The sequence below is a fragment of the Nuphar pumila genome, chromosome 6 (assembly GCF_984573655.1).
Source record: "Nuphar pumila chromosome 6, dmNupPumi1.hap1.1, whole genome shotgun sequence".
In the NCBI taxonomy this organism is placed as follows: domain Eukaryota; kingdom Viridiplantae; phylum Streptophyta; class Magnoliopsida; order Nymphaeales; family Nymphaeaceae; genus Nuphar; species Nuphar pumila.
The window spans coordinates 16,673,372-16,734,319 of record NC_143254.1 but is presented as its reverse complement, the minus strand read 5'-3'; the positions used below and the strand labels follow the sequence as shown (position 1 = coordinate 16,734,319).

Below are 60,948 nucleotides of genomic sequence, written 5' to 3'. Positions count from 1 at the left end.
GTTTGGGGATATTTGACGGTTGCACCTGTGTTGGAATCCCTAATTGTAAATCCCACTTGCCATTGATTTCTGAACACGCTGAATATGTTCAATTGGATCCAATTGATCGGTGGAGGGTTCCAACGACCTGCATTCTGCCATCGCTGAATTTGAGGGTTTGAGTTTTCAAAAATGATGAAATTGTTCAGAGTCCATAATTTTCATAATGTAACCTGAAACGCCTAGCCATGCTTGAAGGATGGGTTTCGATCTGACCCCACCGTTCAAGTGTTGCATCGAGAGAGTTTTGAGGGATGCACCAACGACCAAATGTTCTGCTGGTTTGTAACCAACAGGTGAGAAATCGATTCCTCTGCTCTACCACATAAGCAACAGTGACGGGCAAGAGATTTTTTTTCCAATCTTTCATGAGTCAGCAATCTGTTGTGCTGGGCTAACAAAAGAGTTATGGCTGCTCGTGGGTAGTGTGGCCTTTGCACCAAATCAAAGGTCCGAAAGGATGCTTTGGGTGCCAGACACGAGAGGCCTGCCAAGCAGATTTAGTGGAGAAACTCCCTGGGCTCGTCCACTCCACACTATGCTATCTTGCTGGTCCGGGTGAAAATGACCGCCTGAGCTATTTGTTGTATGATAAGATCTGGAATCTCTTCGTTTAGACACATCTGTGAATCCATCATATCGCCACCCGAATGGTCGCAAATGCCTGGCTTTTGTGGGACCTTTTTACCCTTTCTATGATGTGCTTATGAATCTGCATAACTTTGTAAATACCGTTTGAGATTCGCATATATAGTATGACATTTGCAAGATACCATGCAAATCTTCTTTAAATAATTGATCTTTAAGGAGGTCTACAAATATGTGCGACATTCGCATATTAGTGTTGCTAATGTCCTCGATCTCTGCATATAAGGTACTACCATCACATATATAGAATGGCATTTGTTAGATGCCATGATAATCTCCTTCAAGTAAATGATGAAGGATGTTTGCAAATATATGGCGACATTCGTATATTAGTATTTACAAATATCCTCAACCTTTACGCTCTAATCGATCTCTGCATATAAGGTACTACCATCACATATATAGAATGACATTTGTTAGATGCCATGATAATCTCCTTTAAGTAAATGATCAAGGATGTTTGCAAATATATGGCGACATTCACGTATTAGTATTTACAAATATCCTCAACCTTTTTACTCTGGTCGATCTTCGTAAATAAGGTACTACTTTCACATATATAGTACAACATTCACAAGCTACAATATGAATCTCCTTTTAAGTAAATGATCATCAAAGAGGTCCACAAATGTGTGAAGACATTTACATATTATTATTGTGATTGTCCTCGACCTTCACACTTTGTTTTCTCTAAAAACAAGGTACTACTTTCACAAATATGAGGAATGATTTGCCTATGAATATTCTGTTATTTGCAAAGGTTCGTACTAATATTAAATGTGATCATCATTAATATAGAAGCGATGATTCACATGCCAATGCTATTTTCAAATAAACTATGGCAGTGTTGTGGTCCCCAACATTCTTTCCCCAGCAAAATTTTCCAATGACTATTTCAGGCAATTTTTCAGTGATTATTTTTTGTTATTTATTGGTGGCACTTCAATGACAGTGGCATTTCGTTGGCGGCACTTCAACGATAACTTTTTTAGAATAATTGACAAGCGTTTTTTGGTAAGCACATTTTTAATGGTTGAGCCGGTTATTTTTTGAAACAATAGCATGAATCAATTATTTTGTGAAAGAATTACATGGTTATCAAGTTATCTTGGCATGTTCAATAGCTTATTCCATTTTTTTTGTTTCCTTAATGATTAATATGCTTCTATCCTTGAACTTGGTTATTTATTTGTTGTGTGTCTTGTATTATAAACATGATTAAAGAATGCTCATCATTTCAAGTTTTTTTGTATTTTCAGTAGCCTATTATGCTTGTTTTTTAAAAATTTTAAAATATTTTTTTAATAGCTTATTCTTTATCTTTGTTGCTTGTATGTTTACATTTATTTTTTATTTTGTTAGTATATAAAAATTTAAATTTCTTTATTATAAAATAGTGATTACATAGACTATCTCGAAGGGGGGTCACTCCCACACCATGTGCTACTCTTGGAACATAACAGAAAAAACCCAAAAGTAGAAAAACTATACATTGGGTGATATTTCCTACTATAAAGTTTAGAGTAGGCTTGACAAGTGGGTAAAGAGAGAGGCCACTTCATAGTCAAAAGCATGAGTGTTCGACATTTACCACAAAAAATATAGCCTCTCTCAGCGAAAACACAAAAAATTGCACCCAAACAAGCAACACTACCTTCAATGTTTTTCAAATCTACAGCTAAAGCTAAAAAAAAGGTTGAAAAGTATGTGGCCACGTTCATGTCTCTTATCCCGAAAGCATCTAAAGAGAGAAAGGGAGACTCATATGTATAATCAGTAGTGAAGAAGTTGGAGATATTGGCTTAGTCTTAAATTGTTGCTAATATCAATGCCTAACTAAAGGATACTGAAAACACAACCACCTGTAATAGTAGTGGCGAGCATAAAAAATAAAGAAAAAAATCTATATAAGGGCATAGGGGGGTACCTCATCAAAAGGATGATGCGAAGTTTGAGGTTGAGGTGATGGTAGAGAATAGAGAAGTTGGATTTGATGCTCAATTAAAAGTTGAGGTTAGAGTAGAGAGTGCACATGAAGATCCTAAGGGGGATCATTTGGAGGGATCAAAGAAAGATCTTCAAGAGTTTGAGGTAGAAGTCCCAGATAATAAGGTGGTAGATCAACTCTTAGAGGAGCAAGTGCATGCTCTGAGGAAGAGGTCACAACGACAAACAAGGTTTGGTGCTAGTGGACATATATTTTTTTACAACAAATTATGATATATGTTTGAAGAATATTTTTAAGATAACTAGTTTGAATATATACATTTATTGAATTGTTAATTATATATATATATATGTGTGTGTGTGTGTGTGTGTGTGTGTGTGTGTGAAACATGTTTTTAGGATAGCTGAAATGATTCTTGCAATTCAATCTTTAAAATGTTATATCTGTGTGTAAGCATGTTTGTAAGATGAGTTCTTTGAATATTATAATTCCATAATTAATTTGTCATATATGTGTGTGATTTAAATTTGAGTGTTAGTTGTGAACTTGAGCACATGCATGATGTTTTTGTGAATGTTCCTCATTATTTGCGGATGTCTTTTTTCAACGTAAGTTATTGTATAAAGTAAGATTCACAAGCATCTTACAAGCAAAAATCGTCAAGTTTGCAATCACCACTTGAGAATGTGCATTTTAGCATCCTATGTGAATGTCGATACTTTCACATGATGTTTATGCGGATGTACTTCATTATTTGTGAGCATGAGGACATTCACATTATGTATATACAGATGTACTCGATTATTTGAGAATGTTGTTTTTGTACTTAAGTTCCTATATGATACACATGCGAATTGTCATATGTATTTGTTAATTTCCTCTAAAGTATGTGAATTTCTTTCGTTTGCATAATACAAACTTGTTATTATTGACAATTTACAAAACTTAAAATTTTTATAGATAATCCAACCAGAATTTAAATTAAACGACTACATTCATCAATAATTCAAAATTTACAGTACATCGAAGATTAAAAGAACATCCAACCTGAACTGAAATTAAACATTCAAAATTTATAAAACATTAAACATTTAGAACATCCAACTCAAATTAAAGTTAAGCATCCAAATTTTACAGACAATTCTGACACCTCATTGTCTGATGTCTCTTCCCCCTCTATTTTTTTATTGGCTTTTAGACCATTTATTTTCTATTGCAATTCTTTTTTGTTATTTGCCTCATTCTCAGTCTTTTTTTGCAATTTTTTTTTCTTTCACTTCCTCATGCATTTATAGAATTTGACTATATGCTTCTTTTAGTTTGTTGCATCATCGTGAAAAAAAGTTATTAGCAAAAAACTATACCAAGTCTTACATCCCAAACACAACAAAGATGGATGCATAAACACGTAGTTATGTGAATTTAATTTTTATGTTTCGACTCAAGTATTGTACAATCAAACATGTAACAATCATATACTGAGTCAAGAACATGTATATGTATGAATTAAGTTAACAAATATATGCAAAGTAATTACCCATTATTTTTATTGAGAAATAGCATCCATGTGACATGTCATCTAATCAATGTAAGTGTCAAAGCCAAAGTAATTACCTATAGTCTGTTACATCATTGTCAAGTCTTGCATTCCCAAAACACAGCAAAGACGGACACATAAACAAGTACCTATGTGAATTTAATTTCATATTTTTGCCCAAGTATTGTATATACAATATGACAAATATACTACAATCAACCTTTTAATAATCATATTTCAAGTCAAGAACATGTACATGTATAAATTGAGTTAACCAACATATGCAAAGTAATTACTCATTTTCTTATTGAAGAATGTCATCTATGAGACATGTCATCCAATCGGTGTAAGTGTCAAAGTCAAACAAATCTACAAAAAGTTGCACCTGCAATCCAACTTTAAATTTATTAAGTACGAAAGAAAGAAAGATATTATTGAATAAGTAATATTATCGTGCTAAATGTTTGATGTTCTTAGCTGTATTAATGTGGAACATGTGGAGTTGTACTTGAACTTTTTCACATTCATATCCGGCCTAAACATGTACATGCACGCATTAGTAGCCATCGATTTGTTAACAATTCGAGTGTGCATCATTTATTCTTCACATGCACAATATCAATTCAACTGCATATGTTTCATGAAAGATGGATGCCTACTGATGATCTAGTTTAGGCTTTAAGATGGTCTTCCCGTTCCTTTACCCAGTCTTGGCTTCAAATTTGTTGGTCTTTATGCTTTCATACAATTGTATGGAGGCATGGACTATTTGCGTTGATAATTTCATGAAGCTCTCTTGGACGAAAGACCAACAACGCTTAATCCAAGTCTGGTTGCACACTTGCAGCAGTTATTCAAGGAAGGCAACCTCTTCATCCATTGTTTTTTCTTTGTTTGATGATTTGAAACCCTCGCGAAGCAAGGAACCCTCGCCGAAGCAAGAAAAAACCCGGGAGGCCCCACGACCACCCTGCCTTACGTGACACAATCTGTCAACAGCTCCAATTGACAATCTGTTCTGAATGACAGATCAGGAGCCTTTACACCCAGCTTTTTAAAAAAGAAAAAGAAAAAGGACGCCCAGCTCTCTTGGAAGCGACCTTTTTTTGTGTACTCTGGCCCCATACCATGTAAACCATTCATATAGTGTTTACATGACACTCGGTACTGCAATTTGGTGCAGCTTCTTATTCAGCCAACCCTGAGCTTGGGTGGGAGCTGGCTGGATCTGACTTCGCAGTGTTATACTGATCCAGTCCAGTTCTATCGGACCTGGTTTATGTAGAGGACCGGATCCATGTCCACCTCTAGATGGTAAGAACTAAAGGACTCAGATTGGACTTGTGCCTGCTCTATAAAGCTAGAACTGGGTTGCTGTATAGCTCGGATCTTATGGGCTTGACCTGATTTATCTGATTGAACCTACTTTAGTGTGTCTGGACCTTAATACTGCTGGGCCAACATCCTGATTCGTTGCCTGTGGTGACTCATTGGCAGAGCTAGTGGTGATACAATCTATCAAACTTTTCTTTTTGGCTAAGCCACGTTTCTTCCAAATCCAACCCAGAGAGGTTGGAACCAGGTTGGAGCTCCAAACCATAGGCATACGCCCTTGTGTATCCAAGCCAAGCCCAAGGTTGGCCATTCAGGTACAAGTAGGGCTAAGTTTGTGTTGGATCCAAATTGAGTGTGTTATTGACATAGATCTGACCATCTGAAATTCTGCTCTAAGAAGGTTGATACAATATGCTAGGCAGTTGGATTTGAACTCATTTGGGTTGCACTTAAATTGGATACGGTTCACAATAATTGGATACACAATTTGGATGACTAATTCCACCATATCCTTTCCTAGATGGGTATACGAACATATGTTTTATATGTACCAAACAGTGATTCGTATCTTATTAGGATCAGGTTCAGACTGAATTGATCCATGTGTTCGCAGCCAACTTTTAGTTGGTATGTCATAACAAGGAGAAACCACCGCCAAGGTTTTGATTTAACATGCCGTTGCAGGCCGAGGGGTGCAACATGACAAACCTAACCTATTTCAATGTCCACTGTAAAACTCCACACAAGTACTTCTCCCCTAATTAGGGATGGCAGTGGACGGGGGGGGGGGGATGGCGCCCCGCCCCACCACGCCCAGTTTGGACCGGAGATGGAGGACATGAAACAGGAATGAAGGCGAGGATAGAGGTTAAAATCAAAACGGCAAAATTTTGAGACGGGCAGGGGTTGGAGACATTGTTCCCCACCCTCGCCCCAGTCCACTGCCATCTCTACCCCTAACCATCCCGATTAGTTTTCCATTCACTTCGACCTTGCGGCAACGGATGCATACCCAGGGGTATCGAACTTTCTACATCATCCAACTTGAATGCCTTAAGCTGACCCACTTAGACAGGCGTCCGGAACCCTTGTGGGCATCTATAGACCATGGTTAATAATGATGCAACAGCCAAGTCCACGATCAAATTGGCCATGCATGGCAACAGTGAAAAAGTATAAACATGTTAAAAATAAATGGTCAAAAAATCAATCAGTATAGGGGATGCTGGACTAGTTGTTGATCCAATTGATAAGGTCACATACAGTCAGAAACGACCTTGGACCAGTCTGGAAACCCTCAAACGGCTAGTTGGCCTAATAGTATTACTAAGATGGTCAAAACTATCTAAATTTATAAAAGTAAAGATGGTCAATGGCCGTCGCATACATGCATGTGCATGCATAAGTCCCCAGCAAACGTCAGGTTTAGGTCAAAATATGAATTTTAGTTCAGAACTGGAGCCGAAACCAAACTAAAACTAGAATTAAAGCCAAAGGAAAACCCTCTGAAAATAAGAAACTAAATTACTTTTTCTTCCTTACCCCATCTCTCCCTCCCTTTCTGACTAAAAATCCTACACACTTCATTGTAATATAGAGACATGGTTTTGAACCTCACTCACACACACGCCCACAATCAGTGAGGATGATTGCATTGTTCAAAGATAAAATTAAGCTGCTAAAACTACACAAGTTAACGAGGAAAACAATTCCATTTGACAATGGGGAAGGGAACATTGCTGATGCATCTGGAAATCGCAGAAAAGGTAAAATATAATAGTGCAATCAGCTGCTGCAAACAATTACGGATACACAGCATTAGGGCCACCAGTGCATGTCTCTACTATGAAAATTTAACTACATTGGTGAGCACTTCTTGAAAAGAAAACAAAAAAAACCCGCTTCGCCAAGGCTTTTCTTTGATCATGATCAAGGAAACATGTCAACTCCCTCCCCTACTTGAATCAGCCAGGGAATGGATTATAATAAAAAATATTTGCCAAACACTTTTTGATAAGAACCAAATTTTGGCATAAATATGAACATTGATTATTTTCTGATATCTTGGAACCAATGTCTATGTATAAGAACATGAAATTTGTCTTATTGAATGAAAAATAAAAATCCCCAGGGACAAGAAATTAGAAACCAGAAACTTTCACATGTGCTATGTATAAATTTTTGTATTCACTATAAGAGGAATGCTCGAATGTCAGTTAGACATTTCATGTTAGCAAGCAATCCACCATAGATAAGCTATACTTTGGGAGATGACACCTAGCTCCTCATCTTTTTAGATGTTACATGAAAGCATGTGCTATGAGAGGCACCAATGACAAAAATGTCTCGTTCCAAAAGAGGATCGAGTGTAGCTCATGATAAAGATACAATTATGTATAGGGAAGGTCATGAGGCTAAAAGTGCACCTGGATCAAAGTCACCCACCACGCCCTCGTTTAAAAGGCGCATAGCAGCACCTCTTGAAAACTTCCTTGCAAATAGGAAGCATGGAACAAATGTGACATTGCTATGGCACCACTCTGTTCGATACTCAGTTTCATAGTACACGTGATCGATACCCTGCACATTATGTACACAGAAAAAGCACATCAGCAATCCTCAAGCTTGTTTATGCTGGTCCCTTTACTTCTTCGTTATAGTTTTGCCACAGTTTTAACTTCACTAAAGTATTATACAGATCTTGGGATATTTCTGAATGGATCCAAACAGTCATGGTTTTCTTATTGTGTCAGTAACCTAGATACCAAAGTGAAAACTTTCCAGAGCATAAGTTTGAGTAGACAAGAATTCTGATCGACAGAATTGGATTACATTGGGAATCTTTTTAGACCCAGATATCAGATAAAGATTTAGTTTTCATGAAGTGCTATTGGCTGACTTACAGCATGTTCAAACCGTAGTGCAGATAGCAGTAAATAACTAAATTTTTTTTTCAGATAGAATCTCCATTCACAATGATGATTCATCTTTGTAATCAAAGTAAGCATAATCCACCAAAACTTGAAAAAGTAATCATGATTTTGGCTATGTTTTTGCATTCGAAAAAGTATTCTATATAAAGCATCAAGAAGTGAAATTGACCCAAATCATGTCTTTACAGATAACACAGAAAATACACATGGTAGATATATGACAAACATGATAATTTCATGAAAGTAGGCCCCATGGACATGTTTATAGCCTAATCGCTTAGGCAATTAAATGCACACACAATAAAAGAGTTTAAATTAAAAAGCCACCTGATTTTCCATCTATTGCATATAGCGTCTAACTTGTATATTTTTACCTTTCAGTGATGAAATAGGCACAGAATGTCCTTAAGATAGTAAATAAACGTCAAACATAGTTTAGCCAGCTTATTTGATTAAAGCATGTTGACTGAATGATTATAGGACCAAGTGTGCATTTGATACATAGGCAAAAAATCCATGCTATACAATGTAATAACCAAAACGCTATGTGTAGATCATCCCTCAGGTGATTTGTTGCAATTTATCAAAAAAGTGAAGCACAAACTACAAAGAAAACCCAACTTACAAGTAATATGACACAATGACGAATAATAGAAGAAAAACGACTGACAAAAGAAAGACAACATAATTTAAAAGGAAAGTACGGTAAAAAAACATATATACAGTCAATATAATGACACTGATCATGCTTCAGAAATGTTGGATTAACTATGTTAACAATGAATGTCAAAGACAACTAAGTTTGCTACATGAACAATGAAAAGCTCACAATATAATGGAAAACAATGAAAAGGAGAAAATATGAAACATTTTAAAAATAGCATCAATTTAAAAATATTTTCACATTATCTTCACATTTTCAGAATATTTTCAAATTTCTCAGTTTCTCTATGCTTTAAATAAAATGTATTTTCAAATCTTCTTATTTTCATCTTTTATGTTTTCTTTCACTAATCCCAATTTTTTCTTGAGATTTTATAGAAACATCCCACAATATCCCAAGAAATTGCCTCATAGAGGTATTGTAGAGACTTTGGTATCTATGATACACAAACATGCATGCCCTCGCATGCTATTTTATTGTCATGAAATGGTGATCCTATAATGGAGGTATGCTTCCCATAACAAGACCCAAACAGTGTATGCTTACTAACAGGATGATCTTGGAGCTTATGACACACCTTTATTTGTTGGACATGCTTGAGATCTACATCAGCATATTTGAATGTTATAGGATGCCAACCTTGCCTTTCCATCTCGGTTGCAGATTGATTCCACAATGTATATGTTAGAGTTCTTCTTTCAAGTTCATTCTCAAGATCCATCATCTAAATCGAAAGCAAGAAGTTAGCATAAGCACCAAAAACATCAAACAATGATCAATAACATGGAAAACAAGTAACACCCACCATATTACTATTTCAAATTCAGTAGCAACAGTGTACAAAGCGATACAATACACACTCGTATTGAGATATGAGTGTGTATTGCATTCGTATTGGATGCATCGTACGATACACCCTTGTACAGTACTGTATTGTATCTTACGATATACCTTCGGCACACTTTAAAAATATTCAAAACTTGTTCTTTATTTTTTGGGTTGTAAAGACCTCTTGAGGCTGACTTTCTTATTTGTAAAGAGGTCATTAGAGGGGTATCTGCACACCCTAGTGTTGAGGAACGACTCGACACACTATTGATAGATCGAAGAAACAAAAAACGGGAAGAAGAGAAAGAAATCAACCACACAAAGAACAAAGATTTTACATGGTTCGGCAAGAGTTTCCTATATCCACGACCGCACTAAGTTCCACTATTAAGATTGAGATACACACACCTTACAAAAGATAAATTTTCGTCTTTAAATACAAGGAGTATAGGGCAACCTATTTTGGATATGCACAAATTAAGGATTTATATCAAGATAGAAATCAGGCTCCACACTCCAACATCTAGGAGTCATGAGAGAAATTTGGGAGCCGATCCATACGCAGTAAGAGGGATTTTGCGGTTTGCTCAAGTAAGAGTGCACTTCCACCATTTTTTCACTAAAATAAGTAGGCTAAGGTAAAAAATCTATATTCTTTGCTTCTTATTGAGTTTTTTTAAGAAGACATCAGATGATCCAGCAAGGAAATGGGGTACTCAAATAATGAGTGAAAACTGATTGAAAGTCTAGTGCAATTTTTGCCATAATATTTTTTGGACTAGTATCTCACGGTTGAAGCACCATTTAGTCGGGACACATCTCAATGTTGTGGCCTGCATGTCAAGGAATTTGCCAAATGTCGTGAAATGACAATGCCAACAATTAATCACTGGTCTAAGAGAAAAAAGACAAGAAAAAGATATGAGAGGCAAAAATGAGGTAAGCACAACCCTAGAAGGATGTGAATGACAAATATAAGACATAAATGCTTCATATGTGATTTTATATTTGTATTTTTTGCAATTCATTATTGTTTCATGTGTTATAATCTTTTTTAGATTTTTTGCTAATTTTTCTGATTTTTTTTAATTTTAGAAAAATTTTATTATAAATTTATTATTTTTTATTGTAGGATACATATCTTATTTTGGGTCCGACTGATACGGATAACGATACGATACTTACAATCTTGATAAATTCCTCAACATTTAAACATAATTGAAGGCAAATAAAAAACTTACAGAAAGTAAGGTCTGCACATAATGCTCATCCGGAATACAATTGTGCTCCTTCTGAACAATTGATCTCTGCATTACACACAAAAAAAGTTTAGTTATTTATTGTGTGTGTACATATATACACGCACGTACACGTGTGTGCATGTGCCACACATGGGTGGAGAGAGAGAGAGAGAGAGAGAGAGAGAGAGAGAGAGAGAGAGAGAGAGAGAGAGAGATGTGCACAACTTTCCTGCAATGTGATAATAGTGCCTTAGGAATATATCATGATATCAGCTTTAATATTTCTTTAATTCAGTCAATCAAGGCCCTCCTTCTGTCGCAAGCCAATTCATCAGTCACATTTTTTCTTTATGTAGCTTTTGATGCAACCCCCTTCAACAACTTGTACCTAAATTGTACAGTCTTTGAGATAGTGGAATGGCAACTTTGAAAACTTATCACATCCTACCTTTTGTATTTGTCAAGTATTACTTATGAAGTCATGATGGACTCTTATAAGCTATGTTTTGATTATTGTGGTTATCAATCAAGGAGATTAATGGGTAGGGCAGCACCAGCAGCTCTTTGTGAGGATACATAATGTGCATGCAATCGAGCAAGGATCCGGGGAAACCCCTTGTTTGCATATGTCTTCTGTATTCCTTTGAATAGCCTGAACACTTGGCATACGTCAGATACATCCTACACTCCTAATTGAAAATATAATGCTAGAACCTCAAAAGGAAACATAGAGTTGCTCACATATTCAACTTTACATTAGCCTTAACTTTTGCTCAACTTAGAAACACAAGCATACAGTCCAATGGTAAACATGGCACAGATTGTCAATCACTTGACAGTCTTTAGAATCAATCTCGCGCGAGACTTCATGGAAATCCAAGTCCTTTACAAGCCAATAGGTAGGCCAAGCTCATGTCTTCAAAAACACTTGACAACAGAATGATTAAGTTCAACAGCCCAGAGAATGAATGACTCAAATAAAATGGACAAACATGATTAGCACTCTCAAGATAACAGATCTACAACACCTACCTTGTTCACGTTCATTACTTTTGATAACTTTGTATCAACTTGTAGAGGATTGAGTGGCCAAATCCTCACCAAGTTCTGTTACAACATGGCAAATCCTATGAGCAAAGTTCTAAATTCCTCAGTGAAATGATCTTGTGACCCAGTCAGTCTTGACCAAATAGAAGGGCTGTCCAACACTACCATAACCCCATGTGATAAACAGTTCCATTGACCTATTGAGACTTTGAACTACTAAGTTTGGCACAATCCAAGCTATTAAGTGTTTGACACAACTCAACTGATCGATAAGTTGCATGTAAATCCCAAGCCCTATTAACAAACCTTGAAGATCCCCAGAGAGAGAAACTGGATGAACAATATGGATACTTGCTCCAAATATCCAACTACCTCTCTATGCAAAGACACATGATCCTCCTAGAAGAGATGAAAAAAATGCCACTCAAAAGAGTCTGCAAGAAAGTCATGGAAAAATTAGTAGTTCCAATAGGCTTTAGAATTTCACCTCCAAAGGTTGGATCAGGGAAAGAGAAAGCTCCCTAGGGACTGATCGTAGTCACAATTGTCAAAGTTATCAAGATATTACTGCAAGTTTTCCATAAAACAATACCAAAGGTATTCCATCATTATATTATGAAAATGCCAGTAATTTTTTTTACATGTGGTAGCATTATCATAAAGAACTCCTAACTTATAAAATCTGTACTAATTCTCAATTTTCTAATATTTTGATGTTTTCCACTTTGCTTATATCATTACAAAAATATCAATGGTGCTTCTCTTTTTTTTTCGTTTCTTCCAAAGCCTTTCTTATAACGATGAGTAATTTAAATTAGCTTGAGTATCCTGTGGATATTTTGAACTTGATTAATTGTGAGAGGAGTATTTAAGATTGAGTAGATGTACCATACATATGGGGAAGACATAATACCTTAATTGGAATTCTGGCTATTTACTATTTCATGGTAAATATGGAAAGAAGACAAATAAGGCTATCAACTATCCTTGCCTTCAGTCAGATGGAGATGCATGTTCAGGCTCCATTCAATGATGAGGGTGGAGTATTCATAGATTGACTCATGTAAAGCCAGGTGAGTTTATACCTATGGAGGTAGTAAGCCTGTTCTTTGCTCTACTCCTTTCTACATACTCCATTTTATGAACATACTGATGTGGCAACTTTGTAACACCTTAGATTTTTTTGGCTTTTGATCAAACTTGGCATTTTAAATACAAAGATCAAAGGAAAAAAAGGAAAATCTGAAGATCCTACTCCCTTTAATTTGGAATTCACCTTTCAGAGGCTATGGAGAAAACAGCTCAGTCATGACTCCTCAGTACGCACCAATCACAATATGAACAAATGAATAACTGGGAAATTCACCTGATGCACTTGTCCACTATATTCAGCGTTTAGATTTTCAGTTGAATACAGCCCTATGATGTATGGAGGTGCAGAATTTCCAGCAATAGCTGGTGAGACCTACATATACAGAAGGTCACTAACAAATAGAAGTCTTTCAACCTACCGTTGATTAAGATAAACAAATCACATCACCTCTTTATAAGGTTGAATCAAATTAGTTTGATATTTTGATTTGCACAGACCATTGAATTAAAGAAATTACACAAGCAGATTAATCAAATTGAGAAAATAATCAAGGAAGACATATTACTCCATAGAAAGTAAATTACAAAACCTTAAGCATCATTCAAAGGAAAAAGCAGCAAGCAGAATGGATGTAACAATGCTACTGAAAAAAGTAAGTCACTTCAAGACAGCAGAAAAAAAGTGTGAAGTAACTCACCCTACTACGACTTGCTTCAAGATCCAATTCCGGACGTCTCTGTAGAAAGATTAAAAATGTGAAAAGTCCTTACAAATCTGTTAATTTTATAGTGCTGATACTAACTGATGCTAACCGATCTTAGTTTATTCATGTAGATGTGTGGATCCATGAAGGACCCTGAGAAAAAAAAGGCATCCAAAACTGGTTATCATATTTTTCAGATTTGTACATACTTTTAAAAACTGCATACCAAGGAAGGAGGACATTGAAGAGCTTTTCCCTTCCTTTTAAAAACCAACTAGTTAGGAAGGGAAAAAAACAAAAACTCGTTCATCATTTCCTCACTTCCTAACTGTAACCATTCTCATTGTTATTGGTAAAAGAAAGAATCATGTACCGAAGAACAGATCATAAACATCTAAGACATCCACAGGCATGAACTCAACATATGCATGGGCATGAACTGCAAATATCAAATTTCGAAGTAGTTTTTCTCAAGTTTCCTTGAAGTTTCTGAGGACAAATCCTAACTAAAGGGATGTCAACTAAATTGTTTTTTCCGGTTCTCATCTTCGTTTTCTTTGCTGTAATCTGTTGTTGAACAGTTTTTTGTAAGGAATTACATAAACATAAACAGGCAACTTGTCACAGCCTTGGGCAAAACTGGCACTTGACCAAGTATTTACCATGAATTTAAGTATAGTTGTTCCCATGTTGTGTATGAAGTCCATTTTCAACCTTGGATCCTTTTGAAGTCCAAACAAGTGCTTCTAGGAGGCAACTCAATCATGTGCCCAAATTTATGTTTTCAAAGAGTGAGGAATCCCATCAATCCACTATGACATAATTTGAATGAAAATCTATCCATATTGGCCCAGCCCATGTTTTTTTTTAATAACATTATTCTCCAACAACAGCTACACAATTTCTCCCTCCCTTTGGCCTCAGAAGTTCACATGCACTACAACTGGAACTAGGGTTGTGCACACCCAAATCATAGTGGTCAAACTAGTTTCTGTACAAGACAATGTTCAAGCTCAACTCAATCAAGTTCAAGCATGTCTCATCTAAACTCAAGCCAACATGTTCAAGTTATCAAAAAGGAAAAAAGTAATGAATTCTCGCAAAGTCTTAGAGAAAGCTCGTCGCCTTTAAGTGAGCCAAGCTTAGGCTTGAGTTCAGCTCATTTAACTAAAGAAAATTTGATTTGAACTCACACTTAGCTCATTTGTTGAACAAGTGAGCTCAAGCCAACCCCAAGCCTCTCCCAAGTGGTTCTGATCATTGCCAGACATGTGGACGTATCAAGGGCATACAAGTATTAAGAAGAGAGAGCAACAAAAGAGAGAAGAAGATAGAATTCATTAAAGAATGAAAGAATACAACCCTTTTAAAGGGGGGCGTGCTCTTAGTTATAGTTACAACTAAGGTAAAAGTACAAATATACCCCTATAAATAAAGATATGTACACAAATGTGGGGTAGCACAAAATGATCATGAAAACTATATTACATTTCAATACTAACACCCCCCCCACACACACACACACAAAAAAAAACTTGAGCTGATGCTAATGGAATCATTCCAAGTTTGGAAAGAAATGTTCTAAACTATGTCACATGGGTGCGGGTGCGGGCGCGGGTGCGGGTGCGGGTGCGGGTGCAGGGATTCAGCACTTCCAAAAAACCCGGGTGCGGGGGTGCGGGGATGCGGCAGGGGCAAAAATATAATATATATATATATATATATATATATATATATATGCGACACGGGTTTTTTCAAATTTCATTTTATATACAGCTGCACGCACCCATTTCGTCAGGAGAACAGTGGAAATCCTTTACTAAAAAGAACCATCATTATCATTTATTATGGAGAGAGAAAATCCTTTACGAAAAAGGATTGAAAAGGCAGCTGCTGTCAGCTGTCATTTATTGTGGAGAGAGAAAATCCTTTACGAAATTGAAAAGGCAGGAGCAGCAGCTGCTGTCATTTATTGTGGAGAGAGAAAATCTTTTACGAAATTGAAAAGGCAGCTGCTGTCAGCTGCTAGCAAATTTTTTTTTAAAAAAAAATTCGCAGCCCATTTCGTATGGCAAATTTTTTTTTTTTTTAAATCCAAACAAAAATGGACCGAAATGGTCCTGGGTGCGGTCAACGCACCCAGGATTGGGTTGACCGCACCCGGTGCCGCACCCGCATCCGCGTCGAGTCGCGTCGACGCGGGTGCGGCACCCTGCTAGCCGAATCCCTGTGACATAGGTTCTAAAGTGAAGAGAGAGACTCTTGGTTAGTACATCAGCTATTTGCTCTTTGGTTCCCACATGTGAAAGCAAGATGATTTCATCCTCATAGGCACGTCTGGTAACATGACAATCAATATTTATGTGATTTGTCCTCTCATGAAATTCAGGATTTTTGGCAATGTGAATTGCACTCATGTCGTCACAATAGAGAGGAGTCTTCTCACAAATGTCTACACCAAAATCTTCCAATAGCCACCTGATTCATATAAGTTTTGTTGTTGCTTGTGCCATGGCCCTATACTCAGTTTTAGTTGTGGATAAGGATACTCTTTGTTGTTTCTTACTCTTCCATGAAATCAATGAGCTTCTAAGAAACACAAAAAACCCAAAAGTAGATAATCTATCTTTGGTGGATCCTCCAAAATCAGCATCGCAATATGCTCTAAGGTCACATGAAGGAGATGAGGAGAAAAACATATCATATGCATGGTGTCTCTGACATATTTAATTATCCTTAGCATTGTTGCCAGATGTATTGATCTTGGAGAGCTCATAAACTGACTAACATGTACAACATAGAAAATATTTGGCCTTGTAATGGTCAGATAAATCAAACTCCCAACCAATTGTCTATACATAGTAGGATCTTCCAATATCACCCCATCTAAAGCTCTTAGTTTCACATTTGCCTCCATAGGATAATCCACTCTTTGTGTATCCTCAACAAGCCTTGCTTTTGTTACCAATTTTGAGGCATATCCACGTTGAGCCAAATAAATCCCACGCCTTAAGCAACTTTAAGGCCAAGAAAATACTTTAAAATTCTCAAATCCTTCGTTTCAAATATTTTGGCTAGCTTTTCTTTTCTCTACAATATTTTGAACATAATCACTTGTACATAATCTCTACAATATTTTGAACATAATCTCTACAATATTTGACGTCACACCGGCGCCCGGGTGTGGTGTCAAATAGGCAAGGGTTCCCTCACTTTGTTGGACGGGTGGGGGTAAAGAAGTTAGTCCAAGACCATAAAATTAGGTTAGCCACTTGGAACATAGGGTCTTTAACTGGTAAGTTGGTAGAGTTAGTAGATGTTATGTGTAGGAGAAAGATTGATATTTTATGTCTTCAAGAGACCAAATGGGTAGGTGAGAAAGCTAAAGTGATAGAACCTTGGGGATATAAGATTTGGTATACAGGAATAAATAGGAATAGGAATGGAGTAGGGATTGTTATGAGCCGTCAGTTTATAGATAATGTAGTTGAGGTCCGTAGGAAGGGTGATAGAATTTTACTTATTAAATTAGTATTAGGTACGGATATTATTAATATTATTAGTGTTTATGCACCTCAAGTAGGTTTAGATGATTCCATTAAGCATCAATTTTGGGAAGATTTAGATGGAGTAGTACAAGAGACATCTTATGGAGAAAAGCTTTTCATCGGCGGTGACCTTAATGGACATGTAGGCATTAGTAGGGATGGATTTGAGAATATCCATGGAGGCTATGGTATAGGAAAAAGAAATGAAAGTGGAGAAAGGATTTTAGATTTTTGTTTGTCCTATGATATGATCTTAGCAAACACTTGGTTTAGGAAGAGGGAGTCTCACCTAGTAACATTTAAAAGTGGGGTTAATACGAGTCAGATAGATTTTTTCCTACTTAGAAAGAGAGATAGGGGTTGTTGCATCGATTGTAAGGTTATACCAGGAGAAAGTGTAGCTACACAACATAGAGTCTTAATTTTAGATCTTAGAATTAGACAATGCCGCAAAAGGGATAGACATAGGATAGATCCTAGAATTAAGTGGTGGGCACTGAAAGGAGCTAAACAAGGAATGTTTGTAGAGCAGGTAGTTAAGGAAGTTGATTGGTGTCTCGAGGAGGATTCAGAATCAATATGGAATAAGATAGCGGGTGGTATGAGAAAAGTAGCTAAGGAGGTATTGGGTGAGTCTAAAGGCGGTGCACCACTAGGTAAGGATACATCATGGTGGAACGAGGATGTCAAATTAGCTATTAAGGTTAAAAGAGAGTGTTATAGAAATCTAAGTAAGAGTCGTGATAATGAGAATTTGGAGAAGTATATGATAGCAAAGAAGGAAGCTAAAAAAGTTGTTCGAAACGCGAGGGCTAAGGTATATAAGGAGGTTTATGACAAGTTGGATACCAAAGAAGGCGAGAAGGATATTTATAGGCTTGCAAAGATGAGAGATAGGAAATCGAAGGATTTGGGTATGGTTAGATGTATCAAAGATGAAACGCAAAGGGTTTTAGTCAAAGATGAGGAGATTAAGGAGAGATGGAAAGATTATTTTGATAAGCTATTTAATGATAGTCATGCTCAAGATCTTGGAGACTTCTCCATTCCTTTTCATGAGATAAATCGTGACTTCATGCGCAAGATTCAAAAGAAAGAAATTGCAGAGGCTTTGAAGAAAATGAAATCAAGAAGGGCAGTTGGCCCAGATGGTATACCTATCGAGGCTTGGAAATGCTTGGGAGAGAAAGGTTTAGAATGGTTGACAAATCTTTTTAACTTGATTTGGCGAACAAATAAGATGCCTAATGAGTGGAGGAAGAGTACTTTGGTGCCTTTATATAAGAATAAGGGTGATATACAAGATTGCACAAACTATCGTGGTATAAAACTCATGAGTCATACTATGAAACTTTGGGAGAGGGTGATTGAGTCTAGGTTGAGGAAGGTTGTCATGATATCGGAGAATCAATTTGGTTTTATGCCTGGAAGATCAACTATGGAAGCTATACATCTTCTTAGACAACTTATTGAAAGATATAGAGAGAGGAACAAAGATTTGCATATGGTTTTTATTGATTTAGAGAAGGCATACGATAGAGTACCTAGGGACGTTCTCTGGTGGACAATGATGAAGAAAGGTGTTTCTCTCAAGTACATTAGTATAATTAAAGATATGTATGAAGGAGTAGTAACCAATGTCCGCACTTGTGGAGGGGTGACAACCAATTTTCCGATAACGGTTGGGTTACATCAAGGATCTGCTTTAAGCCCTTTCCTATTTGCGATAGTGATGGATGAGCTTACGAGATCAATTCAAGAAAATGTACCGTGGTGTATGTTGTTTGCTGATGATATTGTTTTGATTGATGAGTCTAGAGCTGGGGTTAATGCTAAGTTAGAATTATGGAGACAGACATTGGAAGCTAGAGGTTTTAAGTTGAGTAAGAGTAAGACTGAATATATGGAATGTCGGTTTAGTAAGCAACGAAGTAGTGATGGGAGTGTAGTGAAACTTGGTGAGCAAGATATACCGGTGAATGATTATTTCAAATATTTGGGATCCATCATTCAAAAGTATGGAGAAATTGATGGAGATGTAAATCATAGGATAAAGGTTGGGTGGATGAAATGGAAAAGTGCTACTGGAGTGCTGTGCGATCGTAGAATGCCATTGCGATTGAAGGGAAAGTTTTATAGGACGACTATTAGACCCGCTTTACTATATGGTACGGAATGTTGGGCTGCCAAGAGACATCATATTCAAAAAAATGAGTGTAGCTGAGATGCGGATGCTTAGATGGATGTGTGGAAATACAATAAAAGATAAGATTCGGAACGAAGAGATACGTAAGAAGGTAGGTGTTGCACCCATTGAAAATAAGATGCGAGAGAATCGTTTACGGTGGTTTGGACATATTCGGCGAAGGCCTAATGATGCTCCAGTTAGAAGGTTGGAGAAATGGGAAAATATATTAGTTAAAAGAGGTCGGGGTAGGCCTAGGAAGACTTGGATGGAGATGATAGGAAAGGATATGAATGCTTTGAACCTCACCGAGGACATGGCGTTGGATAGAAATGATTGGAGGAAAAGGATTCATGTGGAAGACCCAAAATGAATTTCTTTTTTGGTTCATATCGCTGACCCCAATTGTTTTGGGATGAAGGCGTAGTTGTTGTTGTTGTTGTTGTTGTAATCACTTGTACATTTTCCATGACATAATGATGAGACAAATAGAGTTGAGTCACGATGACTTTGTTCAAAACCCAATGACCTCACAACTAAGCTAAATTTCTCAAACCATGCTCTTGGAACTTGTTTGAGCAAATATAATACTCGCTTTAGCTTGTATACTCTCCCTTCTGAATCAAAATATCCTTGAGGAAGTGCCATATAAACTTCATCTAAATTACTATTCAAGAAGGAATTTTTCACATCCAATTGCCACAATTTCCATCCCTTAAGATCAACTACTGCAAGAAGAGTTCTAATGGAGGTCATATGTGCTATCAGAGCAAATGTTTTAATATAGTCTATTTCATACTATTGACTATACCTTTAACAACCAATCTGACTTTGCATCTTTCCACTGAGCCATATGCCTTAGTTTTGATCTTGTAAACCCATTTGCACCCGACTACATTCTTTCTGGGTGGTAGTTTCACAAGCTCCCAAGTTTGCATTATTTTTAATGCATCCAACTCTTCAGCCATTTCTCTCTGTCATTCCTCTTGAGAGGTTGTCTCTGCAAGGCTCAACATAAGAATGAATAAGAGCTAAGAATGTACAATGTTTTGAAGAAAATAATTCATATGAAAAAAACCGAGTGGGATGAACAAAAACATGAGAACTATGACATACTTGAGGGAGAGGAGAGGGAATGACTTGAACTGTATCATTATAATCAGCTGGAAGGGGATCAAGATTGGAATATGAAGATTCAACTTCTCTCTGCTCTACTCTCTCAAGAAAGGGAAAAAATAACAACTCCTTGCCTCCTTTGGTAGACTTATTCAAATATGTTAAGAGATCCTTGATTATTATCCTCAGTATCCATTACTACTGATACCAAAAAGGATATATCTTCTTCTTCTTTCCCTCTATCATAAGCCTGCTCAAAGTACGAAACATGTTCCAAGAACTCAACGAGTCTAGAAATCCAAATTTTCTTTCCAATAGGATCATAAGTTCATAACACTTATATCTTTTTTATCCCTCAAAAAAACCAAGAAGCAACACTTTACAACTCGAGGGCAAAAGTTTATCCCTATATCTATCAGGCAACATTACATAACATGTACAAACAAACACTTTTAGCATGTCATAATTAGGAGCCACTCCATATAACTTTTGATAGAGAGATATGCCTTTTAGCACACCTAAAGGCATACGATTTATCTGATATACTGCCATATAGGTAGCATCTACCCAATGCATGTTAGGTATATGACTAGCAAACAAAAGAGCTCTGGTGGTTTCAAGTATATGTCTGTTTTTCATTTCAGCAACACCATTCCGCTTTGGAGTGTATGGACATGACCTTTCATCTATGTCACATAGGTGCGGGTGCGAGTGAGGCGATACGGCACTTTAAAAAAACTTGGGTGCGGGAGTGCGGGAGGGTATATATATAATCTCGGATAGACCTAGCTCCTTATACCCAAACTAATTCAAACATGGATTTACTTTGACCCAAGTATGAATCCGACTGAGTCAAAGCAAACCCAATAGACCCAGGACCAATTCAGACCTAGGTTTGCTTTGACGCAAGACTGAGTCTGACTTGGGTCAGAATAGGTCTAGGTCCAATTAAGATCTGGGTTGCATCGACCCAAGTTTGAATCAGACTTGGGTCTAAACAGGTTTTACTGATCTGGGTCAGCTTTGACACAGGTCTGATTCAGACCTATGTTGAAACTGATCCAGATCTTGTTTGACCCAGGTCTGAATAATTTAGACCTGACTTTACCTAGGTCTTATCATAACACTTGGTTTGTGCCAGGTGCTATGAAAGATATTAGAAAAAAGAAAAAAAGAAAAAACATGAGAGAGAAAGAGAAAAACAGATCCGGATCCGAATCGCGTAAACCTCCCCTCCCCCTTCTCGACCCCTCCTCCGCCTCCCATCCCCACTCCTCTTCCTACGGCAGCAGCGATGTCTCCTCCTCTTCCAACAGTAGCGACACCGGTAACTGTAAGCCTCTTTCTCTCTCTCCCTTTTTCTCTTCTTCTTCCTTCTCCTCCCCTCGTTGCCGCAAGGGCCGGTGTTCGACTGGTAGGTTCAATAGAACCTGAATGCAGGGTTATTGGGTTCGGCTCTTGGGTTCAGCAGAACCAGAATCCATACGTGGGTTCAACAGGCTTGTTGGGTTCAGGAGCTGAACCCAAGCCTGAGTTCGGCAGAACCTGAACCCAGTGTGGGTTCAGCAAAGTCGAACCCAATTTTGGGATGGGTTTGCTTAACTTGACTTGTACTTCGTAGTTAATTTGATTTATTGCATGATAAATTGATGATATTATAATTATTTTTATTTCATTAGTAATACTAACTTAAAACTGTTAATATATATATACCCTCGCCGCACCTGAGTTTTTTTAAAGTAACTCATCGCCGCACCCGTATCCACACCCGCACCTATGTGACATAGATTACATTTCAACAAAACCTTAATATATTCCATTGGTCTTAGATTCAACTATCTATTTCTCGAGTTATACAATATGCATTCTTAACTTCTATAACCTGCATGGAGATTTAAAATAAAAAAAGAAAATCAACCATATCTTGATGTATTCAGGAAGTTTAAATTCAACACGTATAGCAAAAATATCTTATTCATCAAACATATTCCAATAATTAAAATTGATAATTGATATCTCCAAGGCCCAATCAGAATATGCCAAGTCCAGCACATAATGACTAATAATCAATTCCAGGCTTTTAACACCAAATAAAGCTTAATGTGATTCATTAACCAGGTTGTACCTTGCAATGTTTCTTGAAAGTCTGAAAGACTTTGTTATCAGTAATGATAATCTCAGCATGTCTTCTGGTTACAGTAATCCACTGAAAAGCAACATGAAATAAACCCAAAGTTAGAAGAAAGTATTAATAATGAGACACCATCCTTCAAACCCAAATTTCAATTTTGACAAAAGAAAAATAAGCACAAAGATGACATGATCAGAGTGAAACAAAACCTGTGAGCCCTTCCTCCACTTATCTTTTGGTATCATATGTGACATCTTAGGGTTGTAGCGAGCTTCTTTTAAATCAAGAAAGCTAGAAATAACAGGGAACGGAAAATGACATGAACAATAACAGAAACACAAGAAGAAAGAATCACAAGTTTACAACAAAATAATGCATGAAATAGTTGCAAAATGAAAAGATGTATGAAGCACCTAATGTAGAAGTTATATTGTTATATTCCTTACACAAATAGAGGGAACTAAGAACCAAAAAGAGAAAAAGAAACACACACACACATATAAGATCAGATCTGGAACTAAGTCCCTCAACCCACCTGTCCACAAAACTTCTTGGAGAAGACATCAGATAGTCATACACATAGCTGAAGTTGTACAAAGGAACACAACTGCACTAAAGATTGCCATCATTAGTTCTGAACCCGATAATTGAGATCACCACACAGCACAGAATCAGTCGATCCTAGAAAGTTTAGTACGAAATTTGCAATGCAGAAGCTAGAAAGACACAACTGCAATGACGCCAACAAGAAAAGGCAATTTACACGATCGTGCGAATAGAAAAACTCCATGATTTTTTTCTGCTATCAAAGAAAATGAACACTCATTTCCTGAATCGTCGCAATAGAACAATTCCAACTATTAAACCAATCAACAAAAAACAACGAATGACAACAAGCCCAAATATTGTATACAATAATTCAACATAAATAAGGAAAACATGGGAAATTTTGGCTAAGATGATAAAATTACGGATGCAATTGGTAAGAAACTCATGGAAGACATGACAGAACCTGTCAGAAACAAGAACAAAGCGTTGATTCGTTTGATCCTGAAGAGCTTCAGCGAGCAACATACGCTCCGCATCGATCATGCTCGCCTCTCCCCAAGCTACCTACATCCCCACCCAAATAATCACAAACTCAAACCATCGAAAGCAACAATAGAACCAATTCATCTACCGCCGATCAATCAAGGAAAGGAGAAAAAAAAGAAGCCCAAACCTTAATGCTATGATTCAAATGGCGCCCGTAGCAATAGGAGCACATGGTCGTCGTGTGGTCGAAGACGAATCCGGGCCTCGAGTGCACGTAAATGGAGAACCTCTCCTCACCTGCACTCTGTGCCATAGACCCTTCATACCGGAGCCCCGAACAAAAGAACCATCCATAAGGGGAGAACAATGGGATACCTTGAAGAAATGCTGCCAGAGAAAATCGAGAGGAAGGTGTCGCCGGGCGAGGAAAAGGAAGGCGATCTTCGGGGGGCCGCTAACCGGCGCGCTGAAAGTAGCCGGGATCGGCGGGCTGGGCGCGAATCGGGGGTCATCGGCGACGCGGCGTAGGGCGAAGATGAAGAGGAGGACGCAGAGCGGGATCACCACCCTCAGGCCCAGCCAGAGGTACGGGGCCGACGGTCTCTTCTTCATCACAGCTCCTGCATATTTCGCTCAGCACCACACAAAGATATTGACACACTTGGCTTTTTTTTGCTGCTGCTTTTTGTGAAGAGGACCTCCAAAGGCTCCCGACGCTAAATCGATTTAAATGTTTAAGATGAATGACAAGTTGAAGACACCCCATGAAAACCCAAAGCCCGGTAAACTTTAAAGGTTTTATCAGTAAAACCTAGTTTTAGCGCCATCTGTATTTATTCAGTTCCTAATTGCAAACTAAAATGAGAAGAAAAATGAATGATCACATGAAATTGGATTCAGTTTTTTGTTACTGCATCAAGGGCACGTTTGGAAGAGAGAAAATCTCTTGCAGGAAAATAAAGATTTGACTACGAGAGTATTTTATATGAGAAGTTTTTCAAAAAAAAAGTGTTTAGATTGTTTGTGTAGCATGAGAAAAACCAAGTAAAAAGATGTGAAAAAATGAGAGAGGAGGAGGAGGGTGCTGTTGGTGATGGTGGTGGGTGATGGTGAGATGGTGGTGGGATGTGGTGAGATAAGTGGTGAAGAGTGTAAAAATAATTTTTCTCTTGGTTGAAAACATTCCTCCACCCTTCATGGTAGAATGTTTTCTATCAAAAAATATACATTTTACAAAAAAGTTTATGTAGTTTCAAAGGATAAAAAAAATTGTATGAATTTTTCATTTTGCATCACTTTTCTTCACTTACTCAATTTTGTCTTTCACAACCTCATCATCAATCATAACCGTCAATAGTTTGTGTTTTGACATTTAGGACTTCCTTGTTTTTTCTTATTTTGATCCTTCATTAGGGATGGCAGTGGACAGGGGGCAGAGGACAAAGTCTCCACCCCTGCCCTGTTTCAAAATTGGAACCTCCATCCTCACACGGGGATGGATTTTAACCTCCACCCCCGCCTCCATCCCCGTTTTGTGTCCTTCGTCGCTGGTTCAAATGGGGGTGAGGTGGGGTGGGGCGGGGCCCATTTTCCCTTGATCTATAGTCATCCCTTGAAGGATTGGGGACGGGGCGGGGCAAGGTGGGAATTGAGACTGGAACGGTGCGGGGCGAGAGAAAGCGTAAGTCCATCCCCGCCTCCATCCCCGTTTCATGACCTTCATCCCCGGTCCAAACCGGGTGAGGCCCATTGTCCCCCGGTCCACTGCCATCCCTATCTTCATTGTAACTTATGAGCAAGCTGACAGCATGAACAGTGTAGAAGGCATTACATAAACATAAAGTCGCGGATATGTGAATTATGTGGTTACGTAAAAAAGCATGTTTCTGAATTAAATATGTTATTTAGATCGCTCCATTATTATTAAACATATTTTTATATAATTTAATGTTTAAAAAGTAAGTGTCTTCAGTGTCTTTTTTTTTTTTAATGAAAACCACCTGTTGGTGTTTCGGATCTGCATTCTATGAATATATAGCTCATAAAGAATAAAGAACTAGCCATTTATGTACAGGTGCCTGATGTATGACAAATTTAATTTAACCACCTTAATTTTCAAATATTCAAGATTAGCACTTGCATTTCCAAGAAATTGGTCAATTGGTTGCTTATTTTACTTTTACCCTTTCAAACTATTTAGTTGTGCTTCATTATTACTACAAGCATGAAAAGCTACAGACTGTCGTTTTAGAGCTAACAAGAGTGACAATAAAAAGTAACTCAAGCAGTCATCGGAGAAATTGTTTAAAAGGTGCATTCTTATCTTAAACATTTGAAAAGTAAGGTGGCCAAATGCAAATTTGCTATCAGTTAGGCACCTATATGTACCTTAAAAAATAGCAATTTTTTTTTTTTGGCTATAGGATCAAAAATAGGAAAGGCAGTGGACCCGGAGAAACCGCCCCATTTAGGTTTGGACCGAGGATGGAGGACATGAAATGGGAGGAGACGAGAATGGATGTTAAAATCAAAACTTGTGCGGGGATGGAGGCAGGGATAGACTTAAGCTTTCTCCCATCCTCGATCCCCATTAGTAATACAACTAAATTACTTTTAGGGATGACAATGGATCGAGAAGAAACGGGGCCCCATCCCGCCTCACCCCATTTGAACCGGGGATAGAGGACATAAAATGGGAATGGAGGCGGGGATGGAGGAACTAAATTACTTTTAGGGATGACAATGGATCGAGAAGAAACGGGGCCCCATCCCGCCTCACCCCATTTGAACCGGGGATAGAGGACATAAAATGGGAATGGAGGCGGGGATGGAGGTTAAAATCAAAACTGGTGTGGGTCTGGAGGGCAGAATTTTGAGATGAGGCAGGAGTGAAGACCTTCTCTAACACCTCAGCCCCCATCCTTACTTTCATTAGAACACATTTTAGTTTGGTTTAGCCCCAAAAGAGGTTTGGTGCGGTAGAAGGGGCCTTGGCCGCTGGACAGGTGGTGAGGGTTCCATCATCATGAGCAACAGCCCCTTGCATTAATGAGCACAAGGGACAAACCTTTGCAGCCAAAGCTTGGCCAGTATACCCAGTACAAACCCGACCCATTGGCAACCCTAGGTAAAAGCAGGTCAAAGCTCCTAGCCAGGTCTGATTTGAATATACTCATATTATTAGATCCAGATAATTCACATTCGAATCTGGATTGATTTTGGAACAAGTAATGTGGGTTTAGTTAGATCCAAACTGAATCTGGATAAATAAATAGGTTCATAGCTGGGCTAGAACTGGGTCTAACCCGACCCATTTTATGTATTTCACATGAAATCCAATATACTTGAATCATTTTCTGTGGATCCAGTATCAGAAGCAGGCAAATTGTATCTGGATTAATAAGTCTACTATGTGTTCTAAGTCATGTTCATATCCAAAACCGGACCCGATCAGCATGAGTCTTGGGTCAACCCTAACTCGACACATATTTACCTTGTTTGCAACCATATAGTCAATTCAATTCCAAAAAGTCTGGTCTAAGGGTAGGGGAGGAATGAGAATTTTGTATGTCCAAGTGAGTTCTGAAATGAAGGAATTACTAGTCTTGATTTTCTTTTCTTTCATGGGTAATTTTTAATCGCCAAACAAACATTTTGTCCTAATTATTATATTGCACCAAATATTTTTCATTTTGTAAACATCCCTCAAACTTTAATACCCGTATTTATCTACCAATATTGATTTAATATTGGATTATTGTTGATTATGCAGTCAAAATTCATCTTACACACAGAGAGAGAGAGAGAGAGAGAGATCTGCTATATACTAAGGGATACAGATTGAGGTCAAGTGGGGAAATGAGTTTCTTAGCACTTTTCAAATCTTAGCACCACCAGACTCACGGTTTTTGTTTTTTGTTTTTATTTGATTGGAGACCTAGTCATGTTGGCTTAGTTCTAGTCACCTCTGTGGGCACTCCTCATCCTTCAGGGAGTCACCTTGTATTAGCTTATGCAAAGAGTCACCTTCAGGGAGTCGCATCCCTCAAACTTTAATGTTGAGGTGGCGCAGCAGAAGGTCCTCAGGTGGTTGCGGCAACAAAGAGGTTAAGGTGCAGCAACAGAGAGTGAAAAGGGAAAAGAAAGATGAGAAGATTGTTTGAAGCTTGGAGGTTTGCTTCGAAGGCTTCACGATGTGTTGTATTGCATATCACCATAGGGGTCGAGTCCCATGTTTATATAGCCTTCGGATTCCCTCTCTCGGCTCAGCAGACGGTTAAGAGAATATCGATGAGTCCAATGTATTTGATAAACTAGAGTTTGAAATTTAAATAAAAAAGGTTGAGTTGTAAAACAAACTTAGCTTATCCATGAGCAGACCTACTTATAGATAAGCACAACGTGCAGCGCATGGCTACATGCACCAACATCTCCCACTTGAACATGAGACTGCTCAGTTTGCTCCCACTATTGTAGGCTTCCTTGAATTCATTATGGATTTTCTGTTAAGGATTTTCTTCGTAATCATATATATCTTATTCACATTCGGGCAACATGCTTGGTAAACAAGTCTTCTGCAATACCCTTAGTTAAGGGATCCACTGCCATATCCAATGTAGGAAGGTAGTCTATGGTTATTTTATTGTTTTCAATCATATCATATATGTAGTGGTATTTCACCATTATATGCTTGCTCTTGGAGCTATCAACTCCACTTTTCATTAGAACAATATCAGCTTGATTATCAGAGTATATTTGTACGAGCTCACATAATATTTATATCTTTAAATCTTTAATGAACTTGTTGATCCATACTGCAAATATCGTGGTTGCATTACACACGATATACTCAGCCTCTTGAGTATGTTGTGCCACACAACCTTGTTTCTTATAGGACCACGCAACAACTCCTCCAAAGAGAAAGATGTAGCCAAAAGTAGATTTGTTGTCATCTTTGCACCCTGTAAAGTCAGCATCAGAGTATTCAATCAAATCAAGGTTGGCAGCTTGAAAGCTCAGTTGCAAGCCTTTAGAACTTTTTAAGTATCGAAAAATTCTCTTTACGGCTTGTCAGTGAGGCCATCCTGGATTACTTTGATATCTGCTAACAAGACCTACGGTGAATCTTATGTCAGATCTTGTGCATAACATCACATATATTAGGCTTCCAACAACCTGAGCATAAGGAAATTCAAGCTTTGGTTGGCCCTCACCAGGATAATCGCTTTTTCTTAAGTTTATTCCTTTTGCAACAAGAGTTTCAATAGGTTTGGAGTAATGCATTCTGTATCTCTTAAGAATATAGTCAATGTACCTTTCTTGGCTTAAACAGAGAGTCCTTGAATCTCTATTTTGGGTGATTTTAATTTCCAAAATATAAGAAGTTTCACCCATATCTTTCATTTCAAAGTTGGTATATAACCATTTCTTTGTATTGACTATCTTTTCATTGTCATTCTCAGTCAGCAGAATGTCATCAAGATATAATGTCAAGAAACAGAAAAGACTCCAACTTTTCCATACATATACACAGTGGTTTAACTAATTTTGTTCATATCCAATCTTTGTTATGGCTTTGTAAAAAGCCAAATGCCACTGTCTTGGCGATTGCTTTAATCCGTACAAAGATCTTTTTAACTTGTACACTTTATTATCATTTATCGCATAACCATCTGGCTAAGTCATATATATGTCTTCTTTTAGGTTAGGAAGGAAATCTTTACATAAATTTGCCATATATCTAGGTCATGATGAGCAGCTATAGATAATATTATCTTGATGGACATAAATTTAGCAACTGGGGAATAGGTTTTCGTATAATTAATTCCTTCCTTTGGGGAAAAACCTTTTGCTACTAGTCTTGCTTTAAATTTATCTATAGATTTATCAACTTTATATTTTTTCTTAAGAACCCATTTACAACCAACTGGTTTTCTTCCCTCAGGAAGATCAGTTAAGTTTCAGACTTGCTTCTTTTCAATGAATTCAATTTCTTCATCCGTAGCTCTTTTCCATTTTGATGCCTCTTTTGAATTAATTGCATCAGTATATGAGAGATTATAGGTCAACTCATCAAGATCTACAAAATAACAGAGTTCCTCACATAAATACACATAGTAGTCATCCAAGTAGGATAGGGGAGCTCTAGATCTTTTACGACCACTTAGTCCTTGAGAGATAGAGGGTTCATAATCAGTTGGTTCATTGACTGAGTGTTCCACAGCTGGTTTATTACCTAACTGTTCTACAGTTGGTTTATTACCTAACTGTTCATTTTAATCATCATGATCATCTAGCAAATCAAAGGGATCCTCAGTTGGATCACCAGATTCATTGTTGAGATTTTCCAGAAACTCAACATCTCTACCCTCTATCAGTCCCAGACTCTAGTGATACAATCTGTAGCGTTTTGACCCTTTTGGATAACCAATAAAAATACATCTAGCTGATCTGCTATTCAATTTATCTATAGTTGGATCTAAGATTTTTACATGAGCTACAGATCCCCATCTCCTTAGATGATTTAAGTCTGGTTTCATATCAGTCCATCTTTCATATGAAGTCTTTGGGACAGCCTTATAAGGTACTCTATTTAATGTATACATAGTTGTATTTACAGTTTCACCCCAAAAAACTTTGGGTAGATGAGCACCTGCTAACATGGATCTTACCATGTTTAGAAGAGTTCTGTTACACCTTTCAGCAATATTATTTTGTTGCGGTATCCTTGGTACGAGTTTTTTGCCTATTAATACCAAGATCTTTGCAATAATTGTTGAACTCATTTGAGGTGTATTCACCACCTCTATCATATCTCACAATTTTAATGTTTCTACCAAGTTGTCTTTCAACTTCATTTTTGTATTCTTTGAATTTCTCAAGTGCTTCTGATTTATTTTTTATGAGATACAAGTATTCATATCTCAAAAAATCATCAATAAATGTTATAAAATATAACATGCCACTATGAGTTTGGACTCTAAAAGGTCCACAAGTGTTTATATGGATTATTTCTAATAGTTCAGTGGCTCGAATAACATTATGTGGAAAGGGTTTTCTTGCCAACTTTCCAAAAATACAAGATTCACATTTTTCAAAGTGAGATTCATTAAAGTTAGGGATTAGTCCTTGTTGTGCCAGAATTTTCATTTTCTTTAGGCTTATATGCCCAAGTCTTTTATGCCATGCATTTACATCAATCAGTAAGGCATAATCAATATACGAAGAAAAGTTCTCTTTATTTTCAGATAATTTAAACATCCCATGTTCTTTGTCAAATTTACCCTCAAACAAGATTCTACCATATTTTCCCATAGTGATGTTTTCAGGGACAAACCAAACCTCAAAACCTTTTTCAGTCAAAGCTGGTACAGGCACCAAGTTTCTCCTCATTGAAGGGACATAAAGTACATCTTTCAGTAACACACTAGTCTCTCCCACATTGAGTCTGTAGGACCCAACTCCTAAAACATCATTATAGGAGTTGTTGCCCATGTAGACCTTGTGCTCGCCTGGTCCTAACTTTTTGAGATTCACAACTCCATCAATGGATTTGGCTATATATCGAGTAGCTCCAGAGTCCACCTACCACCCTGAGAGTTCTTTATTCGCAAAGTGACATTCAGATACAACACAGATGACTTCTTTTCTGTCATGCTTTTTGCTTGAATTGTTGTTGTATCTCCCACCATTCCAGTTGCTTCTATTGTTAGGAAACTTTGTCCTGCAGTTCTTCTGAATGTGTCTCATCTTGCCACACTTGAAACACTTGACTTGTGAGCCTTTGTGGCCTTAAGATTTGAAAACTGCACTTTATCCTTTATGAAACTTGTCATTACCCTTCTTTTTAAAGTTATTTTGCTTAACGGGTACTTGGCTATGAGATTGTGTGTCTTGAACCACCATCAATTCGAACTTCTTCTCCTTAGCCATGTGTTCTTGTTCTATGGCTAATTGCAGGGTCAGCTCAGTCAAGTTTAAATTCTTTGAATTTAATCTTAACACAATGGTCACCATTTTCCATGAATGTGGGAGGCTATTCAGTATGGTGGGCACCTGCATTCTATCTGGAATTACATTTCCAGCAATGGCTAGGTCTTTAGCCATGACCAACATCCTATTAACGTGATATACCACACTGTCACTCTTTTTCATCCCATATGAGTTGTATTGTTCGAGTAACAATTGAATGGAGACTTCGGATGTGGTATCATACTTGGTGGCGATGGCCTTCATCATTTCCTTAGCGGTTTTATAATCTTCAAAGACTCTGATCAAATCATCGTCTATGTAGGTGAGCATGATGGTTCTTGCCATCAGATCGTCTTTTTAAAATTTTTTGAATTTGATTACTTCTTCTTGAGATGATTCATCATTCAGTTTTTCTATAGATATACTAAGGACATATTCTAGTCCTTCCAAAGTTAGAGCTAAAGGGATTCGTCTTTTCCAGACAGGAAAGTTGGTCTCGTTTAGCTTGTCTGTTTTCGCTAATTCGAAGGCACAGACACAACTAGCCATTTTGTACTAACCAATTTTAATTTAATTTATTTATGGCAAGTTAGCACAAAAGAATAAAAAAAAATAAAAGGAACATCTTGTCAAACTAGATAGGTTTCTTTATTTTAAATAGACCTAATTTTGGTCTTAAACAGAATTTAAACGAGTTTTTTTTTAATTTAACAGGAGCAAAGATTTTTTTGAAAATTAAAAAATTATTCTGGGTATTAAATGAAAAATATAACTATTTTTGTTATTTTTTCAGAATTTTCAAAGTCGCAGACCCTTTTTAGAAAATACTTTTGAAAAGGTATGCGGGTTATAGAATATTTTATTTTAACCATCTTTTTAAAATACGTAAAACATCCAGGGACAAAGGGGTCTTTTTACCCCTCGGGCTATTTAAGCCCCGAACAGGTTGAAACCGACTCAAAAGGGCGTTGGGTTTTCTCTATCTTCTTTGTCAAAGCTCCAGAAAAATGGGAAACCGATTTTTCTGGCTGATCTCCAACAGTGATAGCCCGACTCTGTGGTTGGGTTTGATGTTTTCGTTGTAGGCTCCCTCTGACACAGGTTCGAGGCCTCTTTCTACGGTGGAGCTTCCTTGGAAGATGAAACAACAAAAAAAATTTTGGTCGTTCTTCGGCGGCGATATGTCGACTTCCTATTTGGGTTTGTTTTCCTTGACGTAGGCTTTCCCTGCGCTCAAACCCGAGGCCAAATTGATTTTTTCAGTAGTTTAAGGCTTTTTCCTTTCTCTGTTTTCTGTTTTTCTGATTCTGTGTTTGTGATTTTCTTTTCCAGTAAGGGAGCAATAGTAAAACAGGCGGAAGGCCTTTTACCTCTAATAGATCGGTGTTGCCAGAAAGAATGACAGGTGATCGATGTCTTTCCGGCGATAGAACCTATATATTATTTTTTTTCTTTTTCTTTTGTTTGTCTCTATGTTTTTCCTCCTTTTTGTTTTCTTTTGGTGTATAGAGACGAACAAATAAGTATCGACTTTGTTTTTTGGTTTAACTTTCAGAGATAGACAGTATATAAAAACAGGCAAGTCTCTGTTTTCCTAGTTGGGGTTTTAAAAGGCAGACAAAATAAACAGAGGTCTCTGTTTTCTCGGTTGGGGTTTTCAGAGGCAGGCAAAAAATAAACAAAGGTATCTATTTTAGAGACAAAAAACGGGAAGCTTAAAGACTAGTAAGAAGAGCAGTAGCTCTTACCTTTCCCTCCTTTTTTTTTGTGTTTGTTTCTTCTTTGCAGGTTGAAGACCACAGGTGTTGATGAGCATTCTCGAACCTTAGCTTTGATACCACTGTTGAGGTGGTGTAGCGAAAGGTCCCTAGGTGGTGGCGGCAACAGAGAGGTTGAGGTACGACAGTAGAGAGTGAAGAGGGAAAAGAAAGATGAGAGGATTGTTTGAAGCATGGAGGTTTGCTTCGAAGGCTTCACAGTGTGTTGTATTGCATATCACCATAGGGTTGAGTCTCATGTTTATATAGCTTTCAAATTCTCTCTCTCGTCTCAATAGACGGTTGAGAGAATATCGGTGAGTCTAATGTATTTGATATACTAGAATTTGAAATTTAAATAAAAAAAGGTTGAGTTGTAAAACAAACTTAGCTTATCCATGAGCAGGCTTACTCATGCAGCGCATGGCCACGCGCACCAACATTTATCACCCGTATTTATCTACCACTATTAATTTAATATTGGATTAATGTTGATTATGCAGTCAAAATTCATCTTACAGAGAAAGAGAAAGAGAGATCTGCCATATATTAAGGGATACATATTGAGGTCAAGTGGGGAAATGAGTTTCTTAGCACTTTTCAAATCTTAACACCACCAGACTCACGATTTTTGTTATTTTTTTTTATTTGATTGGATACCTAGTCATGTTGGCTTACTTCCAGTCGCCTCTGTGGGGACCCCCTCATCCTTCAGGGAGTCACCTTGTATCAGCTTACGTAGAGAGTGACGCCTTTAGGATTTGAAACTTGACCATCCCTCTAGAAGCCTAGGGCCCTTACTACTATGCCACTTTTTGCATGGTGGTCCAGTAAGACGGGCATGATTTTTGTGGAGGAGAGGTAGATTTTCTGCAGTGTCTCTCTTGTATGCATGTGGCGCAGCACAACGTTGATGCAAGCAATGGTGCAGTCTGGCTCTGGAGGGTGAAAAGGAGTTGCTTGGTGTGCGCACACACTAGTGGCTTGTAGAGTTGGGAACTTTCTTCGAAAGAGAGTGCCCACCAACCGTTCGATGTGAGTCCAGATTCAAGAATAGGTTAAACATGTTTGCCAACTGTTTGTTTAAAGTCCCGAGCGAAGAGGACATTTTTTCTCATATGACGCTTCATTTATTGCTAATTCCCAATTGCTGTGTTTAAGATTTTGCCTTTGCTACAGCTTACGGATTTGTTGTTTGAATCCCATTACCATGGTGATTTCTCTCTCTTTTGTGGAGTCCAATTTGATAGTTCTACTTAGAGAGACTTTGTTTCCCTTTTTGCAGATTGTTGCTCAGCTCCCCCCGCTTGGTAGCGCCTCCTTCAATGAACAGTAGTTCATTTAAACTTTTCAAATGGTTGAAACTCAAAACCTCCACCAAATTTAGTCCTCACCACCAGCATTTCTCTGTTTGAATTTATTCTAGATACATGAAGCGTCAAGTGGGATGATCATGGTGAGGAAGAGAGTGTGCTTATTGCCCCTTGCTCTTGCTAGATTTCCAGCCTTACTGTCATCTTCTTCTTTAGCTTGCCCTTCCAATTCCAAGCTTGATTTCAGAATTCTTGCCTTTTCCTCCTTTCCCTCCTCTTTGCCACCATCATCATCACCAATTGGCTCCCCTGCTCATGTTAAAAAACTCATTTCCTCTCAGGATGATCCTCTACTTGCAAAGGAGATATTTGATCTCGCTTCCCGCCAACCTGGTTTCCGCCACTCATACTCTGCCTTCCACACCCTCATCCTCAAGCTCGGTCGGTCGAACCATTTCTCCCTCATGGATTCCCTCCTCCTCCGTCTCAAGTCTGAGAGCTACCCGGTCACTCCAGGCCTGTTCGCTGACATCATCGAGATCTATGCTGATTCTAAAATGCTCGATCTCGCTGTAAAAACCTTCCTCAGGATGCCTGAATTCAACTGCAAGCCACTGACCAAGCACTTCAATTCCCTCCTCCGAGTTCTCGTCGATCACAATCAGATCGGGGTGGCATACTCACTCTTTCAGAACTCTGACAGTGTTGGTGTTTCACCTAACACACAAACCTTCAACATCCTCATCAAGGCCTTCTGCTTCAACAACAAATTGAGCATTGCATACTCTCTGTTCAATCACATCTTCAAGAGGGACTTGATTCCTGATGCCGAATCTTATCGGATTCTGATGCAAGGATTGTGCAGGAAGAGCCAAGTTAACACCGCGGTTGATCTGTTGGAGGACATGTTGAACAGGGGTTTCGTCCCCGAAACGTTGATGTACACCAGTCTGCTTAACAACTTGTGCAGGAAGCAGAAGCTCAGGGAGGCCTACAAGCTTCTGTGCAGGATGAAGGTGAAGGGGTGCAACCCAGATATCCTGCATTACAACACCGTGATCGCGGGGTTCTGCAGGGAGGGAAGAGCTTCGGAGGCACAGAAGGTTCTTGATCAGATGCCTGCAAATGGGTGCATTCCGAATGTGGTTTCTTATCAGACTCTGATCAATGGCCTCTGTGAGCAAGGGATGCTTGATGAGGCGAAGGCTTATATGGAGAGGATGGTATCCCTGGGACTCGACCCGCATTGCTCTGCGTTTCACTCTTTGATTCTTGGGTACTGTCAGTGGTGCCGAATTGAGGAGGCTTGTGGTGTTGTGGAGTTGATGCTGAAGGGTGGTTTTGTTCCTCATGCTGACAGTTGGGAGGCAGTTGTGCCGAGGATCTGTGACTATGATGATAGTGGCAGGATTGAAGAGGTTATGGAGACGACAATGAAGGGGAATGCACAATGCGGACGTCGACTTTGACAGTATGCTTTGTTCTCCCTTTCTCTTCATTTGTCACATGGATATGACTGCGGATACCCGGATACAACTATTTTTGTGAAGTTTTTAATATGACTTGTATATAAAAGGATAGGGAATGGCAGTCAATGGAGTATGCATGTGACATAGCTCTCCATTTGATTTTACCAGTTCAGTATTTGAAAGAGCTGTGAGTTATTTTGATGCAATTTGTCTGTATTTTGTTCTTCTCATCAGCATGAGTGAACTCAGAGATGGGAATTTTTTTATCTCTCTCTCTTCCATTTGTTCCAAACAAGAAGGAAAAAAAGATTATGAAATAAGAGAGGAACGATCAAACCTACAACACTCTATTTTTTGGGGAATTTTCAAGTTGGCACCTAAATTTTCAATATAAAAATACACCTATATTTTGAGCATATTCAGGAGTGCTGTAACATATGGTAGGCTAGACTAGATTGCTTTTCAATTTACCAACCCAAGGGCTGGTTTTTAGATTCCTATTGAATGAGTGTGAAAATGATAGTAAGATATCATAATGGAATATTGTCAAGATTGCATGTATTACAATCAGTTTGCAAGAAGTGCACAAGGAATACAATGTTACATTGGGATGCCAAGAATACAACCCAAGTGCATTCTCTCTCTTGCTTATGAAGTTTTGAGATACCTACCCTTCACGCTTGTTTTATCACTTGGAAAACTATGACAAAAATTATTCAATTTATTCCATTGCATTCCCTTCTGACTTCCCCTTCATTCTCACTAAGAACTCCATGAGAGGAAAACTTAACAAATGCAGAAGAGGTCTGAAAGAAGAGTGCCTGGTCATTTGCAAAGGCTGTGACAATCGGTGACGTCCGAGGGTCTCGGTCGACTGTCATTTTCGAGTCTATGGTGAATGGACCCTTTCCAGCCAGTATGTTACTGAAATACTGGTTGTTGAAAGAAATAGGAGTAAGATCGTTGGGTAAAGCAGTTAAATTGGATAAAGGCACTCTGGTCGAACACAAGAGTCTTAGATAAAGATTGAAGGTAGTACTCATGTAATCATCAACCTTAGGCTCATACAGTCTGTCTACAGTATTTACACAGTGGCCCACTCCAAGAGTATGTGATCCTGCACATATAGACATATGTATAGTTATAAAATAAGCAAATATGACATCATTACTGTGATCTCACACCCTGCTTACTTATCACATGTTATGTTCAACTTCAGGAATAGTTTGAGAATAAGCCATGTTTATATGTTTATAATTTTGTTAACGCCTACTGCTTTTAGTCACCCACAAGAAGCTCAACACAGCCACTTGTAGTAACATTTCTTGAAATAGAAATATACTCAGTTTTTTGGTGAAACTGCAAAGGATACTATAACAATCTTAAAGATGTGATCATTTCTTAGAAAATGATTGTCTGACTGTTGGCTCTGTTTGGGAGCTGCCGTTAGAGCAGAGATGAGAAGGGATGACGGGAATGGAGTTGTCAGCTACATCGTCATGAGGATGTAGTTGAAATGGGGAGACATAAGGCCATCTCCATTCGCATCACCGCTTTCATCTACACTTCCATCTCCCATGTCCGGGCTCCCAAACAGTAGCAGAGGGTAGGGGATTCAGTGAATCCCCATCTTCCTTTCAAATCTGGCTTCCAATCAGAAGTCAAGTGGAAAAAGTTACTCTGGTTTTGTGAATTTTATTTACTTTTTTGAAAAGTCAGTTCAACCTTTTTCCATAATTCCATGATTTAAGCATTTTTTTTGGAGTTAGTTGTAGAAAGTTCGAGTTACTTTCTTAGATTTACTAGAGTAATGTTGCTGGAAACTAGTACTAAATACCACTATTGTATTCCAATAATAGCTTAGGATATATTATCTAACTCTAAACTAATTACATTGACATCAATAAAATAAATGAAACTGACTTAAAAGAAGAAGGCATACTTTAATAATTCCAATTTAAAAAGCAAAATAACTTTTTTGACCTCACAAAATAATTATGTATTTTTCACTTTTAAGAGTGTTTTGGTCAACAGAATCAATTGAACATTGCTAACACAGCCAGCTTCCATGTGTGTGCTGTTAGAATTTCATGTCATTTCTTGTACATACGTATATGCTTGACAGTGTGTATATATATATATATAGGTGGTTGTAATCTTATCTTTTTTTTTGTAATTTTATTTTTTATTTTTCTTCCTTTTTGACCAGGTTGACTAGCCGTTGGAGGCTGGCCCAACGGCTAGCCAGCCATCTCTAGTGTATAAATAATGGGCTGATGCCCCTTTGTATTTTATGCTTTTTTAGAGCATTCTTCTTAATAAAAACCTGATGTTTTTATGTGTGTTCCTTAGTGCATTTTGTGATATTTATGTGCCTTAGTGCACTTTGTGAGTGATTATTCTTATCAAAGTCCTTAGTACACGCGCGTGTGTGTGTATATATATAGAGAGAGAGACCTAAAATAGTGACAGATTCCTCCAAAGTCATGCCCATGGGAGAGAAAATATCCAGTAAATCGTCAACAGAGATTGAGCCTGGTGGAAGATCACGGTCTGCTAGCAAGTTATTAGCTGTGGTTGAGTCCTTCCTTCCAAGAGGAACCCTAATTATAGGTCCCCCAGAGACTGCCACAGATTTGCTAGCAGCCATGACAATTAAATCTGCACATGAAACTTGTCCTGGTCATTCACTTTCCATCAACTCTTTGATCAACTGTATTGAGCTTCTCTTTCTTATTCCAAAGTTTCTACCTGACAGCATCTCTGAATTTATATTTTCACCATCAGAGTCAATCAGTATGGATGCATCACAACCCTACATAAAATTGCAAGTTTATATAGAAATGGCATTTATGACAATAGAAACAGAAGCAACAATAAGAACAACAATAGCTACTACCACTAGTAGCACTGGAATGATAACTACATCATAATATAGAAAATGCACAATATTTTTATGAAAGCTTATTTGGAAGGGATAATTTTTTGGAATACACATTCAGTATTCTGAGAGATCACCTTCCAAGATTATTGTGGCATTCAGAAATGAAGGACGGGGAACTTAGCCTGCTGTACTTAAGGTCGCCTTCCTGACAGTGTAAACCTGTGACACACCCCTTGCCTCCAGGGAGTCACCGGCTGAGCAAGGGCTTATCCCTTGCCCTCATTAATGCAAGGGGTTTGACACTCATGGGAATAGAACCCTACCCATCATCATCTAGTGGCCAAGGCTCCCTCCACTATGCCAAACTTCTCCTTCTTGAAAATGGCTAATGGCATTGCAGTTATAGGGTTGCATCTAGATTGAAAGAAAAGGAAATAACGATAAATTGCTTATGCTGTTGGTGAGTTTTGTGGACCCAAGGTTAAAGTCATTGACTTATAAAGAAGGGAGCACGTTAATTTGCTTTTGGAAGGGGTCATCATGCAAGTGATGGCTTCAATTACTGGGTTTGTGCTCTAAATTTTTGGCATGGTTGGGATTCTACAGACTCGATCTTGGATTGGCTATGCATGACTCGAGCTAGTCACAATTTTCAATTTATTAATTACTTATTAAAAATGATAATAAGCATATATAGGACAAATATATGGCAGTTGTGGACCATGATACCATACAGTAGTACACACTCTTGTTTGCATGGATCTAGCCATCAAGTGGTAGATCTAACCATAGAGATGTGTTTAGCATGGTTTATTTACTTTGTTGGAAGGTTTTATCATGTCTAATACATCATAAGATTCTTTTTTTAGACAGTGAAAAATCAACAATCACAATTTATGAAAATAAAGGTGGTTTATAACTAGCATATAATATCACATTTCAATTAACTTTATGAAAACAGTAAATAGAACATAGTAAACATGATCCAAAGGTTAGATTTTGCTTTTGGAGCTCAGATATATGTAAATCAAGTGTGTACCACCATATGTAAATCAGTCGAGTTTAGTCCCTAACTAAATCATCTTGATTTTTCTGATTCGGTTAGGAGGCGATATAAGGCAACTCGGCAAAATCACGAGTCGACTCATTGAGTTTGCCAACTATGAATTTTGATGCTTTTTAATTTTCTGTCCGTTTGATGAAATAAAACACAATGGATTTATGGAGGGAACAGATGGAATCAAAAGAAGAGTATCTTCTCTAAGGGCATGTTTGTTACAGGCTCCTTCACAAGCAGCAGTTTGCACATAAATCAGGCTCTCCTACCAGGAGAGGGGAGGGGTTGGGGTAATTAATTTTTCATGTGAAAAATGAGAACTCACATTTAATATGTGGGCACTGCCCCCACTTTCCCATGGGCCCATTCCAACAACTGCTTTCTCTTCCCTCCAGGCTTTGTCTGGGACCCAGAAATGTGATGAGAGAGATACCCCAATTTATTATGGTGTCATGTCTCCCTATATAACACTTAATGATGAATTAGTGTCCTAACCCACAATGGCTCCACGCACCTGGCTGGGTGTGTTGATTTAAGACTTTCAAGTTGAAGGAGATTGAGGGTTCACCACCCCGGCATGTCCAATGCTAAATGGGAAACTATCCATGGTGAGCAGGGGCAGGGCTCATAGGTCCATGGTCAATGTGACACCTATCCCTTGTAAGGAAATGTCCAAACCAGAGTAGTGGTTTCTCCATGTAAAAAAAAAAAAAATGTCTCCTGCCCATTTAGACATGTCTATGTGACAATTTGAAAAAATCAATGCCCTCCAATTGTTGGACTTGCCAAGATTTTTGAGGTGTAAAGATAGAAGGACAAGTACCATAATTACTTCATCAACTCCTCAGTATGAGTAGTTGACATGACCCAAATCCAACCCAAGTACCAAACCTCCACTTTCAAACATAATTGTCCTCAAAGTTATAAAATTGTGTACGTTCATGGACAGAATAATATATTAAACATGTTTTTATGAATATGAAAGACACTTTTCAAAGCAGTAACAATAGGCAGCTTAGATATGTTCATAGTCACCAAAGGTGCTTTCAAAGCAGGAAGTGCTACACTTCCCCCAAAAAAAAAAAGCATGAGAGAAACTCACTTTTTATTTGTAGGAAAGACACTTTTCACTGGCTTTTCAAATTGCTTTTCTCTCCCATCATTTTCATTTTTCTCTTGTTTTTCTCTCGTTTCTACCTTGTTTTCTCTCAATTTTCTGCGTTTTTGTGCTTTAGCCTTCACGATTCCTTCTTCAATTCTCACACTTTTTTTACAATAGCTTTCAAAGCATATCCTGCTTCACACTTCATACTACTTTTTAACACTCGCTTCCCAGATTTTGCTTCATGAATCACTTCCTGTATCAATTTTGCTTCCTAGTGACTGGATATGCCAAAGTGAAGCATTTGCAAAAGAGTGAATATTTTACTCTACGACTCAGGGAAAAAGGGCAGCAAAATTAAGAATAAATATTATCACACACACACACAGAGAGAGAGAGAGAGAGAGAGAGAGAGAGAGAGAGAGTTAGTGGTGGGGGAGGGTTGGACTCTAAGATTGCTTCTCAAACTCAATTTGATTCCAAAAACCATGTGTAATACAAGAGGTAAGGCCTGACCCATTTTATAAACCTGTTTAACTTTGCCCCCAAGTAATCCTAGAGCAACCATTGGAATGGCTGGATAAAGTTGCATACTCTTTTCCAAGCCTTTTAGAGTTTCCATGGTGCATGAATAACCCATGCATGGTTGGCTCTCCTATTTCATGCCATGTTCTCAATGTGCATTCCTTAGCTCTCAATGAAGCCACTAATTAATTATGGATTATGGAATTAGATTTAAGTATATGATCCACAACCCAAGTTAGAGTCGCATTACAACTTTCCATACAAGCAAAATGTTTGAAATACTCCTGATGAAACTTCATATTGTAAGAATGCCCCCTTCAACTCCTGAAACTCTATCTCTAAGCATGTTTTGTAGCGTCTCATGAGATTTGGATTTTTATGCAAATGAGAAAATAAATCTCATTGTTATATGAGTTATTTTTCAATATATTCTCTAGAGAGAGAAAAAATCAACTACTTCGTATTATTCTCACACTTGATGACAAAAGATTGGAAATTTTAATTATAGGCACCTAACTTATGAAAAAATTACCTTTAACAACCTACTTACCAAAACTTTTTACATAAGCGCATGTATTTTCAACAAATTGCTCAAATGAGAAGGGAGCTTAAGGCAGTTATATGAGCAATTTCTTGAAAAGACAGGCATCTATATGAAAAGTTTTACCCAAGTAGGCGGTCAAGTCATTTTGCCATAAGTTTTGTGACTATACCTAAATTCCACTAGCAATGTTCTCAGTACAGGTATTGGCCACCGATTCAGTTGTAATCTGCCGGTACCGATACTCAAGTGAATTGTTTATCCAAAAATAATAAAAAATTATTGCATGTCAATCATAATGTGACATGTGTTAAAACCATTAAAATAATTTTAAAATAATAAATCTATTTTTGGTATTTTTTTATATTTATTAAAAAATAGCCGATTCATGCTTTCAGTGTATCAATTTTCTACTCGATACAGACCGGTACGCACCGATACTGATACCATTGCCTAAAAGATTAACTGATACCAGTGCACAAAAAGATATTCACCTGAACTTGGCAGTCGTGGAACATTAGCCTTACAAGGTCTGAAATAGCAAGAAACATGGATGTTCCATTATTCCTCTCCTTATTCACTACTCTCACATGCAAACTTTAGGCACCTATCTATTTAGAGAGAGAGAGAGAGCTTTTTATGGCTTGGACCCATGAGGTCCAATTATTAAATGGGTCAGATATGATTTATGAAATTTTATACCAAACCCGGGTCTTCGATTGATATATGCAATTTTTCAATGTAAAAAACTTAAAATTCTATTTACTGGGTATGGACCGAGTCTGATTTATGTAAATATTATTGGATCTGGGTATGGGTTTTCTTATAAAAAAATTGGTTGGGCCCAAAGCCAGATCCAATACATGCATCACTTAGTGATATCGGATCTGGGTTTGGACCCTGATTTTGGCAGGGGTCCGTCACGTGGATACCCCTACACTATAGGAGTTGAATGATATCTAGAACTCACGAGTGATGAGTAATGTTTGAAGATCACCCATACATTGGGATCACTTCGGATGATCAGATAAAACAGTCTTGAAAATGGTTTTAGTAAGGATAAAGAGTTGGAAACATATGGGAAAATTGGGTTAAGTTATCAGATGATAAAAACTGGGGCTGTGAATGGGTCAGGTTTGACCCGGACTCGACCCGACCAAACCCTATAGGGTCAGGGTTTGGTGATAAATAAGGTCTGATTACAATCTGGGTCCGACCCAAAGGGTCCGATTAATATATGGAACCAGGTATGGTTTGTGAAATTTCATACCAGACCCGGTCTCACGCGAGTTCCGACTAAGATCCTTACTTTTTTAATGTAAAAAAGATAAAATTTATTATTTTACTGGGTACGGTCCAGGTCAGGTTCATGTAATCCTTATAGGATTCGGGTATGGTTTATCTTATGGTGGGTCAGATTGGAATCAGGTCCAGATCCGGTACCAGCATCTCAAATCAGGTCTGGGTCTGGTTCCACCTGTGTCCGAACCAAACCCGAACCGTTGACACCCCTAATCAAAAACCATAATATGGAAATTTGTGCATTTTCAAATCAGTGGAGACTATTGTGCAATTATGTTATGTGCATGAACATTTGCTATCTTTATGAAGTGAAATGGTTGCTACTGTACAACATAAAAAATGTAGCAATTTGACTCTATACTGAGCCAGGCTTGAACCAGCTCATTTACAAATAGAATACACTATTTCAAAGCTGTAAGAGGATTTGAACTCTAAACTTATCTCTTGCAAACAAACACTTTAATCATATATATATATATATATATATGACTGCCTTCATTTTCTATCTCACCCAACTCTCATTAACTCTTTAAAACGGCACTTTTAACCTTTTTCCTTTAAATTATTATTAAATATCACTTTCCTAAGTCTCATTCTTCTCGCTATAGTTGAGAGAAAGCAAGTCATTTTAGAGGGTTAAAGCAACTCAAACGGTGATGTGAGCAATTTCTTGAAAACTTAAGCATTTATCTCAAATGTTTGAAAACTATGGCCATTAAACATAAATTTGCGATATGTTATACACTTATATGTAAATTACTCTATAGTTGCATCAATGAATTGATAAGCTAGGTTCTTCCAAACCCTACCTTGCCTATCCCCAAAAAGATAAAACAAGAGAGCTTAGAACTCACATGGAGTGTCCCTTGCTGCAAGGTTGAAATTGGATGTACTCATCTGTGAGCAGGGGGGACCTCAAGGGTTTTACCAATGGGAGCCCTGCCAAAGTGCGGTCTGACCCTTCGCCTAGTAGGAAAAAAGAAAAAGAAAAGAAAAAGTAGGAACTAAGGCTTGTGAAAAATGCATATGATCATAACATACCAAGTGCACCCGTGTAACTTTTCCCTTTAAAATGTCAGCTATTGGGCTAATGGATTAGGCTATATAAGGGCAATACTTGCATTATTTTCTTCTACAAAAGATTTCTCAAAAATTAAATGCTTTTGGGCAAAGCTCCAAATGGTCTTAATGAACTCCAAACTATTCAAACTATTCAAGAACAAACGTGTCATAGTCTCACCATCACAAGTAGGGGAGGGCAGCGGGCCGGGCAGCCCGATGGGCCAAGCCGACCTGGATCGCCATGGGCTGGGTTTGGGCCAGAATTTTAGGCCTGGGCCCGTTAGGAACCAGGCCAAAATCCAGCCTGGTCCATTGGCCGGCATGGCCAGACTGGTCCGCGGACTACCGGCTAGCTCGATGGGCTTGAGTTATAAAAATAAAAAATAAAAAATAAAAAATTAAATTAAATTTTTTATGAAAACTAGAAATCACGTAGTAACTTAGCTATATGAAAACTTGTTAATTACTTAATTAATTATACAAAATAAAAAAAGATAATTAATTACACCAAATCACATCAATTGCACACAGCTGGCTAGAATTGTTTTGTAAAAGAATAGTCTTATTTGGGCCAGCCTGGACCCCGCTGGATTCACATTGGTCGGTTGGGCCATGTGCCTTTCTTCAAACCCGAGCCTGTTAAGAACCGGGCCCTGATAGTAAAAGGGTTGGGCCATTGATCGGGTCAATGGGCCCGGTCGGCCCGGTCCATTAGCGGGCCAGGCTGGGCCGGCCCGGCCGGGCTCGATGCCCACCCCTAATCACAAGGATGACGATGTGAACATTCTACATTGGAAATTTTTTTATATTGACACATGATTAGACATACTGGCGCTGGCTCTGCTTGTCGTACCTACGGTCGCTGTCCTTACAGCATAAAATTCCGTGGGCTTACCCCTTGCCCCCAGGGAGTTGCCACGCTTCGACTTGCGCAATAGATGATGCCCATCAAATTTGAACCTAGACCACCCACCTAGCGGCCTGGGCCTCATCCCATTAAGCCAAACCCCTTTAGGGCTTTTGTATTAGAAGGTTGCTTAGAGTGGAAAATTCTAGTAGAACCCTGTTTTGTTTTTTATAATAAAAAATAAACTACATCATTAATGGATTTCATTGGTTTAATGCCACAAATCCCCCTAAATCCCCTTTCCCACTTAAGGAGTAGACCCAGTTTCGGTCTCACAGCAAAGGACACACATCATGGGTTTCGAATTCCTGATGTCCCGCCAACTTGATGACATTCATGAGTAGCCCCTCACTAGGGGGCATCCTTTTGGCCAATGCAATTGACAACGAAATTACCTGTTGTGATAACCTTTCTTCTGTAATATACAAATTGCTCATAGCTGAAGCTTTTTCCTACCTTTTAGTGTCACAAATCCTTCCCTCTGGAAAACCTCAGCAAGGGAAAATCTTGTTTTCTTGGGAAGTTACACAAGAGCATAAAAATAACATAAAATATAAAAAATATCACAAAAATAGTTTTTATTGATAAATTCATGTCATTTTAAAAAATATTGGCTATATTTATGATTAGACACCATTTTGCTGGTAAATTTGGCATCTTTTGCTAGCTTTTCACCCAAGGTGTTTCAAGTCAGTAGTGACTTCATGAAGTTTATTTCCTTGTAGTCGTCTGGCCATCCAAACACATCTCCTTAGGAGTTGGGGAGTCCCATAAATTCATGAAATAGAAAACCCTAGATCAAGGATAATGGAATCTTTAACTTGGTAGTTCACCCAAAATATAAAGTTCCATGGTCCTCAACCTTTATGAGAAGTTGATAGAAAATGATATGCACAAGTTGGCTTCCATCAAACACCACTTAACAATAAAGTCTCTAGAGAACAACAAGCTGGGAGTCAGCTTTCCAATAACTTTAAGAACAAAAACTGGTCTGAATAATAAAAAAAGACAATGCATATAAAAAGAATGGTTGTCCCAGCTGTAAAATTGTAAAACAAGCTCCAACTTCCTCTTTTCTGCTCTTTAATATCAATTAAAAGCAGCCCAATTTACTGCTATGGATAGCATCAGTTATCCTGCATATATAGTGATAGATTATATTCAATATTAGGCACTAAAATGCCAAACACCTAGTGGCGTGCCAACAAATGCACACAGTCACATATTGGGAAATTGATGAAAGAAATAAAAGCCTCAGTATAGTAATAATATATTGTTTTTGCATTGTTGTTGTTTTGCCGAAACTTGGATTACAATTTTTTTTTCATAGACATGGAGATTATATAGTAGATATATGAAGTTCATAAAGTAGATATATGAGGATTTCACTTTGGAAAATTTAGTTATAGAAAGTTAACCTAAGGCAAGCTTGGCTTTTGTATCACTAAGAGTTGGTGTCAAAGGATAGCATTAGAACATTAATAGAAAGTTTATTTTGGAGATGAATCACTAGAATATGAGAACTGAAAATATGAGAACTAATGTGTGAACCACGATTTTCACGATTATTTTGTTCTTTTCTCTTGAATCTAACCGTACCGATATGATCTACATGCTTGGTTTTATAAGAACCCTCTCTTGAGTCATCCGAGATGCATAAAAGAGATTTTTTAAGCCTTTAAAATCAATGGCTCATAATCTTCATAAATATTCAAGCATTCAAAAATCACATTTTTCATAAAAAATACACGATCCTAAGCTTGATTCCTAGCAAATTCACCATGCAAAGCACATCCACATGGTTGGATTTGCAAAAAAAAAAATGTCGGAAATGCCCATGTTTCTAGTTCTCATATTTTAGAGGCTCTTTTGGAGATTATCATATTTGTTCGTAGAGGAGAGATGTCATGTTGACTATAACCTTGTTTTGGTGTTTGCAGTGTTAAAACTCCATGAGTACTCCCTTATTCACCAAAGATAGTTTCCTATTGTCTTAAATCTTGTGACAAAGATCTCATATATCGAACTATCGATGCGTTGCAACTTGTATGCCTTAAGCCGACCCACCTAGCCAAGGGTGCGGAACCCTTGTAGACAATATTTCTCATATTTGTCCAACATATTATTAACGACAATATGATGCTAAATATTAAATAGTCATAAACATATAATCTGATGCCAAATATTAAATAAAACATAAAAAATAAACATAAGATTCGAAACGAGGAGATACGTAAGAAGGTAGGCGTTGCACCCATTGAAAATAAGATGAGAGAGAATCGTTTACGGTGGTTTGGACATATTCGGCGAAGGCTTATTGATGCTCCTGTTAGAAGGATGGAGAAATGGAAAAATATATTAGTTAAAAGAGGTCAAGGTAGGCCTAGGAAGACATGGATGGAGGTGATAGGAAAGGATATGAATGCTTTGAAACTCACCGAGGACATGGCATTGGATATAAATGATTGAAGGAGAAGGATTCATGTGGAAGACCCAGAATGATTTTCTTTTTTGGTTCATATCGCTGACCCCAATTGTGTTGGGATGAAGACGTAGTTGTTGTTGTTGTTGTTGTTGTTGTATAAAAAATAAACATAAATCATCAATGACAACAACCAAACACAAAAACTACAAGTTCGATAAATATATATATATATATATTGACTACTAATGAAAGTACAAAACTAATGAGTAAAATTAGGTACGCTTGAAGGCATGTGTATACATGCACTATCTTTCAAGCGATAGTTACCCAACTTAGGATCAAGTCTTCAGTGTAATGGATACTCATGTATCTATGCTCTCATGATATAATTGAGTTTTTGCCTACTCGTGAAAAAACGGTTTATGCCCTGCACTGGGTGAGACCGATAACCTCGAAACAAATCACCTTAAATAACCTCTCGACTAAGATAACAAGATCTGGGTGCAAATTAAGAATGAATCCAAACTACAAATGGTTATGGATCCGAACAATAACTGGATCAGAATCTTAGTAATGGATTTGAACATTAACTGGGTATGGATAGTAGATAGATTTGAATTCGAATAGCAATTGGATCTAAATAGCAACTAGATATGGATTTGAATAACGATTGGATTGGGATCTGAACAATAACTGGATATGGGTCTGACCAACAATTGAATCTGGATTCTAGATAGGAATTTGAACAACAACGAAATCTAAATCCTGGATGGGGCTCCGAACAACAACCGGATCTAGATCTTGGATAAAAATTTGAACTACAACCGAATCATGATCTTATATAGAGATTTAAACAACAACTAGATCTGAATCTTGGACAGGAATCTGAACAAGAACTGAATCTAGATCCTAGATAAAGATCCAAACAACAACTAGATGAGTGGAGCCTTTATCGCAGATAAAGATTCCTTTAGGATAGTGAGTTTCACAAGTCCGTCCTACCAAATGAGTGGAGCCTTCATCCACCGTGAAGTGCTAAGCCACCATCTTGTGAATTTTTCAGCAATCCTTGTTCTTGAACCAGTGATGTTAATTGTCTTGGAACCCATTTGACAATATTTTGGCACACTATTTAGCAACACTCCCCACATGTCGATGTTGGTCACTTGAAGAAACAACTCTCATTTTAGACATTTTTTTTATATTTACTTGGAGAAACCACTACCAAGATCAGAGACCTAGCCGCACTGTCTCTGCCTGCCGTACTTAAGGCCGCGCTGTCTTGGCAGCATAAAACCCTTGAGAAAGTTGTCACACTTAGGCTTAAGGGGTGACGCCCATGGTATTAGAACCTAAAAAACCACCTGGCTAGTGGCCTTGTCCCTGAAAAAAGGTCTCAAAGGCATGACCTTCCTTTTTAGACCTTTCTTGTTAGCCAAGACTCTAATACAATTTTTGTACTGATTTTGGAAATAGTCACCTAAACCTAAACAGTGCAATTTAACGTTATAATAATAACAACAATAATGATAATAATACTAAACACCAACAATCATCTAACTTGAAGGTAGCAATAGAAATATAGCATTAAATGTTTGACTTTTAAGCAAACAGTTATCTTCTCATTATATGTTAATAAGAACAAAAAACTCTATAAAAGGCCCACATCACTATTTTGTCAACGAATTCATCTCTATGCCTTGTGTCCAAGAATTTCTTCCACATATATTCTCATCTCTTTCTTGGTAGATCAATCCCAAAAGCAGAGCTGGTCCAGGTATGGAAGGGTCTCCTCCTATGCAAATTCAAGATGATTTCTCGCTGGTCATGGATTCGATCCAAGAAATATTGCAGTACCGGTTCACGAACCCAGAGCTGGCCAAGGAAGCCTTGACTCACCGTTCCTACCATCATCCTTTGAAGGATGGGACGTGCTATGAGAGGTTGGAGTTCATCGGGGACTCGGTGATCAATTTCCTCATGTCTAACCATTTGTTCAAGCTCTACCCCGGGCTCTCGCCCGGTCAATTCTCGCTCCTCCGGTCTGCAAACACGGATACTGAGAAGTTAGGTCGGGTCGCAGTCAAACATGGGCTGCACGAGTTCTTGCGCCACAAGGTCTCTATTTTAAAAGACCAGGTATTTTCATGGCTTCTTGTTGCATAATTCAATAGGAAAGTGATTGTGTCTTGATATGTTGGGCTCACATCCGGAGCTTACCTTTGGTTTTATTGATGTGTGGACATAACAATCCCTACTCTAGGCAGCCATCAACTCTTCCATTGTATAAGAAAGCTGGATCTCCTACGCAGAAAATAGTTCTTTCTCTGGGTCATTTCTCTCTTTTCATGGTCTTTTTGAAACTGGCTGGGTCACCAAGCCATGCCCAAGACTTTGACAATAAAACTCTCTCTTTCTCTCTCTCTCTCTCTCTCTATATATATATATATATATATATATATATATAACTGAACATATTACTATTAGGCTCCTTTTTTTTAGTTTTGTCTTGTTAGGCCCCATAGTTTGAAGTGATTTATGATAGATCTGAACTGTTAGATGCGTTTAGCATGCTCGATTTAGTGGGAATAGACTCTTGGATGATGTTTTTTTGACAAAAAAATTTGTATTTTTTATGGGCCGAGAAAAATTGATGCCCTCATAGCCATTGACTTTGGATCACCGGACAGATTCCTGTGATCCAAAAGCCGGTTACCACTAAACAAACCCTATAGATCTCATTTATAGTGTTAGCTGTGAGAAAAAAATACAAAAAACTATGAATTGGCCTAACAGGACATAACCAGTATGTATATATAGAGAGAGAGGGAAATGAAAACCTAATAAATAAAAATGGTACCAACCCTACCCAGTAAGAATTTTTTGGTTTTTTTTAAATTCTGACTTGACTTTATGCTAAATCCCTTGGATTTTTGTTGGGTTTATTTGCTGGAATGATTTTGTTTTATGGAAGATCACCTATGGCGGTGGGCCCGTACCTAGAAATTTCTCCAGCTTGCTGCCTCTGACGATTGTGGGCTTTGTCTTTTTACCTAATTTTAAGCCACCAATTTTCCTTTTTTTGGAATATTCATTTATAGGGTATGTTTGTGAGTTTGAAAAGACTCTCTCTCTCTCTCATACAAGGTTGTTAAATGGGATGAGGGGAAGCGAGGCATCGAGCATGTTATGAAGGCGTAAGCCTCGAGGCGTTGAAGCTTAAGCTTCATGATCAAAATAATAAAATATATAATATTAATAAAATAGCACTGGTAAATGGTTTTTTAATATAAATATACATATATGAGTTTGTTTGATGGTTGATTTAGTAAATATAAGGTTTTTGAAGGACTTGAAAAATAAATAGCTCTCAATTTTTTTTAAATTATAACCTTGAATTTGTTTCCATCAAAAATTGTCCAAACAAAAAAAAAATCTTAGTGATGTATATAAATATTTTTTTCTTGGACATATCAAATGCATACATGCAATAGAACTATCATGAAACTATAGTTTTTCAGCAATGCCCTTTTGCGCACGATCTCTTACTTATATACAGGTATATGTAAATTTAAGTTAGTTATACTAATGAAAGATTTTTAGTGGTTTACCACCACGCAATTAATCGGGAGCTATTAATGCTATTGAAACTTGCATCAAACATTTAGCTGAAATCATAGTGAGGGCAATCCAAACAGTGTTATATTTGAAATTATTTTAGATAATTATGTATTCAAAGCAAGTCCAAAACGCTTCAGGTACTGGACCAGGGCGAAACGGGACCCCGCCCTGCCTCACCCCATTTGGACCGGCGATGGAGGACATGAAACAGGGATGGAGGCGGGAATATAGGTTAAAATCAAAACCCGTGCGGGGATGAACTTACGCTTTCCTCCGCCTTGCCCCGACCCCGATAGTAAAATGGTAAAATACTCTTTTTTATAGCTTGAGAATACTCAAGCCAACATAGCGCGATGTGAAAACAGAATGAAACGTAGGATGTGTTTAACCACTTTGTTTTTCTAGAGACCTCATGAGTGGACGATGGGTTAACCAAGCTTGCACCGAACAGGTGCCCAGCCTTGCGACTGACTTTGTTTATCAGCAGAATCATCTAAGCATGACTGTTTGATGTTTTTGGTAATAATGAACAATGATGATGATTGCATTTTCTTATAGGTTGAAGAATTTAGTAAAGCCATTGAAAAGTATCCAAACCATTCCAACGGGCTGATTGATGCACCAAAAGTACTTGCAAACATCATAGAGTCGCTGGTGGGTGCTGTTTACATTGACAGCAGTTACTCAGTGGACACTGTTTGGAAGGTTCTCTCTCTCTCTCTCTCTCTCTCTCTCTCTCTCTCTCTCTCTCTCTCTATATATATATATATATATATATATATATATATATATATATATATATATATATATATATATATATCGTAAGAACATCTTATGCTGTGGATTCCATGGTTTTAGTTTCCAAAATTTTATCGTATGTTTCATAAACCAAACATTATTAACGTAATCTTTGTAATTTATTTAGTGGAACCATGTATTGGACTAGACAAATTTTATTGGTTGCAAATACTTGTAAAAAAAAAAATTAAAAACAACGTTTCATATTGCATTTAAATTTTATAATAAAAAGTTTTAGCAATTTTTTGTTAAAATGGTTTCATTAAAAGCATTTTTTTCTGGTAAACAAACAATGACGAGCACATTTGCAGATTCAGATTAAGAAGAAAACACCTGTAACATTGAACATTAAGCAGTTCATTCCTTGTCATATCACATGGCATTAAGAGGGATCAACCTCTCTCTCTCTCTCTCTCTCTCTCTCTCTCTCTCTACACACTGTGTCAGGGAAGAGAGAGATTCATGTACTTTTGCACATGGCCACCATATGTGGCATCGAGTCAATGGGTTTGATGTTGATGTGCTTTATATGTGGCCACCATGTGGGACAACCAAACTCAAAAATGGGAAAGCCTTGATTCATCAAAGTAGCAGATATGTTCGTTGGGAGGGGGGTAGGTATGGAACAGTGGAAGATGCTGTCTTCCCATCCACAGGACGCACTGGAGATGTGTCCGTACGGACCTGTGCTCTGAGTATCCCACAGGCAGTGCATCAAACACCCCCAAGAAATTAGTGCATCCTGATCGGTTCATGTAAGCTACCTAAAAGGGTACTAACGAAAATATGAAACTATTAAGATGAAAATCATAGGTTCAAGCACTATCGACTTCAATGTAAACATATGATGTTTTTTCAGTCATAAAATGTTGTACATTATGAGCGATTTTTGAAGCCCTTAAAGAACTTGCTTACATGTCATAATCACACAATTCAAAACTCATTTTCCACTAAACAAACCTTGTAAATCACATTCATATGGCCCCAAAGGGGTTGGTGTAGTGGGGTGGGGCCTTGACTGCTAGACGGGCAGTCAAGGTTAGATTCTCATGGGTGTCGCCCTTCTGCGCAAGCCAATGCATAGCATAGGCCCCTGAGGCAGGAATCCTAGCCACAGAGTTTTATGCTGCCCGCATGAAGATCATAGGTATGGCAGGCTGAGGCAGGGTGACTAGGTCTTTGTGCCGGGTGTGGTTGCTTTGGGTTATAAATTCAAAAAAATAAAATCACATCCATAAGGTAAGACATAAAGAATCTATAAAATATGAAAGGTAACTTCTACTCAATAGTTTCATACCGTCATTAGTACCAAATATTAACCTTTATCTAAATCCCAGATTAATGTTTTCTCTGTCAAAAGAAAAGACAAGAAAAGAAAACTCATCACGGTAGGCCTAGGATCATAAAATGTGAATAGCTCAATCAAGTTATCGTCCTCATTTTTAGTGTGGATGTGGGTATCACAAGTTTGGTTTCATTGTGCAGAATCTCATGCATTTTCTAAGAGATCAAGCAAAATATAGACGCATTTGTTATGGTCTTTTTGACACCAAACATGCTTTATAACTAGCAATTTAGATGTAAAGTTTCATTTTCTTGACCACTGTATTTTGATGCAGTGTAAACTATTTACATCCATTTTATTGAAAATATATTTCATGTTTTCTATTCCAGGTATTTGCAAGAATGTTAGAGCCTCTCATAACTTTGGAGACAATGGGAAGGCATCCAGTGAGCGAGCTCCTGGAGTATTGCCAAAAGAAAGGATCCACTGTGAGGTTTGAGAGAGATCAATGGCAGGATGAAAAAACAGTTAAAGTTTTCTCAGGGGAGAATCTCATAGGCATTGGGAGTTGTAAGAACAAGAAAGAAGTTGCCCAAAACAGAGCAGCAAAGGCTGCTTTAGATAACCTCAGGAAAAGTGAATTCCGCCAAGCTCAAGTCATTCAACAAGAACCACCACCTTCACCACAGCAGCTACACAAATGATATCAGTTGTTTCATTTCTTTGTCTTTATCAATAGTGCATAATATAAGCAAATAATGATTTTAAACACATCATAAGGCTCACCACATTGACGGAATGACCTGAATACTCGGCTCTTTTACCAAAAAGGGTCTTGCAAAATCTTCCCTCTTTGCCTTCAATTACATCTCTGAATCTATCACAGTTTACCTGATCCAACTTGAACAAAACCAGTGGGATCCTTAGATTAAGACTGGACATAGTTTAGCTATTTTAGCCTAGATCTAGATGTAAGGCAACATTCTTAAAACACAACCTAGTTAGATACGAGTGATGGGATTTTATATAGATTGAGTTTTGCTCACACAAAGTCAAAACTTTTCCTGTACAAGAGCCTCAAAGTAAGATTAGGACATGAATGGTTCTAGCCAAGTCATGGTAACAAGCAATGCCGGTATTTTGAAAATGTTGTGATTTTATATTGATGTTTTCAAAGGCTGATATTCTATCCAAAAATGTGATGTTTTCAATGTGTCACCTATTCTGAAAATAATGCAATGTAAACTAACTAATTTTACAAATAATTAGGCAGTTTGGTCCAAATAATTGAGAAATAAAGCCCACTCAGAAGGATTTTTATAGAACCCTACCCGTTGTTTATAGAATTCCAAACAGTTTGTCCAGTCAAATTTGAGTCATCAACTATTCAAACATACTTTGATGAACATCAAAGGCAATCAAATGGTAAGGGAATATAAAGAACATGAACATGAATAAACATATAAGTGATGATATAAAAGCAGTAAAGCATGAAAGTGCTTAACATAATAGTTTGGGTCATGACTAGTGCATAACTAAAAAGGAGTTACTTGCATGAGATAAACTTAATTTCAAAGTGTTTCACCCTGCAAAATTCTGATCCTAGCCTAATTCATATTATGACCACCATTGGTAGTTCATCAGTAGCTTACTTATCTTAAGTTCTTAACCCAAAATAGATTAATCTTGGGAATGGTTAGCGTTGATATGAGTTGAACTGGGATTGCATTTGAACCATATCTAAGTCAAAATTGAGCAAGATCAAATTGATCCAATATATGTATAAAATGCATCTCAATTGTATCTGAGACCTACTATATGGTAAAATGGTCAAATCCATGAGCCACACCTCATTGAGCACCTCTTCTTAAATTGTTGACATGCCCAATGGGCTGCTTTTTTGAACCCATGATCCATGGGAATCTCTAGTGTTAACAACAGGCTCATTATAGAGGTACATTGATTTAGACCAACATAACACATAAACGGGTGACAGGCCTGGGATTCAATGGTGATCATGAAGTCCTCATGTCCTTCATGTTATTGCCATGTCATGAATGTAAACTGATTCCTGTATTTCAACAGGTGAATGTAAGGCCCACAAAATCTCTCTCTCTCTCTCTCTCTCTCTCTCTCTCTCTCTCTCTCTCTCTCTCTCTCTCTGATGTTATTATTTCCGTCATGTTTTAGTCCCCACATCGCCTTGTTTAGTCATTGATTTGATGTGAATTGATTGATTCAGCACAATTTACATCAATTTTACCAGCATCTGTGTTCAGCCTACCAACCATTGAATTTGAAAAAACAGTGCACGACCAATTTTTGAGGTCACATTTATATGTCCCAAAGCTTGGGCAGAAATTTATTCTGCACATGTATAATTTATGAAGTTCATGAAACAAATCACATTACAAATATGAACATCAACATCATGTGAGGAATTTGCAGTGGTGGACCGGAAAAAATCAAAAAACAAAGTTGACTACCTCAAGGCTCAAGCCCTATACTTGGGAGCCTTCCAGAGCTTGAATACCTCATGAATAAACCTTTCGGCGAGTATGGCAAGACTTCCCCTGTTCTGCATTATACAAGATCAAATCAGATGATAATCAAATATGTGTTGGGATAAACCACCGCGTTGGTGGTGGTTACCCACGATGTGGATAACCCTCCCCCACGGAAGATGTTCCTTTCGTTAAACCCGCACAGAATCAGGAGGGAACAGCGACCTCCTCCTTTGTTGACGTCCGACCTCGAATGATGTTGGCAATGTCTCTGTTCAGGTGTGTTCTCCTCTCTCATCCACTGACGTCCGACAACTTCTCTTTTTGGATTCACTCTCATCCACTAAGTCTGTCTGAAGTCTGGACCTCTCTCATCCACTGAAGTCTCGATCATCCACTAAGTCTCTCTTCTCTCAAAAAGATGTGTCCTTTTTTATTAAGTCTGTCTGAATGTCTCCCATTCAGATTTTTGCAATCTGTCAATAAGTGGAATCAGTGAGCACAATTACCATAAGGGTGGCTTTTAACTCCATAGTTGCTATCGCCGCCTTGTATAGGAATAGCTGTGGGTACACCCCTTGGTGATACGGGCGGACGCGGAACACTGACTGTCTTTGCTGATTCGGGTTGGGTTTTAGATGAACATAAACAAATTCTAATTTCTTTTAAGGACTTTTGCTGAGATTTTAACCCTGCAAAGGTTCATAAGGAAATCAACAACACCCTCTATCGCTTCCTGTGGTGTGGATTGGAGCAGTAAAGGCGACAACATCTGGTGCACTGGGATATCGTTGCCTCTCTGATCCAATGAGGCAGGTTGAGTATTCGCTCCATACGATAACTCAATTTTGCACTTCTAATAAGATGGCTTTGGATTCTGGACGTTAACTCTAACCTAATATTCTTCCTTCGTAACAAGTGCAACATTCAGGCAAGTTTGGTGCCCTCTTAGCCCCGAATTTGTTCACGGTCAGTTGCCCACACAGTTGTTTAAAAAGAAAAAAGAAAAATCACCATTTGTTGCCCACACAGATTTAAAAAGAAAAAAGAAAAAATCTCATATTTTTTTTTTTATGTTTTTTCTTAGAAAAATCACCAGCTATTTGTCACACTACTCTCCAGCTTACCCCGGTCAACCTGACTAGTATATTTACTTATCATACTTTTGATGTTTGCCACGTTGCTTTAGATCAACGTCTTCAAACAAAGCGGCTGCTGCCTTGGATATTCATCGGTGTGAAAAGCATTCTCGTTTATGTGATCAGCATGAAGAATAAGGCCTCACCATGGTTCTGCCAAGTCATGCACAATTTTTCACGAAGACAGGTTGCTCACTGGCGTTAATTCCCATAGCATCCCCTTTATTTATTCTGTACAAGAGGAATCAGATTTCATTTGCGTCAATATTCTTCGATCGCTCTTCTCCCCGCCCATTACAATTCCGACGGGGAAGAAGAAGAAGGGCGAAAGGTGGGGAGTTCCATCTCTCTCTCACACGCACACACACACACAGATTGCTATTTTTTGTTTTTTTTTTTAGAGAAGCCAATTATGATATTCATTTTCAGCATTTTTGAAGCTTTTGATTGTTGCGTGTTGTGATGGCAGTGCATTATTGCGTGCCAGTTTGTTGTGGGCGATGGGTTTTTCTGGACTACAAATTTAGAGGCTTGTGATGAAACTATTCCTCCGAATTGAATGTGTTTTTTGTCCGAAAGGGTGTCTACGTTTTGTTTGGGCACACCAACATATTGGAGAATCTCGAGTTGGTCATCCAAACAGACGAAGGCTTAAGAAGCCTACCATATGTTTGATGAAATGACCAAGAAGAGCCCACGATGGCTTCGGTCATCTGGTAAGGGCGATTCGGGAACATCACCAAGTTGATGGGACGTCACGAGTTGAAAACCATCCTTTGCCGAGAGGTTGAAGTTGGGTGTGGTGTATTCGCTGGTGGGCAAAAAGGGCATGGGATTTTACGCCAATGAACTCGGTGAAAAGTTGATTTTTTCCAGGTTATCGAAAGAAAAAAAGACCAAGAAGAAACTCTATGCTCATAATTCTATTTCATGTCGCATGTTAAAAATGTATCTATTTATGTTGGTACAAACCAAATAAGCGCCAAGTAACACTGATTATTCTAATTTTGATCATTAGTTTCCTGGATTTGACTTGTCTTTCTTATGCACTGCACAAGAAGGGTTAGAAGGAAATGAATTGTCCAAGTAACACTGCTTGTTCAATATTTTAGGTGTAAAACTTGTGCTTGGGGAGAAGAGGCAAGCAGAGTTAGATATGGCAGACAAAGCAGCTAGAGCTTTGGTGATCTATGGTGATGGGCTAATGCATTTTCTCTCTCCTTCCCATTCCCATATACACACCCTCGCTTCTTTGGGTTCCTGTGGTTTCTTGGCATTGAGGGAAGCACCTTATGGTGGTATGTGCACTAATCATTTGCATTTTTAGTGTCCCATTGAATTGTTGAATTTTATTCTCTTTTGCTTGTGTGTGCATGTGTATGTGTCTGTGTGCATGCCTGCACATCTGTGTGTGCACGCAGGCATGTATGCATGTACGTAATATGATGAAAGCTTGAGCCAGTGAAACTGTACTGTTGCTTTTGAAAATTCATAGATCAAACTGTCAATAGAGGGTGATCTAAAGAGTGAGCAAATGCATTATCTGTTGCTATTTAAAACTAAATATTGCACTGATGTATGTGGAATGCGTCCTAACAGCCTGGGAGTTTATTTTTGGTTCATAGGGTTTTCAGAGAGATTTATGGAGTGATTTGGTGAATACCATTACCATTATGTTTGTTTTGCTAGTTAAGGATAAAAGACTTGTATAAGTGGCTTTTTTTGTTCAAAACTTTGTCAGTGTATGTCCTGCAATTGATAATACCAATTTTAGCATGCAGTTTGTTTTGTTGCAATAACTTCTGCCTTTGTTTTTTCTTAGATAGCTACTCTCAATTGAAATTGAATGTGTTCAGGAAATTTTCAGGATTAACATGGCATCAAAACTCATGTATGTTTGTTCTTCTATCACTTGGCTCACAAAGGATGTAGTTACATGTTCACTCATATAACTTATTTGATTCTTCTCAGTTATCTGAAACTGCTTATGCTATTTGACCCTCTCAGTGGGTTGATCATGTGCTTAGAACTGGCTACTTCAACAGTGGCTTATCTTTGAATGTTCTGGATTTACACCATAATTGGTGTTCTTTCTTAGAGAACCTTGCATTAAATACTAAAATCAATTATCTCTTTCAGCCACCGAAAATGCAAAACTGACAAAACTTGATTGAACCATCCCTGTTACTAAGTTGATGCTGATTTGAAAACTCAATAAAGACAATTCACTGAAGACTTTTGCTTGTGTCATGTGATCTTTTTTCATGAGTGATTAGGGAAAATGAAATAACAATTGCATCAAAATTCATCTTAATAGGGAGAACTCACAGATGCCATGATTCATGTTACATTTAAAAATCCATCTTATGTGGACAATGCAATAACAATTACTTGTGAGTGTGTACGCACGTGCTGCTTTTCTATCATAAAATTGTTGCATCTTCATCCTTGTATGTGTTGGTGTCTGTGTGACTGAGATCACATGACAAACTTATATTGTCAAGATTTAATTGCATGAACAACTGCTGTGTTGCAGAAAATGAGGATACTAGAGTAGTCAGAGAGATGGCTCAACTGTTGGATGTAACTTGTGCATATAATGTAAGTGCAAGTTGTTTGAAGATTCAAGTCTATATCTAACAGCATGATGCTTTAATACCACAATGTGTATATCTGTCTCGATAACCATTATTGCTTTGGTTCCCAGAGTGGAGAGCATAATGGTGCTGATGCTAATGCCATATTTCAGAAGTCTTGCACACCTAAAATATCAGAAAGGTTGGATATTATGTATTGGAATGGATTCAAATGAGAATTATATTATCACATTTTCTTGAAAAATTATAAGAATCTTAAGTTCCTTGTGTACATTTTCAAGGTTTATGGGGATAAGAGCTGCTTTGTGCACGGACTGCTCTATGGCTAAATCTTTTGGAAGAGATGTTGGTTTCACTGTAATGAACTTTGGTGAATTGATGAAAGGAAATGTTGCATCTGGAGTTGATCGAGATACTTTCGGTACTTCTCTTGTAGCTTCCGAGTTACTGAGGTGGCTAGGCTTTCAAGATGGAGAAGTAGTGGAATCAAATCAGTATGATTTAGTGCTTGTGTATATCAAACATTCTGGTGAAGGATTCACAAATCAGAGCACTTCTGGTGGTGAGCTTGAATTTGTCAATGCATTGGTTGGTGAGATAGTGCAAGTTGCACAGAATGCACCAAAGATATCGTCCCGGCTGCATCTTTCTCTAGTTT

The 60,948-nt window shown here is 37.9% G+C and overlaps 4 protein-coding genes and 1 pseudogene across 8 annotated transcripts in view; 3 read left to right on the top strand and 2 right to left on the bottom strand.

Annotated features, from left to right (window-relative positions):
* Positions 1-326: 326 nt before the first annotated feature.
* LOC149834125 (glycosyltransferase BC10-like) lies at positions 327-24,692 on the bottom strand. Of its 3 annotated transcripts, XM_090011236.1 has the most exons (11): positions 24,407-24,690; positions 24,219-24,335; positions 24,009-24,109; positions 23,532-23,603; positions 23,206-23,287; positions 22,991-23,071; positions 14,011-14,049; positions 11,174-11,239; positions 9,682-9,828; positions 7,934-8,087; positions 327-751 (listed from the first exon to the last, which is right to left on the bottom strand). In XM_090011236.1, the coding sequence occupies exons 1-11, from the start codon at positions 24,641-24,643 to the stop codon at positions 744-746; spliced, it is 1,104 nt and encodes a 367-aa protein (XP_089867362.1). In that variant the 5' UTR covers positions 24,644-24,690; the 3' UTR covers positions 327-743. The 3 variants fall into 3 exon arrangements, with proteins under 3 accessions (XP_089867362.1, XP_089867361.1, XP_089867363.1); XM_090011235.1 differs by lacking the exon at positions 327-751 and having other exon boundaries at positions 7,533-8,087; positions 24,407-24,692; XM_090011237.1 differs by lacking the exon at positions 327-751 and having other exon boundaries at positions 7,927-8,087; positions 9,744-9,828; positions 24,407-24,649.
* Positions 24,693-34,596: 9,904 nt separating this feature from the next.
* Positions 34,597-36,791, top strand: LOC149834124 (uncharacterized). The gene is made up of 2 exons (XM_090009984.1): positions 34,597-34,794; positions 35,045-36,791. Exon 2 carries the CDS (start codon positions 35,207-35,209, stop codon positions 36,539-36,541), a length of 1,335 nt encoding a protein of 444 aa, XP_089866110.1. The 5' UTR covers positions 34,597-34,794; positions 35,045-35,206; the 3' UTR covers positions 36,542-36,791.
* A 466-nt stretch (positions 36,792-37,257) lies between these two features.
* Positions 37,258-39,191, bottom strand: LOC149834123 (peroxidase 29 pseudogene; annotated as a pseudogene).
* A 10,801-nt stretch (positions 39,192-49,992) lies between these two features.
* LOC149834122 (ribonuclease 3-like protein 3) lies at positions 49,993-54,754 on the top strand. The gene is made up of 3 exons (XM_090009285.1): positions 49,993-50,485; positions 52,526-52,672; positions 54,440-54,754. Exons 1-3 carry the CDS (start codon positions 50,126-50,128, stop codon positions 54,752-54,754), a joined length of 822 nt encoding a protein of 273 aa, XP_089865411.1. The 5' UTR covers positions 49,993-50,125.
* A 3,070-nt stretch (positions 54,755-57,824) lies between these two features.
* The window catches only part of LOC149834121 (rhomboid family protein), an 11,060-nt gene continuing 7,936 nt past the window's right edge, over positions 57,825-60,948 (top strand). Inside the window, exons 1-5 of one of the 3 annotated variants that reach the window (XM_090011232.1) lie at positions 57,825-58,024; positions 58,806-58,991; positions 60,230-60,294; positions 60,401-60,471; positions 60,572-60,948. The exon at positions 60,572-60,948 is cut by the window's right edge and continues 139 nt beyond it. In XM_090011232.1, the coding sequence (XP_089867358.1) occupies positions 57,841-58,024; positions 58,806-58,991; positions 60,230-60,294; positions 60,401-60,471; positions 60,572-60,948 (883 nt within the window). In that variant the 5' untranslated portion in view covers positions 57,825-57,840. Of the gene's footprint in view, positions 58,025-58,162; positions 58,570-58,805; positions 58,992-60,229; positions 60,295-60,400; positions 60,472-60,571 lie in introns of those variants that run through there. The other 2 variants (XM_090011231.1, XM_090011233.1) reach the window with 2 other exon arrangements.

Coding starts and splice junctions, on each gene's coding strand:
- LOC149834124 (XM_090009984.1), top strand. CDS start 35,207: ATGATCATGGTGAGGAAGAGAGTGTGCTTATTGCCCCTTGCTCTTGCT.
- LOC149834122 (XM_090009285.1), top strand. CDS start 50,126: ATGGAAGGGTCTCCTCCTATGCAAATTCAAGATGATTTCTCGCTGGTC. Junction 50,486..52,525: donor TCTCTATTTTAAAAGACCAG/GTATTTTCATGG, acceptor ATTTTCTTATAG/GTTGAAGAATTTAGTAAAGC. Junction 52,673..54,439: donor CAGTGGACACTGTTTGGAAG/GTTCTCTCTCTC, acceptor TTTCTATTCCAG/GTATTTGCAAGAATGTTAGA.
- LOC149834125 (XM_090011235.1), bottom strand. CDS start 24,643: ATGAAGAAGAGACCGTCGGCCCCGTACCTCTGGCTGGGCCTGAGGGTG. Junction 23,604..24,008: donor TTTGTTCTTGTTTCTGACAG/GTTCTGTCATGT, acceptor TCTTTAGTGCAG/TTGTGTTCCTTTGTACAACT. Junction 11,240..14,010: donor TTGAAGCAAGTCGTAGTAGG/GTGAGTTACTTC, acceptor TGTGTAATGCAG/AGATCAATTGTTCAGAAGGA.